We start from the raw sequence: 72,089 nt of genomic DNA on the forward strand, positions 1-72,089 counted from the left end.
GGAAAGAGAGATGCCGGGAGACCTAGAGAGTGGGGGAAGAGATGTGTGCATGCCCGAGAGACAAAGTGATAGAGACCTATATTGGGGTCCGGACTTTAGAAGAGAGGGGGGTATTAATGTGCTCGTGTGTTCGTGTCTGGGGGAGAGAATGACTTGTGTGTGTGGGGGGGTGGGGGTGGCTTCAGATAAAGAGTGATGTGTCTATATTTGAGGGACTTTAGCGTAATTGAGATATATATGGTCAATAGTGTGTGCACTCATGGTTGATCAATTTGTTTCACAGTTTGGACTATGAGATAATGATACTTTTGAACATGCATGATATACCTTGATGTGCCCGAATTACAAACCTAAGATTGGAATTTTGGAATTCGGCTCCATCATTAGCTTTTGTAATTCATTTAAACGGAGGTACATCTTTAAGCCGGGGTTTCGTGATTTCAAATCATATATCAAACCTAGAGATATACACATACGGGCATGTTCAAACTTTTTAATCATCCACTTTATTCATACGCATACACATTTTTTGCTTTTGTCATCATATTTAGGATAAACACATTTGGAATTTCATTTGAATTGGACCATATGATGGTATTTGCTTGTACTAGCTCAATGATCCATATTTGAATCAAATGGACAATCTAAGTTTCGAGTTGGAGACATTGATTTTGAAAACTTGCACTTTTTTGCGTGCAAAACAAATAAATTCTCGGCCATGATATCATAGTCGGCCGTACCAGAGCAGAACACTTATAATTTCAGGCGCCAAAATCCTTCAAACTTCCTGCTCACATCGATAAATCTCGCGCCCAAAAGTTTAGCCCTGTGATATTCCTGTTTTACCCCTGCCACATGAACGGAAAAGGGTTGCTTTGGTAACTCCATTGTTTCCCCTCTTTGCCCCCAACATTCTTCCCCAAGCCCCTCCCCTTCCCCTCCCCGACCGCCCCCCAACCACGGCAAGCCGCCGAATCTAGTCCTCCGCCGCAGTGGTGGACCTCACACCCCGCCGGATCTACCTTCCACACATTGGAACCCCCAACTGCCAACTCACCACTTCACCGGAGCCGCTTCAGCGACTACCTTGCCCACCGCTCCAGATCTCCTTGACCGCCATCATGGTCCACCGCATCGGATGTGCTTAACCGGCGCCCTCGTCCACCATAGTGTAGGCCCTTCACTGACTCCACTACAAAAAAAATACACTTTCGTGATGATACGTGTTTGTCACAGTAGGTCGCTTTTTTTGTCATGCATGTACATCCATGACAAAATTATGACAGAATCAAGATAGTCATACCTGTGCTATCGTAGAAGTGTTGCATGACATTACCAAAATTATCAACACGGAAGTGTCCACTTCCATGACGATAAATCGCGCATCACAGAAGTGCTTTCGTCAAGGGTGACCGACATGTGGCATCCACCGTAACAGAACGTCGTTAAGCTATCGGGTCGGGTTTTGGATTCGATAACCCATTAATAGCCCCAACCAATGGGGATTTTCCACGTGTAAAATCATCATTGGCTGGAGGAAACACGTGTCGGCTCATCGTTGGGACATATGTCAACCACTCATTGGACAGAAGGCGCCTATGATACGTCGACACGTGGCACGGCCCAACAGAGGCCCATTCCTGTGAAAAGGCCGGCCCATTTGACTTGGTAAAAAGGTGGTGGGCCGGCCCATGGAAAGCCTGTTAACGGCCTGTTCGCATATAGCCCATTTACAGCCCGCTAACCCAAGGCCCGTTACGCCCTATCCGAATTAGGCCCACTAGCATCATCTGGGGCATCCAATATGATTCCAGCACATTTTCACTTCTGGCCCATGTATGGCCCATGACGTCTTTCGGCCCATATGAGGCCCTATGTAACTCTTGGCCTATTAACGGCCCATTGTGAAACTGGCCCGTAATGAATAGTGTATCACTTTACACCCATTAACGGCCCATGGTGAAACTGGCCCGTAATGAATAGTGTATCACTTTATACCCATTAACGGCTCGTTATTCTTTTGGGTCGTTTCCAGCCCATGTTATCTTTCGGCCTTCTCAGAGCCCATTTATTCTTGTGCTCATTTCCAGCATTCATTTACTTACGGCCCGTTACTGTCATTTTCTGCTTGTGGGCCAAATTCGGCCCATGGTTCTAGTCAGCCCGTTTGTGGTCCGTTAATACGTTGGGCCGTTTTCATATCGTCATCAAATACAGCCTATTAACGATGGCCCGTTACGGTTGGCCCATGAACGGACGATTCCAACTCTAGCCTGTTTACGGCCATAATGCGGCCTGTTATTGGCCCATGTTTAGCCAATCGATCATACGGCCCGTATAAGGCCCATTGATGATACGGCCCATAGAAGGCCCATTGTTTCTACGGCCCGTAGAAGGCCTACTGTTTCTACGACCCGTAGAAGGCCCACTGTTTCTATGGCCTGTAGGAGGCCCAGTGTCACTACAGTAAATATTAGCCCATGGTTATTGTGGCCTAGTTTTAAAAAATAGGTTATTGCAGCCACTAGTTAACCGCGGAAAAAGAACTGCAATGACTACAAGCAAACAAATAAACAAGACAACAAGGAAATAAATAAGCAAGCAACTAACGCTAGGCTATCACGGCTATTACACATATTACATCCACTAGGCATCAAAGTTCGCCACCAATGCAAATATAGGGAACAAAGCAGCATATCATATACACTGGCCGTCACAATTGGCCATGAGTGCAAATAAACGCGGCAGCAAAACAAGAGCATAACTGAAACAACTTCAGAAGAGCTCAAGAAACGTTATCCTGGGTATCCACCATGCTGGCAATAAGCTTAGCAAGCTGATTAGCTTTGTGCTGTTTGGCGCTAAAATCCTCCAACGCTTGCTGTTGCACCAGAAAGTATGCATCTGAATGCTCCAGGGACTTACGCAGTCCTTCCGCTTCTTGTCGCAGCATAGCTGATCGATGTCTTTCAGCTTGTAGTTGAGACTCAAGAAACCGAACTGATTCAGATAGTGAGTTTGAATAGCTTGTATAAGCGGTAGTGGCCAGAAACTCCAACACTAAACCAAGACAGGATGTGTCACTATCCTGAACCTTATCTGCATTACTTCCTTTACTATTGCTTAATAAGGCACTCTTCCCCAATATTCTGTCAGCATTCTAAAACAAGAAACAAGCAGACACATAACAAGTTTAGCATGTACTAGTATATGAAACTCATTTCGGTGAACCAGTTCATTAGTAAGGTGGGCAGGATTAAACTACCAAGTCTTCTATTGCCAAGTACTAGTACGTAATAAAAGCATCAAACAAACATATATCTATGTCCTATGGTAGCAATGGAATCTTAAATTAGAACAGTTGTTCTTCAGGTTTAGGCACTTGTTCTACATGAACAGAGTACAGTAAGACACAAGAATATAATACTTAAAAATAGAAAATGAGCTCATAGACCTTACCACATTCTTGGTTCGGGACCAGTACAGAACAAGGCGTTCCCAGTCATCGTCCAGTAAATGTGTCTCAGGAGAACGTAAGGGAATTTGATGAGTTTCTTTACCGGTGAAGTACGTTTTCTTCAGGTAATTCCGATACTGCCACCAAGCATTCTTGAAGATAGTAGAGGTATTAGCACAGGTTACCTCATCCTGAGTTTCCAAATCGTCCTTCTCTATAGAGAAAAATGGAAAAATTTGTTGTATTATAACCATCATGGAGGTAGGATGTATGGGACGAAGCAAAGTAATTGACATGAATAACATTACTTACACATAACTCCTGGACAAACACCTGCAACTGGCATTTTCCTTCATCTTCAGTATAATATTTCCAAGATGGGAAGATACGCACATACGATTTAACAACATCAAATGTGATAGATGCTAAATTACAACTAGCTGGTTGTGCTTCCTCCACAGGAATAGGCATACTAACTGGTGGAGTTGGGGTTCGCCATGATAGTACTGGCCCTATGGGCACTGGAGCTACCTTACTAACTGCTCTTGTTTGGGAGCTCTATGGTGGAGATGGTGTTGTGTCAACAGGAACTGGGTTACTATCGGCTAGGGTTAGGGTTAGATTGGGTGAAGCTGGTTCTCTGTCCATCGTAGTAGTGTTACAATCTGCGAGAGTTTGGGTTATGTATGGTAGGGCTGGTTCTTGTGCATGTACAACCGGGGTGCTATCTCCACCAAGAGGTAGCGCTGTTTTATTTGAAGACCGTGTTTTTAGTTCACTAGATACTGGCATCACCCGCTCCAATTCAAATGGATGATAAACAGGAAACATAGTTGAATGTACAGACATTGTATGAGAGACAGATGCAACAGATAGTGTGGAAAAAAGAGGGCAGGAAATAGTTGACATGTATATTGTTTAACTAAAACGGATAGCATGACATAATTTCACATATATGATGTCTATCTAAACTGGATAGCATAGCATAACATAATTCAAAGATAAGATGAATAACTAAACAGGATCGCATGACATAATTCACCTACATGTTATCTAAGTAATCAGGATCGCATCATTTAATTCACATATGTGATTTATATGCTAAATAGAGGGCATTCGATATGATGTCCGAACTAAGAACATGGTGTTGAATATTGTGTATATGATGTCTAAACTATGCAATGCAAGACACCGTATGCATGATATGAGCAGTATAACCGTGCCAAGTTAGAGCATACACCTCAGTGGGGGAATAGGACTGGTCATCTGTCTCTGAATCCATCTCTGAGGAGCTATCGGGACCCAACAAGAGATCTGCTTCGACAGGTAGCACTGTCTGCTCTGAAGGCCTTGTTTCACTCCAGATTTTTCCATCTCCCACCCAAATGGCTGATTCACAGGAAGAGTAGTTTAATGTACAAACATTGTCGACAAATGGAAATGTAATGAAGAAAAGGATGGGCAAGATATCATTCAAATATATGATGCCTGGTTAAACAGGATGGCATTGCACATTTCACATATATTATGGCTGGCTAAAAGACATGAGACTGCATAATTCCTATATATGATATAGAAACTAAATAGGTTACATTATAGAACATATCTAAACAAAGCAGATGGCATATATGATGTTAAAAGTAGGCACTGCAAGGCAACATATGCATGATATGACTAACATCATCATGCCAAGGTAGAGCAAACACCTTGGGAGTAAATAGGAGTGGTCAGCGGCGTCTGAATCTGCCTCAGAACAGATATCTTCCTCTGGATTACAATCTGGAGAGGGGTGGGGAGGGTTTGCCATTGAACCCACCATGGAGCGATGTCTGCATGACATTGTATTGCTGCGCAAAACTCTTCTCTTTTTCTCTACATGTTCAGCATGACTATGTACAATATCTGACATGCATACGAAAAAAATATGGTGAGATTATGTAAGGAGAGCATGCAGAAATTTAGAGTGATGGTAACAACCAGTGGATCGATGTTTTTCTGTTGAACCAAAATAGCCCTAATGGATCGACGTGAATGTATAGCAATAAGTGATGCAACAAGTGTACAACCTCTTTGTCATAGCCGTGTCGACCTCAGCATCATTGGGTTGGTCGCTAAAGCAGTTGAGGCAGAGGTGGCTGTCGGAGGTGTCCAGGAAGATCTGAGTAATCTGTAGATGGCGTCCAGGGCACTGCTCTGTTGTGACGGATCGTTCTATCGTTGGAGCAGCTCCGGTGAGCCGTAAGACATCAAGGCTGAAGCAGCACAAGACAGACATTGTCAATCTCAAGTGGGATTCTAATAGAATCTCCAATAGATGATGTAAAATGGATGTAAAATTAACATCACCAAAAACCACCTGACTACAACATATGAGGTAAAAACTGTTGACTCTAAACTTAACTGTCGAAACTGAAATTTACTGTGTCTGAATGCTACTGTCGAAACTGAACGCAATGGTAGCAGAGAGGCACTTGACATGTAGTTTAGGGAGGGCCTGCAGTTCATCTTCAACCTGCACCCCCCCTAAGCCGCCAGCCACCACTGGCCGAACCGCCAGCCCCAGCGCCGCCTCGCCGCCCCGAAACAACTCGCCACTGCCGCCCCGGCCAGCCCTCTAGGCCCTCCGCCCCCAGCGTAAACCCTAAGATAGATAGTGGGGTACCTCTCCGGCGAGCCCCCGTCCCCACTGCGGGTGGTTCTTCCTTAACTCCGGCGAGCCCCCCAACCCCTGAAAATCGACTGACCAAAAAGTCGATTCAGTCGATTGAAGTGTGGCTTAATTGGAGCAGAGCAGCAGCACAAGCGAGGGGGAGAGCAGCAGCTGGGCGAGCAAGCAATCGAGCGAGAGCAGGAGTAGCAGTAGCAGATCCGGCTGGTATGGACGCCGCCGCCGAAGGGGCCCCGCACTGGGGGAGAGCCGCCATGGAGATGTCGCCCGCGGTGCCGGCTTCAAGGTAGCCGCTCCATGGGGGTGTGAGATGGAGCACCGTCGGTGCCGGGAGGTCGAGTTAAGGAGAATGTGCGATGCGATGAGTGTACAACCTTTTTGGTGGCGCCGAGTAGGCCTCGGCTTCGTCCGAGGAGTCGGTGTGGATGCTGCGGTTCCGGTGGAGCAGGTTAAGGCGGCACTATGGGGATGGAGCAGCCGCGATAGATGAGGCGATCGTCAGAGAAGCTCCTTGGAGGTGGAGGACGGGGCGGCTGAACTGGCGGGACGACGAGATGGACGACGGATCCTCATCCGGGGAGGTGGACGAGGGACGTCGAGCTGTTGCGCTGGACGACATCGTCAGGGAAGAGGCTCCGGGTGGGCAGCGGTGACGTGGCAGACGGATGAGGGTGGGGTTTCGCGGCTGGAGCGGAGAGGTTATGGCGGCCTGGGATTTCGAATGGCGAAAAGTGGGCGATGGGAGGGGTGAAGCATGACTTAGGAACGCGCTTGTCCAAAATGTAGGGTGTGTTACAAAAGTACCCCCCACCGATTTGAACTAGCGGCCCTTTCGGCTTAGGGTTAGAAGGGGGATTTCGCGTGTCGGGATTTGGCAGCTGGAGGGAGTTTTCGCGCGCATTGTAATTTTGGGATAGCAAGGCGCGGGTTGTGAAGGCGCCAGTTTTGGGAGCACGATATCTAAATTTTCGGGATATAACAAGACGCGGGTTGAATTTTAGGGACAATCTTAACGTGTAGTAATATTGTACTTGTACGTACCAAATCAATTTGCACTTCCCTCAACCAAAAAGAAAATGAAAAAAATAAAACTATTCACACCACACAAAGAGAGAGTCTTGCCCCGCTTTACTATACAAATGCTATTCAAAGCTACTCCCTCCTTCCATCTATATAGGGCCTAATGCGTTTTTCGATGCTAACTTTGACCAAATATTAGAGCAATGATATATGACATGCAACTTACACAAAGCACACCATTAAATTCGTCTGTGAAAGGTTCTTTCAATGATATAATTTTCACATTGTGCATGTCATGTACTATTAATCTTGTCAATAGTCAAAGGCGGTCTTAAAAATCTCATTACGCCCTATATAGATGGAAGGAGGGAGTATGAATCCATGTTATGTACGATTAAATTTTTTCGCTTGCTGTATAATGCATGTAACCTACTCATACCAACATTTTAGTGCATTCCAAATGTCTATACTACCGCTGCAATTCGAACTAAATTTGAATTCGTTTCTCTATTTCAATAAGAATCTACAATCATGATTGTTGCCAACTTCAACCATCATAGTTTCCTTGCTATCCGCTAGATATAAATCAGACGGCCTATAATGCAGGATGGCAGGCACACCATCATCAACAACTCCGTTTTTTATAAGAGTAGAGATAAAACATATTAAATGTAGTATACTATGTTCATAACCACACCATGTGTATCACCGTTATATATATTCACACATCCGTCGGTTTGAAACACTATGATAAATTCTTCAAATATCCGAATTCGCTTTTTATAATGAAGTATATATGATCTCTATTCATCTTTTACACCCACACAACCCTCTTATCTTTGTAGCTAGCGCTAACTTTCTCTTGTGCATGCACACGCCCGCATCCCTCTCACCCTCCCTCAGCATTCTCTAGCTCCATCGGGCAAATTCGTATTTTCACTTTAGGTCATTCACCCATGGTGTGTGTAGGCCCCCCAGCTCCTTCTTTACGGCACACATCGATTGATATGCCTCTCTAGCCAGGTGTGCCTAGCACAAACACAAGCTTTCCCTCTTCTCTTGTCACCGTCCATGCCTCACTCCCACCGCTCTTTTCATTGTTCTCGTACTCGCACACTCCTCCCCCTCGATATAGTATGCCTCTCGTACCACCTCCTACATGCATCCCTCTCTATCTATCCTTCTCCTCGTGCCTCATTGGCTTCTAATACACGTGCATGTATACCGATTGATCTCCCAACATATACCTAGATCGACTTTAACTACCCCCCATCGATTGACATACCTCACAAGTTATGTCTCTCCTTTATCTTACAAAGGGAGATTGATCTTCCTATGTAGTTACGTCTGCTTACCACACCCACATCGTCCCCCCTCATCATTCGTGCATGCCTCCTGACCCGTCTCTCACACGCACATGAACAGACAACAAGCAGCCATCTCCTCTCTTATTGATATTGCGGGCGTGCCCTCCGTTTGTCTAGCAAGCCTATCCCACCATTTGTTAGAAGAAACTCCACTACCACCCCCTCCAACACTCTAGCTCTGTCTCTCTCCCAACCTTAGTCATCTCCTGCACATATGCATGGATGTCGATCGATCTCCCTCAATACATGAGGCAGACTGATCTCCTTAATACATGAAGTAGGCCTATCTCCTCCTCCACACATATACCAGCCATTGTACCTCTATAGTTAATTGGGCCTCCCTCTTCCCCTACCACACACCGATAGTCGAGCGCTGCAGGTAGGTATCCATGCCACAGAGACAAAGTGCACATGTCCCATCTCATGTTCCAGTAGGCCAACCACTCTATATCTTTGACGTGGGCACACACAAATTTGATGGCACTCTTTATCGATCGCGCGCGCGCACACACACACATCATCTCTCTCTTCGATTCTATGGACACCTCAAGCCGATGATACCTCCACTATCTTCTCGTGGATCGCCCCCTCTATATATATGTTATATCCAGGACTCTATTTCACACACATTGCATATGTTAAATTTTTTGATTGACCCCCCCCCCAAAACTCTCAAGAACCCACACACTATATCTCTCTAGGTTTGTATCTCTCTCACACAATCCCACGCAGGTGGTGTACATATACAAGAAGAGAATAGGTGCATCGTGCATGTACTCATGCTTCGTGCCCAGCCACACCCGCGCGGGTACACGGTGGAGCTCATTTCTTTACGAAAATGGCAGCCCACGTGCTAATTTGAACGCCTGTAGCGGTTGTTTACCTAGGGAGGTCATGTACCACGCGTGCACGAAACAAAGTTCGACTTGACGCGTTGCCGCATTATTTTTAAATAAAGTTATAGCGCTCAATGGCACATACACAGAATATAAAACGATTTTTATGGAGGAAAAGGTAGTCCGCTCTTTAGAGTATCTCACACAAGGCTCCGGTGGTCTCTCTCTCTCTCACCGTTGGTCACTGATCCGGCCGCATCCCGTTCGGCGGGGGAAAGGGAGTGCGGTGGCCTCTCTCTCTCTCTCTCACCGTTGGTCACTGATCCGGCCGCATCCCGTCTGGGGGAAAGGGAGGAAGTGCATCGTTTCTCCGTTCGACGGTGCCGAGGCAACACGTCCCGATCTGCAGTACACGCCGTTCTCTCTAACCAAGCTCCGGCGCGGCAGGGCCTACGCCACCTGCTCGCAGATTCCGCCCGCCGCTGCTCACCTAGTCACATCCCGACGACCTCCAGGTATCCCCTCTGGCCTTGCTCCACTGCTCGTTTTCCCATGTCGTTGCATGTGGATCTTCCATAGTTCTTTGCCCAAAACGTCGCTCGTCCAGTGTACTTTCCATATTGCATTCTTGTCCTCACACCATTTTAGAAAAATACAACCGTGTTGTTATCTTCCCTTAGGACAAGGAATATGCTTCTTTTTTGTCGTCGCATGTGTCATCAACTGTTATTGGCCAGTAATTATTTCCTTTCTACCGCTTTTTTCAAATAGGGCTATCCATTTCACGTCGTTGCTATTGCGACCTTTTGGTGAACTGCACAAATCACTTTTTTCTTAAGAGTGTTTTGTGTAGTTGTACTAAAATGTCACACGGGCAACGTCTCTACATTTCAGTGCGACTGCATAAAGGGAGATTGGTTTTGCTCTATCCGCCTCATCCAACTCCGAGCCTAATCTTCTCCAACTAGTTAGTCTTAAGAGAGTGTGCAAAGGTGACCGACTTCTATTTGTGTGTTTATTGTTTCATCAGAAGTCCTCTATTATCGTAATCACACTTGTTATCTTTGGAACAGGGACGCTCAGCTCTATTTTAGTGGAACTGCAGAAAATGATCGGAATGTTTTATGCTCCAGACAGCTACTTTTTCCCCAACATGCCTTGTTGATTTAGACAGAGCTGGGGGGACGTTGCTGCCAATGAAAGCACGGATCAATTTTAATTTAACACCTTCTCACAACTTTGTCTTCAATTGTGATGTAATTATTAGCTCTGATATGCTAATAATTGACATGCATTAGCAAGGAAGTTAGTTTTTTATTGTTTCCGAAAGAGCATTGATGGCAAGACATGCGAAACAAAAGCTGAAAGCTCACACCATTGTACAATTTCATGTCGCTGGAAAATTATTTGTATAGTACATCAATTATGTAAACAAATGATGGAAGCTTGATAGCATTGCCAGAAGCCTCTTCATCATCCGGGTCCATGTGCCATGCACAAAATTATACTCCTTCGTTCCTAAATATTTTCTTTTTACAAATTTCAAACGGGCATATTTTAGAGTGTAGATTCACTCATTTTGCTTCGTATGTGTACTCCCTCCGTTCCTAAATATTCTATTCGTCTTAACAGAGATTTCAACAAGTGACTACATACGGAGCAAAATGAGTGAATCTACACTCTAAAATATGTCTATATACATCCGTATGTGCCAGTCCATTTGAAATCTATAAAATGACAAATATTTGAGAGAGAGAGTAGTCACTCGTTGAAATCTCTAGAAAGACAAATACTCCAGAGTATATTTAAGAACCGAGGGGGTAGTGCACAACCGCATGGGAGACTCAGCCCGGTCGTTGCGTCGCATTAATAGTGAGTAATGAGCAGTCAAATCATAAGCCCCACCTTTCCCACTGTAAGTTGCTCTGAAGAAGCAACCATCAATACGATCTTCTTTGAATCTGCTCATACTACTCCATCCGTCACTGTTTATACGGCACGCTTCAAAAAAAGAAAAAAAATCTATGGGACCAAGGCGACTAGCGATCGGCCTGAAAAATAGCATTGGTAGTTATAGCACGGCGTCTAGTACTAGAGGGAATAATGCGTACACACATGCATGCAGTGCTTCCACCCCTGGTACACACATGCATGCACTGCGTAGTAGTACAGTACATGGAGAGAAAATTGTGGACTTGATTGCGGTTACCATGCCCTAATTAATTGAGCATTATACCAAACGCGTCTAAAGTCTCTCTGGTGGTGGAAACGCATTGAGAGAAATGCATCATAATGAAGCGCGCCCTGTAAACTGTGACGGAGGGTGGAGTAGTATGAAGGTGCAAAACCAAGTACGCGTACTACTGCGCTTGGCTCTTCGCCCCTTCGTGAAGTCGAACAATGATGGTACTCCACATGTTGGGTACTACAGTGTATGCCTCTGATAATCTGACACCGAATGGACTGATGCATGTCCACCGAGGGTAGGTTGCATTAGTCAAAAGGCGTAAGCGAGCTTCACCTTGTCCTGCAAGCTTCTCCTCGTTCTGTGAGTTGATGGGACACACCAAAAAGTAGTGCTAGTCCATACTCCCTCCTTTTCGGTTAATATGGCTTAATCTTTTTTGCGGGTAAATGAGAGATCTTTATTCATATATAAGCATTCTTAGGACGATCAGCCAAGACACTAGTCACTAGGAAGCGAGGTACCCCGCAAAAAAAGAAGTAGGAAGCGAGGTGTTTCATCAAGCCAGCTCTCGGCCACATTCAAAGTGCAGCAAGCACGGTTCGCACGAAGATGTGCCGCAAGGTTTGCTGACTTGTTTACATGCTGAATAACAAAAAAAGAGGAAATATTACTGAGCGCTACTATTTGTAACAGGATATGAGCCAGAATTAACACTACAAGAAATATGTCAACTAGTGACCTTCTATCAGTGACCCTGGAAGAATTGGTCATAGATTCATGACCATTTGAGACCAATTGGTCAAAAGCTGTTCGGGGAGCTCCAAACCCTAAACTATAATGACCATTTTGGTTAGAAAGGTTGTAATTTCCTTACACAAAATGGTCATAAAGAAGATAGCACTAGTCCCTTGCCTTATTTCTAGCTGATCATGACCAATATAGATGGTCATAACCTTGTAAATTGTGGTCGGTTCCTATGACTAGGCGCCACCTCATCAGTTTTGCCTATGTGTCATGTCCATGTGGTAGTTTTTGCCCTAGCTTGTGAAGCAACCTATATTTCTATCATTCCCAAAATTCCAAAAAAATCTCATAAATTCTTTGGGTCATATCTTCATCAAATATGTAAAGAACCTTCCTTGTCTAGTTCAAAAATAATTCAAAATATTCATTTTTCTATTCTGTTCACAACATCACTTTTGAAGGAAATATGCCCTAAAGGAAATAATAAAGATATTATTTATTTCCTTATATCATGATAAATGTTTATTATTCATGCTAGAATTGTATTAACCGGAAACATAATACATGTGTGAATACATAGACAAACAGAGTGTCACTAGTATGCCTCTACTTGACTAGCTCATTAATCAAACATGGTTATGTTTCCTAACCATGGACAAAAGAGTTGTTATTTGATTAACGGGATCACATCATTAGGTGAATGATCTGATTGACATGACCCATTCCATTAGCTTAACACCCGATCGTTTAGTATGTTGCTATTGCTTTCTTCATAACTTATACATGTTCCTATGACTATGAGATTATGCAACTCCCGTTTGCTAGAGGAACACTTTGTGTGTTACCAAACGTCACAACGTAACTGGGTGATTATAAAGGTGCTCTACAGGTGTCTCCAAAGGTACATGTTGGGTTGGCGTATTTCGAGATTAGGATTTGTCACTCTGATTGTTGGAGAGGTATCTCTGGGCCCTCTCGGTAATGCACATCACATAAGCCTTGCAAGCATTGCAACTAATGAGTTAGTTGTGAGATGATGTATTACAGAACGAGTAAAGAGACTTGCCGGTAACGAGATTGAACTAGGTATTGAGATACCGACGATCGAATCTCGGGCAAGTAACATACCGATGACAAAGGGAACAATTTATGTTGTTATGCGGTCTGACCGATAAAAGATCTTCGTAGAATATGTAGGAGCCAATATGAGCATCCAGGTTCCGCTATTGGTTATTGACCGGAGACGTGTCTCGGTCATGTCTACATTGTTCTCGAACCCGTAGGGTCCGCACACTTAAGGTTTCGATGACAGTTATATTATGAGTTTATGCATTTTGATGTACCGAAGTTTGTTCGGAGTCCCGGATGTGATCACGGACATGACGAGGAGTCTCGAAATGGTCGAGACATAAAGATTGATATATTGGAAGCCTATATTTGGATATAGGAAGTGTTCCGGGTGAAATCGGGATTTTACCGGAGTACCGGGAGGTTACCGGAACCCCCCGGGAGGTATATCGGCCTTAGTGGGCTTTAGTGGAAGAGAGGAGAGGTGGCCAGGGCTGGGCCGCGCGCCCCTCCCCCCTAGTCCGAATAGGACAAGGAGAGGGGGCCGGTGCCCCCCTTCCTTCTCTCTCTCCTCTTTCCCCCCTCCCGAATCCTATTCCAACTAGGAAAGGGGGGGAATCCTACTCCCGGAGGGAGTAGGACTCCTCCTGGCGCGCCCTCTCCTGGCCGGCCGCACCCCCCCCTTTGACCCTTTATATACGGAGGCAGGGAGCACCCCTGGACACACAAGTTGATCCACGTGATCATGTTCTTAGCCGTGTGCGGTGCCCCCTTCCACCATAGTCCTCGATAATATTGTAGCGGTGCTTAGGCGAAGCCCTGCGACGGTAGTACATCAAGATCATCACCATGCCGTCGTGCTGATGGAACTCTTCCCCGACACTTTGCTGGATCGGAGTCCGGGGATCGTCATCGAGCTGAACGTGTTCTAGAACTCGGAGGTGCCGTAGTTTCGGTGCTTGATCGGTCGGGCCGTGAAGACGTACGACTACATCAACCACGTTGTGATAATGCTTCCGTTGTCGATCTACAAGGGTACGTAGATCACACTCTCCCCTATCGTTGCTATGCATCACCATGATCTTGCATGTGCGTAGGAATTTTTTTGAAATTACTACGTTCCCCAACAGTGGCATCCGAGCCTAGGTTTTATATGTTGATGTTATATGCGCGAGTAGAACACAAGTGAGTTGTGGGCGATATAAGTCATACTGCTTACCAGCATGTCATACTTTGGTTCGGCGGTATTGTTGGACGAAGTGGCCCGGACCGACATTACGCATACGCTTACGCGAGACCGGTTCTCCCGACGTGCTTTGCACAAAGGTGGCTAGCGGGTGACAGTTTCTCCAACTTTAGTTGAACCGAGTGTGGCTACACCCGGTCCTTGCGAAGGTTAAAACATCACCAACTTGACAAACTATCGTTGTGGTTTTGATGCGTAGGTAAGATTGGTTCTTGCTTAAGCCCGTAGCAGCCACGTAAAACATGCAACAACAAAGTAGAGGACGTCTAACTTGTTTTTGTAGGGCATGTTGTGATGTGATATGGTCAAGACATGATGCTAAATTTTATTGTATGAGATGATCATGTTTTGTAACCGAGTTATCGGCAACTAGCAGGAGCCATATGGTTGTTGCTTTATTGTATGCAATCCAATCGCGCTGTAATGCTTTACTTTATCACTAAGCGGTAGCGATAGTCGTGGAAGCATAAGATTGGCGAGACGACAACGATGCTACGATGGAGATCAAGGTGTCGCGCCGGTGACGATGGTGATCACAACGATGCTTCGAAGATGGAGATCACAAGCACAAGATGATGATGGCCATATCATATCACTTATATTGATTGCATGTGATGTTTATCTTTTATGCATCTTATCTTGCTTTGATTGACGGTAGCATTATAAGATGATCTCTCACTAATTATCAAGAAGTGTTCTCCCTGAGTATGCACCGTTGTGAAAGTTCTTCGTGCTGAGACACCACGTGATGATCGGGTGTGATAGGCTCTACGTCCAAATACAACGGTTGCAAAACAGTTGCACACGCGGAATACTCAGGTTATACTTGACGAGCCAAGCATATACAGATATGGCCTCGAAACACGGAGACCGAAAGGTCGAGCGTGAATCATATAGTAGATATGATCAACATATTGATGTTCACCAATGAAACTACTCCATCTCACGTGATGATCGGACATGGTTTAGTTGATTTGGATCACGTAATCACTTAGAGGATTAGAGGGATGTCTATCTAAGTGGGAGTTCTTTAAGTAATATGATTAATTGAACCTAAATTTATCATGAACTTAGTACCTGATAGTATCTTGCTTGTTTATGTATGATTGTAGATAGATGGCCCGTGCTATTGCTCCGTTGAATTTTAATGTGTTCCTTGAGAAAGAAAAGTTGAAAGATGATGGTAGCAATTACACGGACTGGGTCCGTAACTTCAGGATTATCCTCATTGCTGCACAGAAGAATTACGTCCTGGAAGCACCGCTGGGTGCCAGGCCTGCTGCTGGAGCAACACCAGATGTTATGAATGTCTGGCAGAGCAAAGCTGATGACTACTCGATAGTTCAGTGTGCCATGCTTTACGGCTTAGAATCGGGACTTCAACGACATTTTGAACATCATGGAGCATATGAGATGTTCCAGGAGTTGAAGTTAATATTTCAAGCAAATGCCTGGATTGAGAGATATGAAGTCTCCAATAAGTTCTATAGCTGCAAGATGGAGGAGAACAGTTATGTCAGTGAGCATATACTCAAAATGTCTGGGTATAATAATCACTTGATTCAATTGGGAGTTAATCTTCCAGATGATTGCGTCATTGACATAATTCTCCAATCACTGCCACCAAGCTACAAGAGCTTCATGATGAACTATAATATGCAAGGGATGAATAAGACTATTCCCGAGCTCTTCGCAATGCTGAAAGCTGCGGAGGTAGAAATCAAGAAGGAGCATCAAGTGTTGATGGTCAGCAAGACCACTAGTTTCAAGAAAAAGGGCAAAGGGAAGAAGAAGGGGAACTTCAAAAGGAACAGCAAGCAAGTTGCTTCTCAAGAGAAGAAACCCAAACCTGGACCTAAGCCTGAAACTGAGTGCTTCTACTGCAAGCAGACTAGTCACTGGAAGCGGAACTGCCTCAAGTATTTGGCGGATAAGAAGGATGGCAAGGTGAACAAAGGTATATGTGATATACATGTTATTGATGTGTACCTTACTAATGCTCGCAGTAGCACCTGGGTATTTGATACTGGTTCTGTTGCCAATATTTGCAACTCGAAACAGGGACTACGGATTAAGCGAATATTGGCTAAGGACGAGGTGACGATGCGCGTGGGAAATGGTTCCAAAGTCGATGTGATCGCAGTCGGCACGCTACCTCTACATCTACCTTCGGGATTAATATGAGACCCAAATAATTGTTATTTGGTGCCAGCGTTAAGCATGAACGTTATATCTGGATCTTGTTTGACGCGAGACGGTTATTCATTTAAATCAGAGAATAATGGTTGTTCTATTTACATGAGTAATATCTTTTATGGTCATGCACCCTTAAGGAGTGGTCTATTCTTATTAAATCTCGATAGTAGTGACACACATATTCATAGTGTTGAAGCCAAAAGATGCAGAGTTGATAATGATAGTGCAACTTATTTGTGGCACTGCCGTTTGGGTCATATCGGTATAAAGCGCATGAAGAAACTCCATACCGATGGGCTTTTGGAAACCACTTGATTATGAATCACTTGGTACTTGCGGACCGTGCCTTATGGGTAAGATGACAAAGACACTGTTCTCCGGTTCTATGGAGAGAGCAACAGATTTGTTGGAAATCATACATACAGATGTATGTGGCCCGATGAATGTTGAGGCTCGTGGCGGATATCGTTATTTTCTCACCTTCACAGATAACTTAAGCAGATATGGGTATATCTACTTAATGAAACACAAGTCTAAAACGTTTGAAAAGTTCAAAGAATTTCAGAGTGAAGTTGAAAAGCATCGTAACAAGAAAATAAAATTCCTACGATCTGATCGTGGAGGAGAATATTTGAGTTACGAGTTTGGTGTACATTTGAAACAATGTGGAATAGTTTCGCAACTCACGCCACCCGGAACACCACAGCGTAATGGTGTGTCCGAACGTCGTAATCGTACTTTACTAGATATAGTACGATCTATGATGTCTCTTACTGATTTACCGCTATCGTTTTGGGGATACGCTCTAGAGATGGCCGCATTCACGTTAAATAGGGCACCATCAAAATACGTTGAGACGACGCCTTATGAAACTGTGGTTTGGCAAGAAACCAAAGTTGTCGTTTCTGAAAGTTTGGGGCTGCGATGCTTATGTGAAAAAGCTTCAACCTGATAAGCTCGAACCCAAATCGAAGAAATGTGTCTTCATAGGATATCCAAAGGAAACTATTGGATACACCTTCTATCACAGATCCGAAGGCAAGACTTTTGTTGCTAAATTCGGAAACTTTCTGGAGAAGGAGTTTCTCTCAAAAGAAGTGAGTGGGAGGAAAGTAGAACTTGACGAGGTAACTGTACCTACTCCCTTATTGGAAAGTAGTACATCACAGAAACTTGTTTCTGTGACACCTACACCAATTAGTGAGGAAGCTAATGATGATGATCATGAAACTTCAGAACAAAATACTACTGAACCTCGTAGATCAACCAGAGTGAGATCCGCACCAGAGTGGTACGGTAACCCTGTTCTAGAAGTCATGCTACTAGATCATGATGAACCTACGAACTATGAAGAAGCGATGGTGAGCCCAGATTCCGCAAAATGGCTTGAAGCCATGAAATCTGAGATGGGATCCATGTATGAGAACAAAGTATGGACTTTGGTTGACTTGCCCAATGATCGGCAAGCAATTGAGAATAAATGGATCTTCAAGAAGAAGACTAACGCTGACGGTAATATTACTGTCTACAAATCTCGACATGTCGCAAAAGGTTTTCGGCAAGTTCAAGGGATTGACTACGATGAGACCTTCTCACCCGTAGCGATGCTTAAGTCTGTCCGAATCATGTTAGCAATTGCCGCATTTTATGATTATGAAATTTGGCAGATGGATGTCAAAACTGCATTCCTGAATGGATTTCTGGAAGAAGAGTTGTATATGATGCAACCAGAAGGTTTTATCGATCCAAAGGGAGCTAACAAAGTGGGCAAGCTCCAGTGATCCATTTATGGACTGGTGCAAGCTTCTCGGAGTTGGAATACACGCTTTGATAGTGTGATCAAAGCATTTGGTTTTATACAGACTTTTGGAGAAGCCTGTATTTACAAGAAAGTGAGTGGGAGCTCTGTAGCATTTCTGATATTATATGTGGATGACATATTACTAATTGGAAATGATATAGAATTTCTGGATAGCATAAAGGGATACTTGAATAAAAGTTTTTCAATGAAAGACCTCGATGAAGCTGCTTACATATTAGGCATTAAGATCTATAGAGATAGATCAAGACGCTTAATTGGACTTTCACAAAGCACATACCTTGACAAAGTTTTGAAGAAGTTCAAAATGGATCAAGCAAAGAAAGGGTTCTTGCCTGTGTTACAAGGTGTGAAGTTGAGTCAGACTCAATGCCCGACCACTGCAGAAGATAGAGAGAAAATGAAAGATGTTCCCTATGCTTCAGCCATAGGCTCTATCATGTATGCAATGCTGTGTACCAGACCTGATGTGTGCCTTGCTATAAGTCTAGCAGGGAGGTACCAAAGTAATCCAGGAGTGGATCACTGGACAGCGGTCAAGAACATCCTGAAATACCTGAAAAGGACTAAGGATATGTTTCTCGTTTATGGAGGTGACAAAGAGCTAATCGTAAGTGGTTACGTCGATGCAAGCTTTGACACTGATCCGGACGATTCTAAATCGCAAACCGGATACGTGTTTACATTAAACGGTGGAGCTGTCAGTTGGTGCAGTTCTAAACAAAGCGTCGTGGCGGGATCTATGTGTGAAGCGGAATACATAGCTGCTTCGGAAGCAGCAAATGAAGGAGTCTGGATGAAGGAGTTCATATCCGATCTAGGTGTCATACCTAGTGCATCGGGTCCAATGAAAATCTTTTGTGACAATACTGGTGCAATTGCCTTGGCAAAGGAATCCAAATTTCACAAGAGAACCAAGCACATCAAGAGACGCCTCAATTCCATCCGAGATCTAGTCTAGGTGGGAGACATAGAGATTTGCAAGATACATACGGATCTGAATGTAGCAGACCCATTGACTAAGCCTCTTCCACGAGCAAAACATGATCAGCACCAAGACTCCATGGGTGTTAGAATCATTACTGTGTAAACTAGATTATTGACTCTAGTGCAAGTGGGAGACTGAAGGAAATATGCCCTAGAGGCAATAATAAAGATATTATTTATTTCCTTATATCATGATAAATGTTTATTATTCATGCTAGAATTGTATTAACCGGAAACATATTACATGTGTGAATACACAGACAAACAGAGTGTCACTAGTATGCCTCTACTTGACTAGCTCATTAATCAAAGATGGTTATGTTTCCTAACCATGGACAAAAGAGTTGTTATTTGATTAACTGGATCACATCATTAGGTGAATGATCTGATTGACATGACCCATTCCATTAGCTTAGCACCCGATCGTTTAGTATGTTTCTATTGCTTTCTTCATAACTTATACATGTTCCTATGACTATGAGATTATGCAACTCCCGTTTGCCGGAGGAACACTTTGTGTGCTACCAAACGTCACAATGTAACTGGGTGATTATAAAGGTGCTCTACAGGTGTCTCCAAAGGTACATGTTGGGTTGGCGTATTTCGAGATTAGGATTTGTCACTCTGATTGTCGGAGAGGTATCTCTGGGCCCTCTCGGTAATGCACATCACATAAGCCTTGCAAGCATTGCAAATAATGAGTTAGTTGTGAGACGATGTATTACGGAACGAGTAAAGAGACTTGCCGGTAACGAGATTGAACTAGGTATTGAGATACCGACGATCGAATCTCGGGCAAGTAACATACCGATGACAAAGGGAACAACGTATGTTGTTATGCGGTCTGACCGATAAAAGATCTTCGTAGAATATGTAGGAGACAATATGAGCTTCCAGGTTCCGCTATTGGTTATTGACCGGAGACGTGTCTCGGTCATGTCTACATTGTTCTCGAACCCGTAGGGTCCGCACGCTTAAGGTTTCGATGACAGTTATATTATGAGTTTATGCATTTTGATGTACCGAAGTTTGTTCGGAGTCCCGGATGTGATCACGGACATGACGAGGAGTCTCGAAATGGTCGAGACATAAAGATTGATATATTGGAAGCCTATATTTGGATATCGGAAGTGTTCCGGGTGAAATCGGGATTTTACCGGAGTACCGGGAGGTTACCGGACCCCCCCCGGGAGGTATATGGGCCTTAGTGGGCTTTAGTGGAAGAGAGGAGAGGTGGACAGGGCTGGGCCGCGCGCCCCTCCCCCCTAGTCCGAATAGGACAAGGAGAGGGGGCTGGCGCCCCCCTTCCTTCTCTCTCTCCTCTTTCCCCCCTCCCGAATCCTATTCCAACTAGGAAAGGGGGGGAATCCTACTCCCGGAGGGAGTAGGACTCCTCCTGGCGCGCCCTCTCCTGGCCGGCCGCACCCCCCTTTGACCCTTTATATACGGAGGCAGGGAGCGCCCCTAGACACACAAGTTGATCCACGTGATCATATTCTTAGCCGTGTGCGGTGCCCCCTTCCACCATAGTCCTCGATAATATTGTAGCGGTGCTTAGGCGAAGCCCTGCGACGGTAGTACATCAAGATCGTCACCACGCCGTCGTGCTGACGGAACTCTTCCTCGACACTTTGCTCGATCGGAGTCCGGGGATCGTCATCGAGCTGAAAGTGTTCTAGAACTCGGAGGTGTCGTAGTTTCGGTGCTTGATCGATCGGGCCGTGAAGACGTACGACTACATCAACCACGTTGTGATAACGCTTCCATTGTCGATCTACAAGGGTAAGTAGATCACACTCTCCCCTCTCGTTGCTATGCATCACCATGATCTTGCGTGTGCGTAGGAATTTTTTTTAAATTACTACGTTCCCCAACAACTTTATGAAGGAAGTGTTATTTATATATTCTTGATTGCCCTCGAAATTTTTGGGCACTTTTTCCTATCCAAATCATTGCCTCATGACAAAATTTAGCTCCATTTTCCTAGCAAATCTTCCTTGGCAAATTTCCAAAGTTTTTGTCCACCTAGAAGCATTATGAAGGAATTACCTTTTTTATATATCGAAATGACATGAAATTTATATAATTCCTTCATATGCCCAAATTATCACCCTCCTCCAAATTTCAGCTTATTTAAATCATCTATGTGAGCCCAAGTTCAATTTATATTTTATGGCCAGATTGGCACGTTGCAAAGCAAGTGTTATCTAGACCCCTCCTATTACCCTCAAACTTTTTGGGCACTCTTCCATACCAAAATCATCACCACATGATAATATTCAGCTCCATTTTCTTGGTAAATCTTTCTCAGGAAATTTCCAAAGTTTCTACCTCGAGAGAAGCTTTGTGAAGTAAGTACTAGCTAGGCTTACCCAAATGATTTGGAAATTTACAAGCGCATGACCATACTTATGTAACTTATCTACACCAAATTTGAGCTCATTTCATTCATCGAATTTCTCTCGCTAATTTTCCCAAGTTTCTGTCCAGAGAAGAGCACTGTGAAGGAAGTACCACTTTGGCATGTCCAAATGGTATCAATTTTCTATAGTGCTTTCCTATGCCCAAATAACAATCCTCCACAAAATTTCAGCTCAATCCATTCATTATTTTGAGCCTAGCTTCAACATTCATATTTTTTTCCAGTGTGGTACTTTGCAAAGCAAGTACCACCTAGGATCCTCCTTTTGAGCTGAAAATTTGTGAAGACATTCGTCTTAGTAGATGATCATCCTCATCTAAAACTCACGCCCATTGGCCATGTGCATTTCCCGTACCACTAATCAAACACTTGGCTGATAATTCATCCTTGAGCATAGGTCGGTCTCCTCGTGAGATTCTTCTGTTGTAATTTTCTTCCTAGCACATACCTGGGGAGTGCCCAATCCACTAGACATGCCAAGGCCTCCCAGAACGCATGTCAACACCAAGGTCACGCGGTGACCACGCGGCGGGCATGCGAGTTTACGCGCTTTGGAGTTGGGGCCCTGGGCCACCATCCAAAACTCGACGTATCATCACCAAACCATGTATTTATGCATATATAGATACTTATGTAACTAGAAATAATTTTTGGGAAAAATAAAGAGCAAACAATAAGGTAGTTGCAGTTCAGATTTGACTCGCTTCCTACCGTATCAATGGAAATTTGTCTTTTTCACCGGAGGTGGATCAAAACTTTTGAAACCCAACCATTTTGTCAATTGTGCATTAAATATGGCCTAGTATTTTATAAAATTGATTAGGTCCACTGTTGTAACAAATATATGGTAGGTCCTTCACAAAAAACTCATTTCAGGCACTCAAAAAATGGAAAATGATTTTTTCGTGCAAAGAAAATGATAACTTCCTTAGGAAATATTGTTTGTAATTCCAATATGCACCCTTGTGCACAATATGAGATCATTTGAATAAACTATGCCATGAATGTGACCATCAGATTGATCATTTGGCTTGAAAGCCATGAATCTTCACGCATGACAGCTCATTTCTGAGAACACTTTTTAAAAATAATTTTCGTATTATAAGTTTATTATTTTTCATGGTAACTTGGTCACATATAATGACACAATGCGAAGGTTTTCCAAATTTTTGGTTTTTTTTGAATTTTTTATGCCCGTTTCAAAATGTGGTCAAAACGGCGGGCTTGACCGTTCCTAGCTAGTGGTTGAATCTTGGAAAACTTTTGATGTTTCTCTGATTAAATAGATACTTATATACCTAGAAATGATTTTTTGAAAAAATAAATAGCAAACTATGAGGCAGCTGCAGTTCAAATTTGACCCGCTTCCTACTAAATTGACGGGAATTTGTCTTTTTCACCAGAGGTGGATCAAGGCTTTTGACACCCAACCATTTGTTCAATTTTGAATCATATATGGCCTAGTATTTTATAAAAATGATTTGGTCCAATTTTGCAACAAATATATGGTATGTCCTTCACAAAAAGAACTCAATTCGGGCACTCGGAAAATGGAAAATGAATTTTCCGTGCAAAGAAAATGAAAACTCCCTTAGGAAACATTGTTTGGAATTCCAAGATGCATCCTTGTGCACAATATGAGATCATTTGAACAAACTATGCCATGAATGTGGCCATAAGATTGATCATTTGGCCTAAAAACACTGAATCTTCACGCATGGTAGCTCATTTCTGAGAACACTTTTTTAAAATAATTGCCGCATTACAAGTTTATTATTTTTCCTGGAAACTTGGTCACATATAATGACTCGATGCGAAGGTTTTCCAATTTTTTGAATTTTTTATGCCCGTTTCGGAATGCGATCAAAACGATGGGTTTGACCATTCCTAGCTAGTGGTTGAATCTTGGAAAACTTTTGATGTTTCGCTGATTAAATAAATACTTATGTACCTAGAAATGATTTTTCTAAAAAATAAAGAGCAAACTATGAGGTAGCTGTAGTTCAAATTTGACCCGCTTCCTACTGAATCAGCGGAAATTTGTCTTTTCACCAGAGGCGGATCGAATCTTTTGGAACCCAACCATTTTGTCAATTGTGCATCAAATATGTCCTAATATTTTAGAAAATTAATCTGGTCCAAATTTGTAAGAAATATATGGTAGGTCCTTCACAAAAAGAACTCAATTCGGGCACTCGGAAAATGGAAAATGAATTTTCCGTGCAAGGAAAATGAAACTCCCTTAGGCAACATTGTTTGGAATTCCAAGATGCACCCTTATGCACAATATGAGATCATCTGAACAAACTATGCCATGAATGTGTCCATAAGATTGATCATTTGGACTTGAAAGCCATGAATCTTCAGAGATGATAGCTCATTTTTTAGAACACTTTTTAAAAATAATTGTCGTAATACAAGTTTATTATTTTTTCTGGCAACTTGGTCACATATAATGACATAATGCAAAGGTTTCCCAATTTTTTATTTTTTTTTGAATTTTTTAGGCCCGTTTCAAAATGCGATCGAAATGGCGGGCTTGACCGTTCGTAGCTAGTTGTTGAATCTTGGAAACCTTTTGATGTTTCTCTGATTAAATAGATAGTTATGTACCTAGAAATGATTTTGGAAAAAATAAAGAGGAAACTATGAGGCAGCTACAGTTCAAATTTGACCCGCTTCCTACTGAAAGGAAGAATTTTGTCTTTTTCACTAGAGGTGGATCAAGACTTTTGACACCCAACCATTTGGTAAATTGTGCATTAAACATGGCCTATTATTTTAGAAAATTGATTTGGTACAATTTTACAACAAATATTTGGTAGGTCCTTCACAAAAAAACCTCTTTTCGGGCACTCGAAAATTAAAAATGAATTTTCCGTGCAAAGAAAATGAAAACTCCTTTAGGAAAAATTGTTTGTAATTCCAAGATGCACCCTTGTGCACAATATGAGATCATTTGAACAAACTATGCCATGAATGTGGCCATAAGATTGATCATTTCGCTTGAAAGCCATGAATCTTCATGCATGATAGCTCATTTCAGAGAACACTTTTTAAACATAATTGTCGTATTACAAGTTTATTATTTTTCCTGAAAACTTGGTCACATATGATGACACAATGCAAAGGTTTTCTAATTTTTTGATTTTTTTAATTTTTTATGCCTGTTTCAAAATGCGGTCAAAACGGCGGGCTTGACCGTTCATATCTAGTTGTTGAATCTTGCAAACCTTTTGATATTTATATGATTAAATAGATAGTTATGTACGTCGAAATGATTTTTGGAAAAAATAAAGAGGAAACTATGAGGCAGCTACAGTTCAAATTTGACCCGCTTCCTACTGAAAGGCAGAATTTTGTCTTTTTCACTAGAGGTGGATCAAGACTTTTGACACCCAACCATTTGGTAAATTGTGCATTAAACATGGCCTAGTATTTTAGAAAATTGATTTGGTACAATTTTACAACAAATATTTGGTAGGTCCTTCACAAAAAAACCTCTTTTCGGGCACTCGAAAAATGAAAAATGAATTTTCCGTGCAAAGAAAATGAAAACTCCTTTAGGAAAAATTGTTTGTAATTCCAAGATGCACCCTTGTGCACAATATGAGATCATTTGAACAAACTATGCCATGAATGTGGCCATAAGATTGATCATTTCGCTTGAAAGCCATGAATCTTCACGCATGATAGCTCATTTCAGAGAACACTTTTTAAATATAATTGTCGTATTACAAGTTTATTATTTTTCCTGAAAACTTGGTCACATATAATGACACAATGTGAAGGTTTTCCAATTTTTTTTTAATTTTTATGCCCATTTCAAAATGCGGTCGAAACTACGGGCTTGACCGTTCATATCTAGTTGTTGAATCTTGCAAACCTTTTGATATTTCTATGATTAAATAGATAGTTATGTACCTAGAAATGATTTTGGAAAAAATAAAGAGCAAACTATGATGCAGCTACATTTCAAATTTGACCCGCTTCCTACTGAAAGGCAGAATTTTGTCTTTTTCACTAGAGGTGGATCAAGACTTTTGACACCCAACCATTTGGTAAATTGTGCATTAAACATGGTGTAGTATTTTAGAAAATTGATTTGGTACAATTTTACAACAAATATTTGGTAGGTCCTTCACAAAAAAACCTCTTTTCGGGCACTCGAAAAATGAAAAATGAATTTTCTGTGCAAAGAAAATGAAAACTCCTTTAGGAAAAATTGTTTGTAATTCTAAGATGCTCCCTTGTGCACAATATGAGATCATTTGAACAAACTATGCCATGAATGTGGCCATAAGATTGATCATTTCGCTTGAAAGCCATGAATCTTCACACATGATAGCTCATTTCAGAGAACACTTTTTAAATATAATTGTCGTATTACAAGTTTATTATTTTTCCTGAAAACTTGGTCACATATAATGACACAATGCGAAGATTTTCCAATTTTTTTAATTTTTATGCCCGTTTCAAAATGCGGTCAAAACGGCGGGCTTGACCGTTCATATCTAGTTGTTGAATCTTGCAAACCTTTTGATATTTCTATGATTAAATAGATAGTTATGTACCTAGAAATGATTTTGGAAAAAATAAAGAGCAAACTATGATGCAGCTACGGTTCAAATTTGACCCGCTTCCTACTAAAATGGTATAATTTTGTCTTTTTCACTAGAGGTGGATCAACACTTTTGACACCCAACCATTTGGTCAATTGTGCATTAAACATGGCCTAGTATTTTAGAAAATTAATTTGGTACAATTTTACAACAAATATTTGGTAGGTCCTTCACAAAAAGGCCTCTTTTCGGGCACTCGAAAAATAAAAAATAAATTTTCCGTGCAAAGAAAATGAAAACTTTCTTAGATAACATTGTTTGCCATTCCAAGATGCACCATTGTGCACAAATATGATATCATTTCTTTTACTTTTTCATCTGAAAAAGTAGAAGAAAAACAAAAGAATGCATTTTTTCAACATAATTTGTCTTTTTGATAAGAGGTGGATCGAAAGCATTTTACATATAAAGATTTTGTCAACTGTACATAAAATGTTGTCTTATAGTTTTAGAAAAATGGAGTGGTGTTGTAAACATTTTTGGCACTCTGAAAATAGAAATGATCCCTCCCCCCTAAAAACTCATTTCTCATAACAATTTTCAAAAGATATTTGTCTTATTCCAATTCCAAGTTTGTTAGTTTTCCTAAAAACTATGTCACATTTGGTGACACAATGAGAATGTTTCTTTTTGAATTTCTCATATCATAAAATTGTTTATATAATTCAACACCTTTTTGAAAAAAATATGATTCAACACCTTATTTTTAGTCGATTACGACCAATTTAGAAGGTCATAACGTGTACTGGGTTTTGATTGGTCCATGGACATGTCACGCGAATCGTGCTCAAACGCCGTCAGATGCTCTCGGATCCGACGGCAGCCCTTTCTCCCTCACCCCCTCCCCCTCTTTCTCTCCAAAAAAAGAAACAAAAAAAAGAAAACTCCCTCACCCTCTCACCCCACGAACCCTAGCGCTCCAGATCCGCCACCCACCTCACGCGCTCCCTCTCCCCCATCCCTCCTCTCGTCTCCCACATCGCCGCCGCCACCCCGCCGATCCCATCCCTCCTGATTCAGATCCGGCCCCGCCGCCCGCGCCCGGGCGCCACCACCCACTCCTCCTCGCCTCCTGGAGGACGTCCGCCGCTCTTCCTCCACCCGTCCCGGAGGCCTCAGTCGGCGCCCTCCGTCGCAGGGCTGCCGCGCTCGTCCCGCCCTCGCCGCCGCACCTCCACCGCCATCTCCGCTGGCTCCTCGCCTCCGCCTCCGCCCCTTCCCTGTCCAGCGCGCCGCTCGGGAATGAGCACTGGAAGGACCTGGTGGTCGCCGTCCGGGACGACGTGCTCATCCCGCGGCCCGAGACGGAGGCCGTCGTGGACATGGTTGCCACCACCGACTGCAAGCGGGGGTCCTGGTCCTCTCCCTCGTCGTCCTCGGCGGCGGCATCGCGGCTTGGCGCCATCACCATGCCCTGCGTCGACGTATCGATCAGCTTCACGGATCGCCGTCTTCACGGTACACACGCACACATGTCTGAAATCTACAGTCAACAGTTTGGTGTACGCACTGACTACTGAGTCATGAGCCATGCGTGTGGTTGAGCTTGTGCAGAGGTTAGTCGAAGAGGGCTGGAGTTCATGCCGTTCCTGCTGTCCCTGTCTGTGTTCCTCTTCGGCACCTCCTGGTGCATCTATGCCCTGCTCGGCCTCGACCCCTTCATCTTCGACCTCATCCTGGTGAGATTTCCATCCAACCCTCCCCGTCCCCATGGTGCTCTTTCTAGTTAGTACTCTTCCGAGAGAGTTGTAGTACCAACCGCTAGAATCCTCTTTCTGTTATTCAGTACGTCTCCCGCTGTCGACTTGTTGCTCATAAAAAGCACCATTGATTTGCTTGATATTCTGGTATAGGATCATCATATATTGAAATCTGGGACTTGTTTCGGAGTTCAGACTCCCTATTTCGGGGCAGCAACAAGGAAATTTAAGGCCTGTTTGTAGTGATTCACAAGGATTTCCTGTGCGGGCTTTGCTCCCCTTCGAACCAAATCGAACCCAACAAAGAGAAAGCACACCCGCACGCATCCTTTTGGTTGATGTCCCTGATGCCAAATTGTAATCACTGCAACTGTACTTCTTACTTCTGTTATTTTCACTTTTTGGTAACTGAAACATAGCCTTCATCGTCTGTTTAGGAGTACACATGAATTACCACTAAATGAGGTCAATATTTGTACTCCATGGGCAAATGTTGTCTACTTTGGGTTTCTCTTTCATGGAATACTGTTTATAGTGATATACGCTTTCATTGGGGTAACACAGCTTGGTATTGATACTTTCTGATTGCTTTATGTAAACTGTAAGTCATGTTAAAAATATATATCAATAGGCATACTAAGTGATATGTGAATGTCAAAACTAAATTATAAAGTCAAGGATTTGTGACAGTACTATGAATTGGTATATATACCACTGCATCGATAAGTGCAGAACTGAAGTATTGATGGCAACTCTTCTTTTTTTGCCTGTATATATTATTGAATCCTTCTTATTTTTGTGTACTTAATATAGAGGTTGCAACAACTCTTCTACAACACTAGAGTTTTGTTTCCCTGTACTTTTCTAACATATTTAGTCCTGACTGAACTTTTGTCATGATCAGGTTGAAAATATTGGAGCTAAATTGGTCAGGTTGAAAATACTCAGGTTGGTGCAACTCCGACCTTGTCGCCCACACGTCGTGCCCGCAGCGGCCTCAGCGCCGTCGACACCACCACCAGGTCCTGATTTCCCAACCACGCCGATCTTGGCGTTCTTCTTTTTGTTTGATTGTGTTTCAACCTAAGAATTTTGTTACAGCTTCGGTGCTTCGCGTTTGAGTTTTGCAGCGCCGGCGGACGTCCAAGCTGCTTACTGAATGCCAGATGGTGGAAAAGATTGTGCTGATATATCCCCGCGACAGCCCCAAATGCTGGACCAGTTCAACTCCTTGCGGGTCCCCAAGCTCAGGTACTCCCATTAATCCTATCTGATGCTTCCTATGAGTACCAGCCTCGCATGCATGCTCAGGTTGGTGCTGCTGGATTGAATCGGTTAACATTGGTGCTTTTTCTTGCCAAAGTTGGATTCATTGAGCTACATGTCCACGCCTCAATCACTCAGAACAAGTTGATTGCTGGATGGTAACTCTGTTATAGCCAAACCATTTTTATTAGATTAACTAAATTGGATTCCATTAATCTTATTTGTATATGTTCCCTTGACTGCATAATTAGCAGTTCCGTTTTAGAATTAAACAACTGGTCCTTTGGTTTGGCAGTGTTTATCTCTTTTGATGATTCTTCTGCACTACTGTATCTGTTAGATACTAATTGAGTTTCAGCTTTGATTTATTAACATGTGTGGCCATTCTAATAGACATCATTCATTTCAGTTTTGGACCTTTCTTGGTGGATGTATCTCCTTACTTCATATCTTTTACTTTCAACTTTGTCGCAACCATAGAGGATTCTTAATTTGATTCTTCTAGTATGTATGTGGTTGCAGCATCCTGTTTGAAATATAATATATCATGTTCTCTGCACCGTCGTTGATTTTCAATAGTAACAATTTCGTACTCCTCCAGCACCATATTTCATTATGATAATATTATTGGTTCTTGAGGTTTATTTATAGACATGGGATGTTCTCAAAGTTTAATCTTAATATAGGTTCATACGGACTCGGCCGGACAAAGCAATTTCATTTGAGCAGATATGATACTAAATCACCTGTCAGTTAATCCTTTCATGTAGGAGAACCATTGTACTAATCAGAAGATGCATGCGTTCTGGCATCCACTAAGGGTGACCCCTTTTTAATTTTTGTCACATAATGTTAGTTACCTTAGAGAACCCCCTTTTTTATCTTCATATAAGGTTGCCTCCTACTGCTAGCGTATGCAATTAAAAACAGCTATTTGCACCATCATTCATTGCTTCAAACTTCTGTTGATCAATTCACACCCAAAAAAACGTTTACTTGACTAGCTACTATCAAATCAAAATTGTATAAAATGGACAATCTAGCACTCATATGTCATATGACAATTGCAAATCTCTCTGTTTATCGAAGGAAAAAGAGGTGTACATGTTTTTTAGCTTTTACCTTTATAAATGTATAAATATCATGTACTTATGTACTTGCTTCCTCAACGCCCCCCTTTATTATCCTCTCTAACCTATTACTATACAGTGCAGTGTCAAATAATATAGTTCACACTATTAGATAATTAAGAAAATATCTCAGTGACCAAAGCATTGTTAATCCAGTAGGTTGCAATACACTCTATTCATTGTTTAAGAAAACCTACTCTACTGCCAATGCATACTTACGCTTTTGTCACATTGTTGTTCTCGAATTCTCAAAACCAGTTTGGCATTTCATTCTTTCATTTATAAGAAAATCCTTAACGTCAACTAAGTGTCCTGCAGCAACGCGCGGGGTATCATCTAGTTCATTCAGTTTGACTATGCGTAAAACACTATAGTATACAACTATCAACTTGTTTCACTATTCAGTTTGTCACCCATTCAGCTTACTTACTGGGGCATCTTTCTTGTGAGAGTTTACTTGATAGTACAATATGTTAGAAGAAATTACCATGTCTCCGGAATGAATCATTGATCGCTCTTTATACACTTACAACTCGGTTTCTTTCATATAAGTTCTGCTGCCTTTCTTTAGGTTGAGCTACTGCCCTGTTAATTATTGTAACAAACATTATCATTTGCCACTTTGCTCTGTGTTGAGAACTGACCAATAAGTTTTGTTTGCCAATTAGCTTTCTGTGGGCATGCTCTTAATCCCCATATTAATGTTTGTCTCCGGAATGAATCATTGATCGCTCTTTATACACTTACAACTCGGTTTCTTTCATATAAGTTCTGCTGCCTTTCTTTAGGTTGAGCTACTGCCCTGTTAATTATTGTAACAAACATTATCATTTGCCACTTTGCTCTATGTTGAGAACTGACCAATAAGTTTTGTTTGCCAATTAGCTTTCTGTGGGCATGCTCTTAATCCCCATATTACTAATTTGTAATTTATGAATCAAACATTATTATTTCTGTCCTCAACAAGTCGCGGCGCTATGTTCTCTTTCTTGTCCAGGTAGCTCTGTCAAATATAATCAACCTACCTATGTTCCATTTTGCTATTTGTACTTAGGTAGAAAAAGCTAAAATCTGTACATGTAATGCTGAAGCTATATTGGTTGCTTGTTTCTTAATTATTTTCTTCTGTAATGATGACCTGAAATGCCACGCATGTCATTATTGGTGGTGCTGCTGCTGTTGTTGTGGTTGTTGGAGGTGTTGCTGTTGCATCTGGCGGAGCTGCCTTTGGGGCCCCAAAAGGTAACCTTCATCAGCCACAACCCCACAACAATGGCTCAAGGTTCTATGCCCCATCACCCCTCTTTCTAAATTACTGAAATGAACCAAGATCTCATATATTTAGGAACGGAGGTAGTAGTAAGGTTAAAATAGAACAACAAGGGATGTTTCTAATTTGGGGCCCCAAAAGGTAACCTTCATCAGCCACAACCCCACAACAATGGCTCAAGGTTCTATGCCCCATCACCCCTCTTTCTAAATTACTGAAATGAACCAAGATCTCATATATTTAGGAACGGAGGTAGTAGTAAGGTTAAAATAGAACAGCAAGGGATGTTTCTAATTTGGTTATGCTAGAATAATGCATCAACTCGTGGTATTCTTGGATGTTACTCTATGGTGTCAAAATGATAGTAAAACCTAGGCTCTTGCATGGTTCTTGAATTAATTTTTCTATTTTATTGCTAACAAATATTGCCTATGTTGAGACTCTAAACATGTGTATGTTCCTCTCATTTACAGGAATTCTACCCGAAGAAATTCGGAGAAAGCTTGAAGCCCCAGTTAGCAACTTGCTTTATATGTTATTGACTTGTAATGCTAAATTTGTTGAGAATTTTGATGTACTGTTGCACATGTTACTCGAATGCTGGTAGTTATGTACATATACTCACAATATTATCCGTTGTTTACTTGAAATGCATTCTTGGGCTGAAAGTGGCTGAAAAAGTATATGTTGTATTGAATTTGCGTTGATTGTGTATGTCTATGCTACAAAAGAAGAGGCACGGTCCAAATGGAAGAAGTGCTGAAATGCCTATTGGACCTAATCTATTTGGGCTTTGAAAAGAGGCCCGAAACATATTGGCGGCAATTAAGGCTGAAAATTAAATAGAAATGCGTAAAAAAGGCCGAGGCCCAAAAAAGAAACAGATAGTAAAAGGCCATGGCCTAGAAAAAAATGCTGAAATGTTGGGCTTGGCCCGTGAAGTTGACCAAAAATTGATAAGAAAAAATAAATAAAAAGGCTGAATTATTGGGCTCGGCCCATGTAAAACAGCGAATTGGACCGGGCTGAATCTTGTTAGTGACCTTTTCAATTGGTCGCAATTTTGCCACGTCAGATTGCCACGTCGGATCCGACGTGGCCTGGGCAGACAACCAGTGACCAAAACAAAAGGTCATGGGTTCAACGACCTTCTGTTTTGGTCGTAAACGTCTACGACCTTCTCACAGAGAAGGTCATTAATTTCAGTTTACGACCGCCAGCTTTTGACCTTCTGTTTTTGGTCACATAAAGGTCACAAATGAAAAACTATGACCTTTCAGCGGCCAATCGTGAGGGCCACAAATTGACATATTTCTTGTAGTGTAAGCGAGAATTGTGAAGAGTGTTCCATGCAATCAACTTCCATTATCACATGCGAGAACCCTCGAAGAGAACCAAATGTGTTGAAGATTGCTTTATCACATTTTAAAATTATAATAAGAGTGCAGACGCTCCTCCATCCGGTTCCTAGTACTAGTATAGTACGTACCTTTATGGACTATAGTAGTAGTACTAGTAAACTTTGCGCTTGGCTGTTTGGGAAGTCGAACAATAATAGCACTAGTAGTATAGTGTATGCTTCTGGCAATCTGACACTGAATTAACTATTGCACGTCCACCGCGTGAGCGAGGGAGAGCTTGCATTAGTCAAAAGTTTCTCCTTGTCCTGCGAGCCACCGCGCGCAAGCTTCTCCCGCCCTGCAACCTTCTCCTTGTTCGGCAAGTTGACGGGACACAGCAAAGTAATGCTAGTCCATGCTGCCTCCTCTCCGGTTAATATGGCTTAATTTCAAACGAGATAAATACACTATCTGTCACTGTATATTTGTAAAAATACGGTTAGTGGACTTCATAATACGCTCATTGCGCTCAATATATGTATTTTTTGGTGTTCATACAGTCACTAGCTCACCCTGACTGAGTATGTGTGTGCATGCACGTGTAGGTTGAGCACTTGAGCGTGACCGTGTGTGTTCCGTCTTGTGCTCGGACATGCATGCATTAGGGCGTCACGCGCGTTTTTGCGTCCATGTGTACGTGTGACTGTTGCATACACGTAGGGGGAGTACGTGTAGGGGCCACTAAGGAGCAGTCAAATCACACAGTGAGTTAGTCGGAAGAAGCAACCATCATTTCATTCTTGAATGACACGTATGCAATATAAAATGGTTGATATGGAGAGAAAAAGAAAACCACTATATATACACTAGCAGGAGCCTAAGCTACAAGCCTGCTTGCTTAGGTTGCTCTCTTCACACGCATAGAATGATGGGCCTGATCCCGCAGCTGGGGGGAGGGAACAATGTTCTGCGTAGACGCGATCGACATCGGCGAGGGAGAAAACCCACAGTTGGTGCGTCCCAATCGGGGTCACCGCGGTATGGGCCGATGCCACATCCCAACCGCCCTTCTAGCTACAGCCCGACATCCCATGTATTCCATCTTCCTTTTGGAGCCGGCTTGCTCCACTGCCGTAGCTCCATCTCCATGTCGATCTTTCTCTACTTCTACCGTCTTCTACTTGTGATGAGTTTATTGTTGGAAATATGCCCTAGAGGCAATAATAAAAGTGTTATTATTATATTTCTTTGTTCATGATAATAGTCTTTTATTCATGCTATAACTGTATTATCCGGAAATCGTAATATACGTGTGAATACATAGACCACAATATGTCCCTAGTGAGCCTCTAGTTGACTAGCTCGTTGTGATCAACAGATAGTCATGGTTTCCTGGCTATGGACATTGGATGTCATTGATAACGGGATCACATCATTAGGAGAATGATGTGATGGACAAGACCCAATCCTAAGCCTAGCACAAAGATCATGTAGTTCGTATGCTAAAGCTTTTCTAATGTTAAGTATCTTTTCCTTAGACCATGAGATTGTGCAACTCCCGGATACCGTAGGAATGCTTTGGGTGTACCAAACGTCACAACGTAACTGGGTGGCTATAAAGGTGCATTACAGGTATCTCCGAAAGTATCTGTTGGGTTGGCACGAATCGAGACTGGGATTTGTCACTCCGTGTAAACAGAGAGGTATCTCTGGGCCCACTCGGTAGGACATCATCATAATGTGCACAATGTGACCAAGGGGTTGATCACGGGATGATGTGTTACGGAACGAGTAAAGAGACTTGCCGGTAACGAGATTGAACAAGGTATCGGTATACCGACGATCGAATCTCGGGCAAGTACAATACCGCTAGACAATGGGAATTGCATACGGGATTGATCAAGTCCTTGACATCGTGGTTCATCCGATGAGATCATCGTGGAACATGTGGGAGCCAACATGGGTATCCAGATCCCGCTGTTGGTTATTGACCGGAGAACGTCTCGGTCATGTCTGCATGTCTCCCGAACCCGTAGGGTCTACACACTTAAGGTTCGATGACGCTAGGGTTATAAAGGAAGTTTGTATGTGGTTACCGAATGTTGTTCGGAGTCCCGGATGAGATCCCGGACGTCACGAGGAGTTCCGGAATGGTCCGGAGGTAAAGATTTATATATGGGAAGTCCTGTTTTGGTCACCGGAAGAGTTTCGGGGTTTTGTCGGTAACGTACCGGGACCACCGGGAGGGTCCTGGGGGTCCACCAAGTGGGGCCACCAACCCCGGAGGCTTGCATGGGCCAAGATTGGTGAGGGACCAGCCCCTTAGTGGGCTGGTGCGCCTCCCACAAGGGCCCATGGCGCCTAAGAGGTGGAAAGGGGGCAAACCCTAAGGGGATATGGGCCTTAAGGCCCATATTGGTGCGCCTCCCTCTCCTCTCCCCTCTTGGCCGCCACCCCCTTTGCCATCTAGGGCTGCCGCCCTCCCTAGGGGTGGGAACCCTAGAAGGGGGCGCACCCTCCTCCCTCTCCCCTATAAATAGTGAGGCATAGGGCTGCCCATAACACGCGATTCGATCTCTCGTTGGTGCAGCCCTGCGTCTCTTCTTCCTCCTCTTCTAGCCACGCTCCTCCACCACCACCACGCAGTTGTGCTGCTGCTAGATGGAGTCTTCCTCAACCTCTCCCTCTCTCCTTGCTGGATCAAGGCATGGGAGACTTCACCGGGCTGTACGTGTGTTGAACGCAGAGGTGCCGTCCGTTCGGCACTAGGATCTCCGGTGATTTGAATCACGACGAGTACGACTCCTTCAACCCCGTTCTCTTGAACGCTTCCGCTTAGCGATCTACAAGGGTATGTAGATGCACTCTCCTTCCCCTCGTTGCTGGTCTCTACATAGATAGATCTTGGTGACACGTAGGAAAATTTTGAATTTCTGCTACGTTCCCCAACAGTGGCATCATGAGCTAGGTCTATTGTGTAGATTCTTTGCACGAGTAGAACACAAAGTAGTTGTGGGCGTTGATGTTGTTCAATATGCTTACCGTTAGTAGTCCAATCTTGTTTCGACGGTATTGTGGGATGAAGCGGCCCGGACCGACCTTACACGTACTCTTACGTGAGACAGGTTCCACCGACTGACATGCACTTTGTGCATAAGGTGGCTAGCGGGTGCCAGTCTCTCCCACTTTAGTCGGAACGGATTCGATGAAAAGGGTCCTTATGAAGGGTAAATAGCAATTGACATATCACGTTGTGGTTTTTGCATAGGTAAGAAACGTTCTTGCTAGAAACCCATAGCAGCCACGTAAAACATGCAAACAACAATTAGAGGACGTCTAACTTGTTTTTGCAGGGTATGCTATGTGATGTGATATGGCCAAGAAGAATGTGATGAATGATATGTGATGTATGAGATTGATCATGTTCTTGTAATAGGATTCATGACTTGCATGTCGATGAGTATGACAACCGGCAGGAGCCATAGGAGTTATCTTAAATTTATTGTATGACCTGCGTGTCATTGAACAACGCCATGAATTACTTTACTTTATTGCTAAACGTGTTAGCCATAGAAGTAGAAGTAGTCGTTGGCGTGACAACTTCATGAAGACACGATGATGGAGATCATGATGATGGAGATCATGGTGTCAAGCCGGTGACAAGATGATCATGGAGCCCCGAAGATGGAGATCAATGGAGCTATATGATATTGGCCATATCATGTCACAACTATATAATTGCATGTGATGTTTATTATGATTATGCATCTTGTTTACTTAGGACGACGGTAGTAAATAAGATGATCCCTTACAAAATTTCAAGAAGTGTTCTCCCCTAACTATGCACCGTTGCTACAGTTCGTCGCTTCTAAGCACCACGTGATGATCGGGTGTGATGGATTCTTACGTTCACATACAACGGGTGTAAGACAGTTTTTACACAGCGAAAACACTTAGGGTTAACTTGACGAGCCTAGCATGTACAGACATGGCCTCGGAACACGGAGACCGAAAGGTCGAGCATGAGTCGTATAGTAGATACGATCAACATGAAGATGTTCACCGATGATGACTAGTCCGTCTCACGTGATGATCGGACACGGCCTAGTTGACTCAGATCATGTAATCACTTAGATGACCAGAGGGATGTCTATCTGAGTGGGAGTTCATAAGATGAACTTAATTATCCTGAACATAGTCAAAAGATCTTTGCAAATTATGTCGTAAGCTCGCGCTTTAGTTCCACCGTTTTAGATATGTTCCTAGAGAAAATATAGTTGAAAGTTGATAGTAGCGATTATGCGATCAGTAGAAAGCTTATGTCTTTACTGCACCGCTCAGTGTGCCGAACCCCAAACGTCGTTTGTCGATGTTGCGAACATCAGACATACACATTTTGATAACTACGTGATAGTTCAGTTAAATGGTTTAAGTAGAGGCACCAAAGACGTTTTTGAAACATCGCGGAACATATGAGATGTTTCGAGGGCTGAAATTGGGATTTCAGGCTCGTGCCCACGTCAAGAGGTATGAGACCTCCGACGATTTTCTTAGCCTGCAAACTAAAGGAGAAAACCTCAATCGTTGAGCTTGTGCTTAGATGGTCTGAGCACAACAATCACTTTAATCGAGTGGGAGTTGATCTTCCAGATGAGATAGTGATGTTTCTCCAAAGTCATTGCCACCAAGCTGCAAGAGCTTCGTGATGAACTATAAAATATCATGGATAGATATGATGATCCTTGAGGTATTCGCGATGTTATGACACCGCGAAAGTAGGAATCAAGAAGGAGCATCAATTGTTGATGGTTGGTGAAACCACTAGTTTCAAGAAGGGCAAGGGAACAAAGGGATACTTCATGAAACGACAATTCAGCTGCTGCTCTAGTGAAGAAACCCAAGGTTGAACCCAAACCCGAGACTAAGTGCTTCTGTAATAAAGGGAACAACCACTGGAGCAGAATTACCCTAGATACTTGGTAGATGAGAAGGCTGGAAAGGTCGATAGAAGTATATTGGATATACATTATGTTAATGTGTACTTTACTAGTACTCCTAGTAGCACCAGGGTATTAGATACCGGTTCGGTTGCTAAGTGTTGGTAACTCGAAATAAAAGAGCTACGGAATAAACGGGAGACTAGCTAAAGGTGAGCTGACGATATGTGTTGGAAGTGTTTCCAAGTTTGATGTGATCAAACATCGCACGCTCCCTCTACCATCAAGATTAGTATTAAACCTGAATAATTGTCATTTGGTGTTTGCGTTGAGCATAGACATGATTGGATTATGTCTATCGCAATATGGTTATTCATTTAAGGAGAATAATGGTTACTCTATTTATTTGAATAATACCTTCAATGGTCTTGCACCTAAAGGAATGGTTTATTGAATCTCGATCATAGTGATACACATTTTCATGCCAAAAGATATAAGATAGTAATGATAGTACCACCTACTTGTGGCACTGCCATGTACGTCATATTGGTATAAAACGCATGAAGAAGCTCCATGTTGATGGATCTTTGGACTCACTCGTTTTGAAAAGTTTGAGACATGCGAACCACATCTATTGGTGTATACGCATGAAGAAACTCCATGCAGATGGATCGTTTGGACTCACTTGATTTTGAATCACTTGAGACATGCAAATCATACCACATGGGCAAGATGACTGAAACCCTCGTTTTAGTAAGACGGAACAAGACAACAACTCGTTGGAAGTAACACATTTTGATGTGTGCAGTCCAATGAGTGCTGAGGCATGCAGTGAATATCGTTATGTTCTTACTTCACAGATGATTCGAGTAGATGTTGAGAATATTTCCTTGATGAAACACAAGTCTGAATTATTGAATGGTTCAAGTAATTTCAGAGTGAAGTAGAAGATCATTGTGACAAGAGGATAAAATGTCTATGATATGATCATAGAGATGAATATCTGAGTTACAAGTTTTGGCACGCAATTAAGACATTATGGAAATTGTTTTACAATTAATACCGCCTGGAACACCATAGTGTGATGATGTGTCCGAACATCATAGTTGCACCCTATTGGATATGGTGGGTACCATGATGTCTCTTATCGAATTACCACTATCTTTCATGGGTTAGGCATTAGAGACACCTGCACTCACTTTAATAGGGTACCACGTAATTCCGTTGAGATGACACCGGTTTAGAGAAACCTATGCTGTCATTTCTTAAAGGTTTGGGGCTGCGACGCTTATGTGAAAAAGTTTCAGGTTGATAAGCTCGAACCCAAAGCGGATAAAATGCATCTTCATAGGACACCCAAAACAGTTGGGTATACCTCCTAATTCAGATCCGAAAGCAATATGAATTGTTTCTTGAATCGGGTCCTTTCTCGAGGAAAGGTTTCTCTCGAAAGAGTTGAGTGGGAGGATGGTGGAGACTTGATGAGGTTATTGAACCGTCACTTCAACAAGTGTGTAGCAGGGCACAGGAAGTTGTTCCTGTGGCACCTACACCAATTGAAGTAGAAGCTTATGATAGTGATCATGAAATTTCGGATCAAGTCACTACCGTACCTCGTAGGGTGACAAGGATACATACTACTTCAGAGTGGTACAGTAATACTGTCTTGAAGGTCATGTTGCTAGACAACAATGAACCTACGAGCTATGGAGAAGCGACGGTGGGCCCAAATTCCAACAAATGGTTAGAAGCCATGAAATCCGAGATAGGATCCATGTATCAGAACAAAGCATGGACTTTAGTGGACTTGCCCGATGATCGGCAAGCCATAGAGATAAATGGATCTTTAAGAAGAAGACGGACGTGGACGGTAATGTCACCGTCTATGAAGCTCGACTTGTGGCAAGGAGTTTTTCACAAGTTCAAGGAGTTGACTACGATGAGATTTTGTCATCCGCAGCGATGCTTAAGTCCGTCGGAATCATGTTAGCATAAGCTGCATTTATGAAATCTAGCAGATGGATGTCAAGACGAGTTTCCTTACCAGTTTTCGTAAGGAAAGGTTGTATGTGATACAATCAGAAAAGTTTTGTCGATCCTAAGGATGCTAAAAGGTATGCTAGCACCAGCGATCCTTCTAAGGACTGGAGTAAGCATCTCGGAGTTGGAATGTACACTTTGATGAGATGATCAAGGATTTTGGGTTTGTACAAAGTTTTATGAGAAACTTGTATTTCCAAAGAAGTGAGTGGGAGCACTATAGAATTTCTGATGAGTATATGTTGATCAGAAATGATGTAGAATTTCTAGAAAGCATATAGGGTTATTTGAAAGGTGTTTTTCAATAGAAAACCTGGATTAAGCTACTTGAACATTGAGCATCGAGATCTATAAGGATAGATCAAAATGCTTAATAATACTTTCAAAATGAGCATATACCTTGACATGATCTTGAAGGTGTTCAAGATGGATCAGTCAAAAAAGGAGTTCTTGCCTGAGTTGTAAGGTATGAAGTTAAGACTTCAAGCTCGACCACGGCAGAATAGAGAGAAAGGACGAAGGTCGTCCCCTATGCTTAAGACATAGGCTCTACAGTATGCTATGCTGTGTACCGCACCTGAAGTGTGCCTTGCCATGAGTCAGTCAAGGGGTACACGAGTGATCCAAGAATGGATCATAGTACAGCGGTCAAAGATATCCTTAGTAACTAGTGGACTAAGGAATTTTCTCGGTTATGGAGGTGATAAAGAGTTCGACGTAAAGAGTTACGACGATGCAAGCTTAGCACCTATCCGGATAGCTCTGAGTAGAGATACCGGATACGTATAATGGAGCAACAATTTAGAATAGCTCCAAGTAGAACAGTTATTTGGAGTGGCTCCAAATAGAGCGTGGTAGCTGCATCTAGGAGATGACATAAAGCACACACGGATCTGAAAGGTTCAGACCCGTTGACTAAAACCTCTCTTGCAAGCAAAACATGATCAAACCCCTGAACTCATTGAGTCTTAATCACATGATGATGTGAACTAGTCTAGTGACACTAGTAAACTCTTTGGATGTTGGTCACATGGCGATGTGACCTGTGAGTGTTAATCACATGGCGATGTGAACTAGATTATTGACTCTAGTGCAAGTGGGAGACTGTTGGAAATATGCCCTAGAGGCAATAATAAAAGTGTTATTATTATATTTCTTTGTTCATGATAATAGTCTTTTATTCATGCTATAACTGTATTATCCGGAAATCGTAATACACATGTGAATACATAGACCACAATATGTCCCTAGTGAGCCTCTAGTTGACTAGCTCGTTGTGATCAACAGATAGTCATGGTCTCCTGGCTATGGACATTGGATGTCGTTGATAATGGGATCACATCATTAGGAGAATGATGTGATGGACAAGACCCAATCCTAAGCCTAGCACAAAGATCGTGTAGTTTGTATGCTAAAGCTTTTCTAATGTCAAGTATCTTTTCCTTAGACCATGAGATTGTGCAACTCCCGGATACCATAGGAATGCTTTGGGTGTACCAAACGTCACAACGTAACTGGGTGGCTATAAAGGTGCATTACAGGTATCTCCGAAAGTATCTGTTGGGTTGGCACGAATCGAGACTGGGATTTGTCACTCCGTGTAAACAGAGAGGTATCTCTGGGCCCACTCGGATCATCATAATGTGCACAATGTGACCAAGGGGTTGATCACGGGATGATGTGTTACGGAACGAGTAAAGAGACTTGCCGGTAACGAGATTGAACAAGGTATCGGTATACCGACGATCGAATCTCGGGCAAGTACAATACCGCTAGACAAAGGGAATTGCATACGGGATTGATCAAGTCCTTGACATCGTGGTTCATCCGATGAGATCATCGTGGAACATGTGGGAGCCAACATGGGTATCCAGATCCCGCTGTTGGTTATTGACCGGAGAACGTCTCGGTCATGTCTGCATGTCTCCCGAACCCGTAGGGTCTACACACTTAAGGTTCGATGACGCTAGGGTTATAAAGGAAGTTTGTATGTGGTTATCGAATGTTGTTCGGAGTCCCGGATGAGATCCCGGACGTCACGAGGAGTTCCGGAATGGTCCGGAGGTAAAGATTTATATATGGGAAGTCCTGTTTTGGTCACCGGAAGAGTTTCGGGGTTTATCGGTAACGTACCGGGACCACCGGGAGGGTCCCGGGGGTCCACCAAGTGGGGCCACCAACCCCGGAGGCTTGCATGGGCCAAGAGTGGTGAGGGACCAGCCCCTTAGTGGGCTGGTGCGCCTCCCACAAGGCCCCATGGCGCCTAAGAGGTGGAAAGGGGGCAAACCCTAAGGGGATATGGGCCTTAAGGCCCATATTGGTGCGCCTCCCTCTCCTCTCCCCTGTTGGCCGCCACCCCCTTTGCCATCTAGGGCTGCCGCCCCCCTAGGGGTGGGAACCCTAGAAGGGGGCGCACCCTCCTCCCTCTCCCCTATAAATAGTGAGGCATAGGGCTGCCCATAACACGCGATTCGATCTCTCGTTGGTGCAGCCCTGCGTCTCTTCTTCCTCCTCTTCTAGCCACGCTCCTCCATCACCACCACGCCGTTGTGCTGCTGCTGGATGGAGTCTTCCTCAACCTCTCCCTCTCTCCTTGCTGGATCAAGGCATGGGAGACTTCACCGGGCTGTACGTGTGTTGAATGCGGAGGTGCCGTCCGTTCGGCACTAGGATCTCCGGTGATTTGAATCACGACGAGTACGACTCCTTCAACCCCGTTCTCTTGAACGCTTCCGCTTAGCGATCTACAAGGGTATGTAGATGCACTCTCCTTCCCCTCGTTGCTGGTTTCTCCATAGATAGATCTTGGTGACCCGTAGGAAAATTTTGAATTTCTGCTACGTTCCCCAACATTTATGTCTCATGAACTAGTGCCAGTACTATTATTCTAATTACACTTCTTCAATATCTTTGCCATCAGGGATGCTCAGGTCGATTTTAGTGGAACTGCACAAAAGCATCGTATGATCCGAGGGTGCCAGCCGTCTTTCCTTCGACAGGTTCTACCTGACCAGGAAATTAAATCATGTTTAGGGTTTAGGGTGTAAGTCGTAGTGACCCCATCAGTAGTTTTTCTATCGTACGCGCTCTCACAACTTTTTTCTTTAGTTGTGAAGTAAATATTGGCTGTGATCTGTGAATCATTGAGATGCATCGGCATGCGTGTTAGTTTTTCTTTGTATTTGATGGAATGTTGTAACGGGGCAACCTTGGAATAGGAATGAAAATGGAGTGGAAAAGTTTCCATTTTTTCGGAGAAAAAATGGAAACGGAGAGAAACCAACGTTTCGTTTCGTTGGATCACGCCATCGAGCAAAACCAACGTTTAAATCACGTCTGTCGTGTTCGTGTCTCACCCTCCTCCACAGCTCGACCCCACACAGTCGCTCGGCATGCCACTCACCGCAAACCGACTAGTATACCATAACTTTCCTGCCTACTTGTCGATGGATCGCGCCATGGAGTACTAGCACTACTGGAAGAGATTGACGAGTTGGGGGAGGACAGCTAGCTGTGGCACGGACTCCCAAGAACTTACTACTGGAAGAGATCGCACATGTTGTAGCCGGCTATTGCGACCTTTGAACGCGGAGCAGCCGCGTGCACCCGGAAGCGGCGCGGGCGACGCTCTCTCGGCCGGCGCGCCGCAATCAATGCCGGCGCCAGTGAGAGGTCGCGTCCGCTCTAGCCGGGCATGAATGCGGCACTGACCGTTTTGGTCGGGAAGCACGCGCGGGTGATGAAGAGGGTTCGGGTTGGTCAGGACCGGCCGTGGCAGCGGTTTGGACGTGCGCAAACAAGAGATGATGTATGTTAATATTGCTGCATATATAATTAACAACGTAAATAATGTGCCAGTTGGACAAATATGATTGGAGATGGAGATGGAGATGGAATTTCACGTGAACACGGATATGCGTGTCTATGTCTATGTGTGTGTGCGCGACGACTCTCCCGACCTGGAAGCGGGGGCGTGTTTTTGATCGAGTTTTCTTTCTTGGTACGTTAGAAAATCAGTTTGTCTAATTCACATCTAGATGTTATTTAAGGATATCACATCTAAGCTCCCACAAGTATATAATGTAGCAACAAGAAACAAAAAAAACTAGGAAAAGACCAGAAACAGAGTGGACATCAACTTATATGTGACATAACTATGTCACATCTAGATGTGTCCTAGACAGACCCTTAAAAAATTGTCCGCCAGTTTTCATTTCTTTTTTCTGGGAACGCACGTATTCTATTTAAAACCACTGCTATGGAGAGATTTTTTTACTCCATTATAGCCTCTTGTTTGATAGAGTTTCTCGCGTCTCGCTCTCTCACCCTCTCCATATTAAAACAAGATGACAGTGTCCACTCTATCTCTCTCCTCACCGGTGGTCACAGATCCGGCCGAATCCCGTCCACTGCGGGAGGTGAGGAGGTGCAGTGTTGACGTTGTCGCCGTCGGCAACGGAGGAAGCCGATGCGCATCGTTCTCTCGGAGCTGGCGCTGGCGCGGACGAAGATCCTCCGCGCCCTTGTTCGCTGCCGTTGTGTGGGAAGATCCCGCCCGCCCGCCTAAATGACATCTCGCCCACCTGAGGTATAACTTCTTGTACTGGTCCAGCTCCCCAGGTCGCTGCGTGTGGGTTTTCTTCTATGCGACTACTCCCCATCTCCCCATGCATATTAGCTAGGGTTCGTCGGCTAGTCCAACATCACCTACTAGTACTATTATAGAGGAAATGCCACTCAAAAGGTTGTCCTAATTTATGCCTCGGTGGAGGTATACATGTTGTTTGGACAAAAAGTACATGGTGGTTGTGCGGTCATTGTCCATATGGTGGTAGTACTATCACTGGTTAAATGAAGAAATGCTTTTTTTCTCGGTTATCCTGGTTTAGTTCCCATCAAGATAATTATGATGCTTCTGTTTATTGGTGTACTTTTCATTAATTCTTATTGACAATTGAGATATCGTTGCTAACCCTTTTTTATATTTTTGGAAACAGTGATGCGTGTCTCCATACCCGGGCATGTCTTCCTCAATTTTAGTGGAACTGCACAAAATTGGATGGCCATTGTTGTTCCGCCTCACTATCCTCTGCCACGTGGTTCTTCCTTCCTCGAGCTTGATTACTAAGAAGAAACAGACCACAGTGAGGATTTGTCGAACTTCTTAGGTGCCTCACCCAAACTTGATGCCAAATGGATGATGCATCACCACGATGACCTATCGATGCTCATGGTTGCGCCTCATGGTTGCGTCGGCTGGTGAAGTTGATCGATTTTTGACGAAAAATAAGCTGTCTTCCATCAGTGCCCTTTGCTTGTTACGCACAAAGATGATATCCTTCGTCTGTTCACCTTGGTTCCGTTGGAGACATAGTCGTCTTTCATGTTGGTGCAATTTTCGCTAGGGTTTTACGACAGGTGGGCCCAAAATGTGGCTGGCTCACCTGTCATACAGCCAAAAGCAGGTGCAGTGAAGGCACCGGATCTCAGTCCGTACTATAGTAGTATATACTAAGCGAGATCCTCAGCGCTTGTTCGCTAGGGTTTGCACTCTCCACACGCTCGCCGCACTATATATATGTTACTCCCTCTGTTCCGAATTACTTGTCTTAGATTTGTCTAGATACATTTGCTAGGGTTTGCTATATTCACAGTCTCTCACCCTCTCTTCACCAGATCTAAACAAGACTGCGTTGGCCTCTTGTCTCTCTCTCCCCCCTCACAGCCGGTGAAGGAGGCGTCCGTATCCCGTCGCACCGGGAAGGGGAGGAGGTGCAGCGTTCACTCTATCGCCTTCGGTGAGGGAGGCAATCCACTGTCGGCTGCGTTGTTCTCTTTGACCCAGCGCCTATGCGGGAGGGCCACCGACCCCTTCTTCCTTGCTGCCGTACTTAGTGTGGGAAGATCCGTCCTCCCGCCGCACGCCTTGCCACATCCCGACGACCCTAAGGTATAAGTTTCTTTGAAACCGTCGTTGCTCTAGCTGCATGTGGATCTTTTTTGATCTGTAGTCGAATCTAGGTATTGGTTCAAAGAGGAATGAAGGGTGCGGTGGGCTGGAGCAAGAATCTAGGACGTGGTTCAATGAGGAAAGGAGGGGCGGAAAGTAGTATAGACATCATTTGTGGGCCCAGGGCAAACATGAATGCTAATTCTCCCAAGTTTTGAACGAAGCGGCTAAACACCCACTATCATTTGTGGGCTGCCCGAAGCAAGTGTTTGCGGGATAGAAAATACTGTCTACCCCTAACACTTGACATCCTTATCAACAGGATTTACACCGCTATCGATAGGGGTAGACTAGTAACTTCAATCAGACGTGACACGACCACCTCTGAGCACATTCAGACACGGTGGGTGCCAAACGTGGGCGGCAAAACACATTTGATTGAAGCTCGTCCGAAAGACATGTGTCTCTCCCTCCATTTCCCCATTCATACATGGTGGGCGGCAAAACAAACTCTCCCCGTCCGAAATTGATGTAGGCAAATATTTTAAATAGGGGCGGATGTGTAACTTCCCTCAGACGTGACACAACCGACCTACCTGTCACCCCGTTCATACACCATGGGCGCCAACCGTGGGCGGCAAAACACCCTCTCCTCGCCCGAAATCACTACTGGCAAATATTTGGGAGATGTGAGATTACCGTCCTATCCCCAACCAACGTCATGTATTTTAAATGTGAGATTACTTTTCCACATTTCAAACAAGCGCGTCCCAAAGATTGAGATCGCCCCCCTCCCCCTCCATTTCCCCATTCATAAACCGTCGGCGCCATGAAAACCTCCCCACTGCGGCCTGCCTCCTCCGTCCGCCACCCCATCCCCCCCTTGCTGGATCCGCTACCTCTACCCCATCATCCACTTCAAGAGATGGACGTTCCTCATCCACGGCACCGGACCAGTTCATCGCGTCCTCTCGCTTCATTGGCACCGTCATCCACCTTGTTGTTATTGCTCCAACGACCGCCTTGTCCACGCCAACAGGATTTATCCTCCGACCCGGTCGTCTATCGTCTAAAGTCTTCTTCCCCGCCACTGACAACCATCGCACCGCAGCACCCTCAACGTATCATCAGGGGCCTGCACGGCGTTGCAAGAGAGGAGGTACTCTTCCACATGTGCTTAAGTTATTGATCTCACCCAGAAAATAGATCGTAAATTGTTTACTGTACTTTTCTTGTCCATACAAAATCGTAGTGGCTAGTTGAAAGCAAACATTGCTTGCGAAGTAGTTTGTCTGGTTTGCACCTTTAGGTCCGCCATGGCACGGTCACTATACTCGTAAAGTTTATGGTTTCCCCCTCTATATTCACTACCATCATCGTAGGTGCTTTGTGTTATGCTAGCACTGCTCCTCAAGACCTCAACCCATCAAGCGAAACAACATGCCACTCATAATTACAAAGCTTAGGTGTTGAAATATGAATCTGATATGATGCTCATATCACTAAAACAGAGCACTTTTAATTGGTCATCTAATGTTCCTCTATTCGCTTTGAAAAGCATGTGCGCCACCCACTGGTCCAGCTAGTTCCACTTTCCTGATTTTACTCTTAATGCTTAGGGTTTTCCCCTTTTATCTACTCTACTATGATCTGCGTAGGTGCTTTCTGTCGTACTAGCATTACTCCACCCTTCAAGCTAAACAACACAACACTCAAAATTCCAAAGCTTAGTTGGTCTATTATGATTGGGATATGATACTAATATTAGTTAACAGAGACATTTAATTGGTTAGCTAAAGGTCTCACTTGAGTCTCCAAATGCATGTCCCGACATGTAGAGAGACAACAGAATTGCATTTATTTGTCACTTGTTGACTATACTTTCTTGTCCATACTAAATCTTACTTGTTATTTTAAAGCAAACACCGGTTGCTAACTACCCTTTGCGTGGTTTGTAGCTTCAGATCTGCCATCCCACTGCCACGGTCAACACTATACTCATCATGCTTACGGTTTCCCCATTTGATGATGACCATGATCAGCCTACGTGGTTCGTGTCATTATAGTACTGCTCCATGATGTCTACCAAGGAACTTTATTCTTGTAGACAGATTTTGGGCCTCCAAGCACAGAGTTTTGTAGGACAATAGCAATTTTCCCTTAAGTGGGTGACCTAAGGTTTATCAATCCGCGAGAGGTGTAGGATGAAGATGGTCGCTATCAAATGACCCTGCAAACAAATACAAGAAATCTCTTGTGTCCCAACACACCTAATACAATGGAAAATTGTATAGGTGCACTAGTTCGGCGAAGAGATGGTGATAAAAGTGTAATATGGATGGTAGGATGGTAGAAATATACTTTTATAATCTGAATAAATAAAAAAAATAAGGTAGCAAATAGTAAACGGGCACAAAAACGGTATTGCAATGCTCAAAAACAAGGCCTAGGGTCCGTACTTTCGCTAGTGCAATCTCTCAACAATGCTAACATAGTTGGATCATGTGATTATCCCTGAAAGTGTAACGAAGAATCACTCCCGAGTTCCTATTTACGGAGAACAAATGATAGGAATTGTTTGTAGGGTAAGAAGCCACCTCAAAGCTATTATTTTTGATCGATCTACTCGAGAGTCCATACTAAAATAACACAAAGATATTGTTTTCGTTCGATCTATCCTAGAGTTTGTACTAGAATAACACCAAAGCATATTCATATTCATAATACTCAGTCCACACAAAGAACTACAAGAGTGCCCCAAGATTTCTACCGGAGAAACAAGGACAAGAACGTGCATCAACCCCTATGCCTAGATTACCCAATATCACCGCAGTAATCCGCAAGTTGAGTGCCAAAACATATATCAAGTGAATTAATACGATACCCCATTGTCACCATGAGTATTCAATTTCAAGACATATATCAAGTGTTCTCAAATCCATACAAGTATTCAATCCAATGACAACGAGATCTCACAGGGAAAAACTCAATTCATCACAACAAGATAGAGAGGGGAAAACACCATATGATCCGACTATATTAACAAAGCTACTAGTACAAACCCTCAGCCCCGAGGGTGGACTACTCCCTCCTCATCGTGGTGGCCACCAGGATGATGAAGCTGGCCACCAGAGATGATTCCCCCCTCCGGCCGGGTGCCATAACGGGTCTAGATTGGTTTTTGGTGGCTACGCAGCCCTGTGGCGGCGGAACTTCTGATCTAAGTTAACCCCGAAGGGTTTTGGAATATTTGGGAATTTATAGTGCAAAGAAGGGGTGTGGGAGGCCAATGAGGTGGGCACAACCCACCTAGGCATGCCGGGGGGCCCTGGCGCGCCCTGGTGGGTTGTCCCCCCCTTGGGGCACCCCAAGGTGCTGCTTTGGCCCACCGGGAGTCTTCTGGCCCATAAAAATCCATAAAAAGTTTCGCGGTGTTTGGACTCCATTTGATATTGATTTTCTGCGATGTAAAAAACAAGCAAAAAACAACAACTGGCATTGGGTCAATAGGTTAGTCCCAAAAAATGATATAAAGTTGCTGTAAAGTGATTGTAAAACATCGAAGAATTATAATTGTCGGTGGGAAATGACACCTATGGGGTCACTAGGATCCCTTCTACGGTTGGCGGGTGCGGGGTTGTGCAAAGAGCGGGTCTTGCGGTCAGCACACAAATCGTTTACCCAGGTTCGGTCCAAGAAGATGCGTAGAACGCTAGTCCTGCTTTGATGTATATTTTGGTGTTCTTGTGTTCTTGAACTAGATGTAGTGGCTCTCTAGTCCAAAAGATCCGAATCCCCCTCCAGTATGCATCGGGCCTCCTTTTATAGACAAAAGGGGTCACCACAGTGGCACACAGGAGGTGGAAAGGTGTACAGGGGCTGAGTCTATCCCCCAGCATCATCGGAAAAACGCATTTATGCGCTCCCACCGTGCCCCTCTTGCCTTATTGGGGACGACAAAGAAGCTCGTCCCAGCTGTCGTTGCCTTGCCTAGCTCCGACGCGCGTCCAAGCTGACGAGGCGTTGTAGCGCCACGTTGGCTGGCTGCTGGGCTGGCACGGTGGTGGAGCCTTCATGAAGATCTTCATGCCACCACGCAGGTGCTCGCTAAGTTGGTGTAGAGGCCGCGCGCTGCCACACAGATGCCTGCCCAGCTGGTCGAGCTGGCAGCTGTATGGGAGCGGCGGTGGAGTCTTGACAGACGCGGGCCTGGCTGCGGCCCCGCAGGTGTCCTCGGCAAGGGTCTTGCCGAGGGCTCGGCAAGGGTCTCGCTGCGGCACCGCGGTCTTCCCCGGCAAGGATCTTGCCGGGGGTCTTGTGGATTTCCTTGTCAAGGATCTCGCCAAGGATCGTCATCTTCTGGTTCTCATCTGATCTTGTGTATCTATGATCTTTACAAAGATTTGCATGCCACCACGGAGGTGCCTCCCAAGCCTTGGTTCCAATATGGTTGATGGTGTTGGGACCCCTTGGGCTCAAGGGTGGCTCGCTCTGCTGGCGTCAGGCAAGTTGCCCCGGCAAGGATCTTGCCGAGGCTGCGGAAGCCACCCCGGCAAGGGTCTTGCCGGGGGAGTCCACCTCGCCTTCTTTCTCTCTTTGCGTCTCTGGTCTTGGCGTTGCTTTGGTCGTCTTGTGCTCTGGCTTCCCTCCTTTGCCCTGCTTAGTGTGGCCGTGGACGCGACTCTGACGGCCCATGCACAAGTAAAGGGGTGCAAAAGGAGAGCCCCTACTTTTGTTCACCGACAATAATATATTGGCATGAATACTTCCTAAATTATAGATACATTGGAGATGTATCACTCCACCCATCGAGCTGATATTAGTAAAACTGAGAGATGTTTAAATTGTCAGCTAAATGTTCCTACTTTAGTTTCGAAATGCATGTGAGCCACATATGGAGAGTCCGGAAGGAATAGTATTTCTCTATGCGCTTTGGTTCATCATGGGTGGGCAACCGACATTGTATAGAAAGACTTGTAATATCTTCAATCTGCTTGCTCTTCTGCTCTTCTTTAAGATGATCCTCTTCTCTTCTTTAATAAGTATGTTCCTTGTTGGGAAGAGTAGCAGACACTTTTGCGGTCGACTGGTCAGGTCGAGTTGTTCTCCCTTAGTATATTTTGAATCTGTCAGGTCAGGTTGACTTGTTCTTCTTTACTATATGTTGAAGTTGTCATCTGCGAAGTATCATCACTTCTGGATCTCTCATATTTTGAGTAGTAGGCCACAATATATTAATGCACACACCAAATTACAGCATGCATGGCATCTTTCAGAAGAATTGCAGAGATAGCACAAAGGGGTTTATAGGGAGGAAGTATTGGATTAGAATCACTTCTGCATTACAAAGATAATCTCACTTGTTTTTATGTTTTCATGCATGTCAGGTATTGAATATTAACAAAATGAATATGAGAATGGGCACACGAGAGGAATATTGCGGAACAATCCACTAGCTAACAAACTTGCCATGGTGGAGGATGGCCTATCTTATTCACCCATCAAGGTGCTTGCTCTAACTTGGCAAGGTTGTATTGGTCGAACATATTTTGCATCTGACCTCTTGCATTACTTCCACTTTTTTACTCCATCTACTTAATTTAAGCATCATATATGAGTATATGCCATACCTATCCATTTTCTGGACCTATTCCATGTGTCATCATATAGTGTTTTTCCAGTCAAATGTTGTTCTTTTATAATAGATGTCCAAAAGGAAGAGGGTGAGTACAGATCCTCAAGTAGTACAAACTAGGTATCTGGAAAAGGTAGTGATACCTGTTAAATCAGATAGATCAGCAGCCACAGAAAACACAGGCCCAACTGTACCACACTTTACCCCTACTCCACTGGCCAAACCCCTGTTAGAACAGCTGAGAGCCCAGCGTCAGGTACTGTCTATGATATCAATTCAAAATTTGAATTCCTAAATTTCTGCATGTGCCTTACCTTCTATCTTGTATGAAAACTAATTTCAGATGAATCTCCTTGCTCAAAGGATCATAGGATCTCAGAACAATACTGGGCTCTGCATTGCTCTTGTCAGTACCACTTGCCCTTTGTCAGCATACTTACACTCATTGCTGTTCGATTATGTAGCATCAATGTAAATGTTCACTTCTTTATCCTCCATTTGCTTGAAATTATAAGATCTATATTTACTCTGAGATAAATGTAGAATTAACTCAATGGTTATGAAGTTTTGGATTGCTCATGTAAGTACATGTTGTCATGTACTCCCTCCGTATCGAATTAATTGTTGATCAATTGGATGTATTTAGAACTTAATAGTGCTAGATACATCCATTTGAGTGACTAGTAATAATGGATGGTGGTGATATTAATGTACTTGCATCGCGAGATAGTTGATTGTCTGGCATTACACTGCATCTTATCTGCCCTGCCCTCCACTTTCTCCAAATTATCATATCTACATTTACTCTTACCAAAATGCTGAATAAAGCCAATGCCACTACACACGTTGATGTCTGCATTCCTATTGTTAGTACCTTTTCCTTGTTACGTTGTACTTAATTAATTGCTATTTGATTATGTATCATCAGTCCGCACTTGAGCTTCATTATTCTCTGTTTCTTCCAATATTATTTGATCTATATTTCCCCTTTGAAAAATGTAGAATAATGGCAACGCTTATAAAGAATTTTCTTTGGGGAATTTATTGAATTATCGTTCTATCAACATGGAGAAGGGCTTTGTCCAGCCCGTGTTAACATGTAATGTAAGTTCATTCATATCAAGCCTTCAAACTTCGTTCTAGAATAGATTTGGATAGGCATCATTTCCTCCATAGCTGTTTACATCTGATTGGATGTTTGCAACAACTACCAGTTTTAAATTGTAGTTGTAAAAACATGTTCCTTATGCCGAACAAATCTATTTATTTGCTTATATAATTGTGAAACCTGTTACGTGTCTCCTTGTTTCTCTTTTAGAGTCGCATCTCTTATGCCAGGCAGAACTTTAGGGAAGACAGTGAGCCAAACCATCTTGAGGACAGCGAGATGACCCCAAGGTCATGTCTTGATGAAGACAGTGAGTTGAAGCTACTCACCAGCAGGTGTGAGACAACCTCTGTGCAGTCGCTGCCTTAATCAGTTTGACTTCTTCAATCTCAACTTAAACTGGAAAGGCTTGCTTCAGCTCAGCTCTGACTTGAAGTCAAAGATTCAATGAAGATGACAGAGGACTGCCTTGCGCACTATGGTGCCATACAGCTAGGGATGGAGCATCTATCATTGACACAACTGGGTCTCATCAGCTTGTTCGGCTGCTTGCGGGGCCTGTCCTGGCCAGGCCTAGTGCTTTATGAAGTGCTCTTAATTTTGTATATTCTTTTGTCAGCACGTTTATATGCACTGGGGCAACCTTTGCTGCCCAGTGTATGTAATCCGCGGTCACGTTGCGCTTTATTATCACCTGTAGCGAACTTTGATTCCCAGTGGATGTAATATGTTGTAATTTATTTATTGTATAGTCTACGTTTATTCTTTGGTCAGTATGTTGTAATTTAGGCCGGAAGGTTTAGTGGATCTTAGTTTTGTCAGTCTTCAGGCCAGCCCGTTACTCATATGGGCCAAAACGTGGGCCTATAATCATCTTGGGCCATTTGCAGGTCTAAACCTATAGTAGTTTCCCACCTTTAACAGGCTGAGTAAAGTTCTGGCCAGCTGGGCCAGAGAATACCATGGGCTTTTAACAGGCTAAAACCTAGATTGGGCTAGCGCTGAGCCGAAAAAATCACGGGCCAATACAGGAAGAAACTGCCTAAGGCCCATGTTGGGCCCAAATAGGACGAGTATTTAACATGACAAAATATATCTCGGGCCTATTTGGCCCAATAAAATTACGGGCTTTAAGCAGGTCGGTATCCACGCGGGCCATAGGCCCAAAAGTGTCACGAGCCATTATCAGATGGGTTGTAAGCAGGCCGGATTCAACGCGGGCTGTAATTAGGCCCAACTGTTACACGGGCCATTAACAGGCTGATAGGCCAGTTGGGCTGAAATTTATCCATGAAGACTACATGCCATTAAGAGGCCTAAAGTTACTTTGGACAAGAAATAGCCCAGTTTCTACATGGTCCGTCAAATGGCCTAAAGTTAAACCGGGCCGACAACGTCCTAGATGCACTACGGGCCGCTAACAGGCCGAAACTATTATCGAGCCGAACTGGTAAATGGGCATTTAACAGGTTGAAATACAAACATGTCATAGAATGGGCCCAAAAGAACAGTGGCCTGTTAACGGGCCTAGTCCAATATGGGCCGTAATTTCGCCCAAAACACGGCAGGCTGTGAATGGGCCTGATCCGGTATGGGCCTCAATTTGACCCAAAACATGGCACACTGTTAACGGGCCAGCCCACAAGTGTCTAAAAACACATGGTAGGCCTTTAGCTGGGCTGACCTTTTTACCTAAAATGGGCCACTGTTGGGCTGTGCCACGTGTCGACATATCATAGGCGTCTTCCGTCCATTGTAGGAATGACATCTGTCCCAATGATTAGCTGACACGTGCATTATCCAGCGAATGAGAATTTTACACATGGAAAATCCCCATTAGTCGGGGCTGTTAATGGGTTATCGGATCCAAACCGGAACCCGATAGCTTAACGGCGACCCGTTACTATGGATGCCACGTGTCAGTCACCCATGACGAAAGCACTTCCATGACGCGTGATTTATCATCATGGAAGTGGACACTTGTGTAATGATAATTTTGGAAATGTCATGGAACACTTCTACGACAGCACAGGTATGACTATCTTGATTCTGTCATAAAATCGTCATGGATGTACATGCATGACAAAAAACGTGACCTACTGTGACAAACACGTATCATCATGGAAGTGTTTTTTTCTAGTGTTGGTGTCCGGATATGTAATTTCCTTCTTCCACAAACCGACTCTGTACAACCCTAGGCCCCTCCGGTCTGTATATAAACCGGAGGGGTTAGACCATAGAGACAATCAAAATTCACATAGGCTAGACATCTAGGGTTTGGCCATTACGATCTCGAGGTAGATCAACTTGTGTAACTCCTATTCTCATTGAATACAATCAAGCAGGACGTAGGGTTTTACCTCCATTAAGAAGGCCCGAACCTGGGTAAACATTATGTCCCACTTGTCCCTTGTTACCTTCGATCCTCAGAGGCACAGTTCGGGACCCCCTACCTGAGATCGGCCGGTTTTGACACCAACACCTGATGGTTCTGTGTCCTCCAGCTCGGCGGTTTCACCATGGGCGCTCTCTCGACTGTTATGCCAACGGCGGCCCCCACAATTGCCAAACATCATCTCCGCATCGGCCTCAAACACTCCGAAAAGATGGATCCAGCAGATATCCTGTCCTTGAATGAGCTACTAGATCGCATCGCCGCCCTGGGGCTTGCAATAAACTATGATCGGATCTGGCTTAAACCCAATCAGAGGGAAATCAAGTCCCCACAAATCACCCATCTTGTAGCAGTCATTGAGGAGCGAGCTGAGAACGCTTCTTCCCCCAAGTTAAAAACCCGCTATGTTCAGATTTCCGAGCCCTTCGAGCCGGACACCCATCCTCGGGAGGAGACTCCATCTCATCCGAACTCAGGATCATGCATTGAGCCTGGACGTCACCTAGACCTTCCTGGTCTTGCACTGGTGACCTCGGAGATTCTTCAAGCTTCGGATTCAATCTCAGGTCAGGATTCGGGTTTTAGCCCGCCCACCCGCCACAATCAATATTCCCCAAGTAATTCGGGACCTCCAAACATATGTGACCTAATGTATGTACGGCAGCAACCTCAGGAAATGGTCCATCACTTTTGGACCAGATTCCTCATTATTAAAAACAAGATTAAAGTTTGCTGCGACGACGGCGTGGTTTCGGTTTTTTTTCGTAACTGTATGAACGAGGGAATTTTTAACGCCCTCAACCACCGCCGCATACAACACTTTACAGAATTAGCACACATAGTACAGAAGTACTGCGCGATGGAAAACGAATGGAAGGCCCAGATAGCCCGGTGGGAACCTCCTGCCTTTAAACAGCCCACCATACGGGCAAAATGGATGCACCCTTACAAGGCATCGGATTACAAGCCCATTGTCAAGAAAAACAAACCCTTCATAGGACACAGAACCATCCTTGATGAACTACTCGACAAGCCTTGTCAGATACATGCGACGCCGAGCACCGAATCAATGCACAGCCTTCGGGCATGTTGGGTACTCCGACAAGTGGCTAAAAGCGGTGAGGCTATCCTGACCAACACTACTCTGGAGAATCATTCCTTGGAGGATGACGATCTCAACGTCTTTACGGTATTCAAGACCTTCTCCTCAAATAATCGGTGCAAAAAGGGTGCTCCGCGACCTCGCCGAAGTCAACCAAGTAACGGCAATGAACCCTTGGAACGACAGGGCCATACCTTTCACCGCCAACGACGAACCAAGGCCCGATAAGTCCGAGCACCATCCGCCTTGGTCTTAAACCAAATTGTGGATGGCTTTTGACTGACCAAAGTGCTCATGGATGGCGGTAGCGTACTTAACCTAATCTATGAGGACATGCTCAACAAAATGCAAATGGACAAGAACCACATCGAGCAAAGCAGTGCCACCTTTCGAGGAATCATTCCCTGTCGAGAAGCACAATGCTCGGGGAAAATTAAACTTGACGTAGTATTCGGCACGCCTAAGAATTACATGTCCGAAGAGTTGCTCTTCTAGGTGGCCCCTTCAATAGCGGATATCACGCCCTCTTCGGGCGGGACGCCTTCGCACGCTTCCAAGCCATACCCCATTACAGGTACATGAAGCTTAAAATGTCAGGGCCCAACAAAGTGATCACTATCACTAGTGATCCGGATATAGCACTCTGTGCCAGAAATAAAACCGCATCCTTGGCTCTCGAGGCACTATCCGAGGCCCTCACAGCTGAAGAACTAACCACTCTGCGTTCCAAAGTGGACAAAGACGATGTGATCCTCGACAAGAGGCCCAAATCCACCTCTTTCAAACCACCAAATGAAATAGTCAAATTCCAAGTGCACCCGACGGATCCTAACAAATCAACATCCATTGGGGCACAACTGGATCCGACGGTCGATGCCGCCTATGAACGTTCCTGTGCGGAAATTGTGACATCTTTGCCTGTCACCCTTTGGACATGCCCAGGATCCCATGCAGACTAGCTGAACATAGCCTCAATATAATAAAGGGGTTCAAACTAGTCAAGCAAACGCTGCGGCGATTTTCCGAACCCGAACGACAAGCTATGGGGGAGGAGCTAGCCAAACTACTCGAGGCCGGGTTCATTAGAGAAATCAAGCACCCAGACTGGCTAGCCTACCTGGTCATGGTGCCGAAGAAGGACAAATCCTCGTGCCTTTGTGTTTATTTCAAAGACCTCAATAAGGCTTGACCTAAGGACCCCTTCCCACTACCCCGCACTGACCAAATTATTGACGCAACCACGGGACACGGCTCATTGTGTTTCCTCGACGCCTACTCCAGATACCATCAGATTGAGATGAAGGAGTCCGACCAGGCCGCAATGACATTTATTACCCTGTATGGGCCTTTTTGCTTCAACACTATGCCCTTTGGGCTCAAAAACGCTGGTGCCACTTACCAACACATGATCCAAACATGTTTGGAAAAACAAATCGGCAAGACAGTTGAGGAATATGTGGATGACGTGGTCATCAAGACTAAACACGTCGAATCATTTGTGGACGATCTACGCCTCACATTTGACAACTTCCAAACATATGACATACGACTCAATCCGGAAAAATGTGTTTTCTATGTTCCAGCCGGGAAACTGACCGGGTTCATTGTTTTCAATAGAGGAATCGAAGCGAACCCAGCCAAAATCCGAGCCCTGTCACAATTGGCAACGCCAACAGACTTAAAGCATGTCTAAAAACTAGCTAGGTGCATGGCAGCCTTAAGCCGCTTCATCTCCAGATTGGGAGAAAAGGCATTACCGCTCTATCGACTACTCTGACGCACCGATCACTTAGAATGGACGGATGCAGCTATAGCCGGATTGGAAGAAATAAAAACATTGTTAGAGGTAACCCAATCCTAGCCGCCCTAGGTGTTGGTGAGCCTATGTTGCTCTACATATCCGCAGCTCACCATGATCACTTCGAATGAGTGAGAGAGGAAGAGGGACACAAATTCCCCATCCAGAAACCAGTATACTACGTATCGGCGGTCCTTACACCATGCAAATCCCAATACCCTCACTATCAGAAGTTAGCTTATGTGTTCTTTATGGCATCCTGAAAGCTACGACACTATTTTGAAGAGTCTTCGATCATGGTGGCATCCGAAGTACCACTCAATGACATCATAAATAATCGGGATGCCACCGGTCACATAGCCAAATGGGCCATTGAGCTCCTACCATTTGAAATCACATACAAGTCGCGCGGAGCTATTAAGTCTCAGGTGATGGCCGATGATGTCACTTGAAACTACGTCGGTATTTCCCCAAATAGGAAGGGATGATGCAGCATAGCGGTGGTTGGTATTTCCCTCAGATGTGAAACCAAGTTTATCGAACCAGTAGGAGAACCAAGCAACACAATGTAAACAGCACCTGCACACAAATAACAACTTCTCGCAACCCGACATGTTAAAGGGGTTGTCAATCCATTACGGGGTACATCGCCTCAAGATAGGCAAACAGATGTGAGGTAAATTTGTAGTAGATTGATAGATCGAACGCCAAATAAAATAAATAAGGATAAATTGCAACAAGGTATTTTTGGGTTTTTTGTTTAACATATCTGAAAATAAAACCAAAGGAAAAGTAGATCGCAAAGGAAAATATATGAGAAAGAGACCCGGGGGCCGTAGATTTCACTAGTGGCTTCTCTCGAGAAAAATAGCAAACGCTGGGTGAACAAATTACTGTTGGGCAATTGATAGAACTTCAAATACTCATGACGATAACTAGGCAATGATCATTACATAGGCATCACGTCCAAGATTAGTAGACCGACTCCTACCTGCATCTACTACTATTACTCCACACATCGACCGCTATCCTGCATGCATCTAGTGTATTAAGTTCATGGGGAAACGGAGTAATGCAATAAGAATGATGACATGATATAGACAAGATCTATCTATGTAGAGATAGACCCCATCGTTTTATCCTTAGTAGCACCGATACATACATGTCGGTTCCCTTTCTGTCACTAGGATTAAGCACCATAAGATCGAACCCACTACAAAGTACATCTTCCCATTCCAAGATAAATAGATCAAGTTGGCCAAACAAAACCCAAATATCAAAGAAGAAATACGAGGCTATAAGCAATCATGCATAGAAGATATCAAAGAAACTGAAATACTTTCATGGATATAAAAAGATAGATCTGATAATAAACTCAAAGTTCATTGATCCCAACAAACACACCACAAAAGAGTTACATCATATGGACCTCCAAGAAACCATTGTATTTAGAATCAAGAGAGAGGGAGAGAGAAAGGAAGCCATCTAGCTACTAACTACAGACTCGAAGGTTTACAAAGAACTACTCACGCATCATCGGAGAGGCACCAATGGAGGTGGTGAACGCCATCGGAGATGGTGTCTAGATTGGATCTGGTGGTTCTGGAATCTGCCGTGACTGCATCATTATGTCCTTGACTCCCATAGGGTTTATGGAATATTGGGGTATTTATAGAGAAGAGAGGCGGTCTGGGGGTCACCTGAGGTGGGCACAACACCAGGGCATGCCTGGGCCTCCTGTCGCGCCCTAGTGGGTTGTGCTCTCATCGGAGCACCCCCAGATGCAGCCAGGGCCCATTATGTTCCTTTTGGTCCATAAAAATCTCCGTAAAGTTTCGTGGCATTTGGACTATGTTTGATATTGATTTTCTGTGATGTAAAAACAAGGAAAAAACAGCAACTAGCACTTGGCACTATGTCAATAGGTTAGTACCAAAAATTGATATAAAATTACTATAAAATGATTATAAAACATCCAAGATTGATAATATAACAGCATGGAACAATAAAAACAGAATTTTTGATGTGGAATGTTGCCTAACATGTCATATCGTATTCTTTTCTTTATAGCATGGACATTTGGACTTTTATATTGTTCAAAGCAATAGTCTAGTTTTGACGTGATAATTTAAATACTCAAGCATATCAACAAGCAACCATGTATTTCAAAATATCAATGCTAAAATAAGCTATCCCTAGCCCATCATGCACAATCATTGATCCATTCATGAAACACAGTCGCATATTACCTACACCCAATACTCAAGTACGATCATATTGCCTCCTAGTTGGTTCTTTTATAAGAGAAGATGGAGACTCAAACTCAAAAATAAAAATTGCATAAAGTAAGAGAAAGGCCCTTCGTAGAGGGAAGTAGGGATTTGTAGAGGTGCTAGAGCTCAAAGCGAAAAACTTAGAGATAAAAACATTTTGGGAGGTGCATCCGTACCACCAACGAAAATGACTTAGAGTTTCCAATACTTTCCATGCTTAGATATATCATAGGCTATTACCAAACAAAAAATAAAGTTTATTCATTTTCCACCATACTTTCACTTTCCATGGCTAGCCGTATCCACAGTTGCCCTCCATACCAACACTTTCCAAGGAATTTATTATTTGACAACATAAAGTAAATTCATTTTTTTCTTTTTGGGACTGGGCATCCCTAATACCTTTGCCTTACTCTGGTGCAATGACAACTGAGTAAACACTCATTGTGAGAATAACAAATCTAGCATGGAAAATATTAGCCACCCCTCACCGTTCCACGAGCGAAACGAACACACAAACGAGAATTTTATTTTGAAAATTAGAGATGGCACATGCAAATTTGCTTAGAACGACAGAAGAATACCACATATAGGTAGATATAGTGGACTCATGTGGCAAAACTGGTTTAAAGGTTTTTTTATGCACAAGTAGTGATCATACTTAGTGCAAAATGAAGGCTAGCAAAAGATTGAGAAGCGACCAACCAAGAAACGAATAATCACATAAGCGAGCATTAAGCATAACTAACGCCGAATAATGCACCACAAGTAAGATATAATTACATTGCATGACTATTGACTTTCGTGCTTGCATAGGGAATCACAAACCTTAACACCAATATTCTTACTAAAATATAATTACTCATCAAGATGACTCACATATCACATCATCATATCTCAAAACTATTACTAAGAATCATGTTTATTTTGTCCAATGATCTTCATAAAAGTGATATCCTTCTTGGATATCTATCACTTTGGGAATAATTTTCATGTGTTGCTTTTCATATGCTCAAACAAATATAAGTGAAGATAATGAGCATAATTTTTATTTCTCTCAAATTAATTTAAGTGAAGCAAGAGAGAATTTCTTGAAAATTTACTAACTCTCAAATAAATCTAAGTGAAGCAAGAGAGCATTTCTTCAAAAATACTAACCATACCATGCTCAAAAAGATATAAGTGAAGCACTAGAGCAAGTCCATAGCTCATAAAAAAAATTAAGTGAAGCATAGAGAGCAATTCTAATAAGTCATGACATAATTTTGGGTCTCCAAAATAGGTGTGTCTAGCAAGGGATAAAGACTTAAAACACAAAATAAAACAAGCAAAGACTCATATCATACAAGATTCTCCAAGCAAAACACATAATGTGACGAATAAAAATATAGCTTCGAGTAAAATACCGATGGTCGTTAGAAGAAAGAGGGGATGCCACTCAGGGGCATCCCCAAGCTTAGTTGGTTGCTCATTTTTGGATAAAAGCTTGGGATGTCAGGGCATCCCCAAGCTTAGGCTCTTCTACTCCTTAGTCCTTCATCCATCGTAAGATAACCCAAAACTTGAATACTTCAATCACACAAAACTCAACAAAACCTTCGTGAGATCCGTTAGTATAAGAAAATAATAAATCACTACTATAAGTGTTGTATCAAACCAATTCAGATTTTGTTCTTGCATTATATCTATTGTATTCCAACCTTTATATGGCAAAAACTCATCAAAGAAAACCATAGAGCCATCAAAATAAGCACACAATGCAAAGAAAACAGAATCTGTCAAAACATAACAGTCTGTAGCAATTTGACTATTTAGAATACTTATGTAACTCCAAAAATTTCAAAAAATTAGGAAGACCTGAGAAATTTGTATATTGATCTACTGCAAGTGGAATGGGTATTTTATCTCTCTCTGGTTAAAAACAAAATTATTTTCGCGAGTGCAAAAGTTTCTTTTTTTAGCAAGATCAAACAACTATCACCCAAGAAGATCCTAAAGGCTTTACTTGGCACAAAAACTAATTAAAACTTAAAAACAACAATAATAACAGTAGCATAGTTGTTCTAAAACTTAGAAACAGGAAACAAAAAGAAAAAATAAATTTTATTCATTGGGTTGCCTCCCAACAAGCACTATAGTTTAGGGCCCTTAGGTAGGCATAAAGCAAGGATCTAAGTTTGTCATCTTGGGTTCGAAATCCATAAGATGCCCTCATGATTGATTCATAAGGTGGCCTAATTCTTGTTCTAGGAACCTTTTCCATGCCCTTCCTCAAAGGAAATTGTAACTTAATATTGCCTTCTTTCATATCAATCATGGCACTGATAGTGCATAAAAACTGTCTACCAAGAATAATTGGACAAGACAGATTGCAATCAATATCAAGAACAATAATATCTATGGGCACATAATTTCTATTTGAAAGAATAAGAACATCATTAATTCTTCCCATAGGCTTTTTAATAGTGGAGTCCGCCAAGTGCAAATTCAAAGAACATGACTCAATATCGGTAAGACCAAGCACATCACATAGAGATTTCAGAATTGTAGAAACAGTAGCACCCAAGTCACACAAAGAAAAACACTCATAATTTTTAATCTTGAATTCGATTGTAGGTTCCCATTCATCATGCAATTTTCTATGAATTGCAACTTCTAATTCCAATTTTTCTTTGAAAGCTTTCATCATAGCATCAACAATATGTTTGGTAAAAGCTTTATTTTGTTCATAAGCATGGGGTGAATTTATCATGGATTGCAAAAAAGAAATACAATCAATCAAAGAGCAACTATCATAATTAAAGACTTTATAATCCAAAAGAGTGGACACATCACTAGCTAAAGTTTTGACCTCCCCAAACCCACTTTTATCAATTTTCTCAATAAGATTTTCACCCTCCGAATCATTGGGACGCCTTCTACCTAAAGTTGACTCTTCTCCAGGCCCTTTTTCATCAATGTTAACTTTAATAAACAAGGAATCAATAGAAGAAACACCAATCATTTTAAGATCCTCATCACTTTTGCCAAAGAAATCGCTAGAAAATACTTTTTCTAAAAAAACTCTTTTAGCTCTAAGCATAGCAGTTCTTTTCTTACTTTCATCCATAGAAACATAAAGAGCTTTAATTGACTCATCTAATTTAGGTACAAAAATTTTCATCTTGAGATTTTCCACATCATGAGCAATTCCATTGAAACTTGTAGACAAATTATCAATCTTACTCAACTTTTCTTCTATGGAAGTGTTGAAAACTTTTTGCATATTGATAAATTCTTTAATATTGTTCTCAAGATCAGAGGTGTTACTATTATTATTATAATATTGATTTCCATAGAAATTACCTTAATTATTAGAGGAATTACTAGGAAAAGGCATAGGATTAAAATTACCTCTATAAGCATTGTTATAGAAATTATTTCGAGATATAAAATTCACATCTATGACATCACTATTTTGCTCAATCAGAGTAGCCAAAGGCATATCATTAAAATCAATAGGAGCACTTGTAGTACCAACCAATTTCACAAGAGCATCAATTTTTTCACTCAAAGAAGAAACTTCTTCAACCGAATTAACTTTTTTACTAGTAGGAGCTCTTTCGGTATGCCTTTGCGAATAATTTGCCATAATATTATCAAGCAATTTGGTGGCTTCACCCAAAGTAATTTCCATAAAAGTACCACCCATGGCGGAATATAAAAGATTACGAGAAACAAAATTCAAACCCGCATAAAAATTTGTATGATCATCCAAAGATTTAACCCATGAGTTGGGGAATTCCTTAGCATCATTTCCATCCTTTCCCAACCTTGTGCAACATGCTCATGTTCATGTTGCTTGAAATACATGATCTGGGTTCTAAGGGAAATAATTTTTGCGGGCGGAAAATATTTGTGATAAAATCATATTTGCACTTATTCCATGGATCGATACTATTGCGAGTCAAAGAAGAGAACCAATATTTTGCAGAATCACGCAAATAAAACGGAAATAATTTCATCTTCACCACATCATGTCCACATCTTCTTTCTTTTGCATATCGCATAATTCCATGAAGGTATTAATATGGGACGTGTCATCCTCATTAGGAGTACCAGAAAATTGATCTTTCATAACAAGATTCAGCAAAGCAGTATTAATATCACAAGACTCCGCACTAGTGGCGGGAGGAGTAAGCGGAGTGCCAATAAATCATTGTTGTTGGTATTTGAGAAATCACATAACTTGGTGTTCTCTTGAGTCATGATGACCACACAACAGGATTGCACTCAAAAACAGATCCGGCAAGAAAATGACGAACGAAAAAGAGGGCCGAATAAAACGTCAAATTTTGTGAAGTGGGGGAGAGGAAAACCAGAGGCAAATGGAAAATGATATAAATTGCGAGGAGATGAGATTTGTGATTAGGAACCTCGTATATGTTGAAGATCCTCCCCAGCAACAGCGCCAGAAATTCCTTTTAATGTCGCTTGAAGCCACATCGGTATTTCCCCAAAGAGGAAGGGATGATGCAGCACAGCAACGGTAGGTATTTCCCTCAGAGGTGAAACTAAGGTTATCAAACCAGTAGGAGAATCAAGAAACACAACGTAAACAACACCTGCACACAAATAACAACTTCTCGCAACCCGACGTGTTAAAGGGGTTGTCAATCCTTTCTGGGGTACGTCGCCTCAAGATAGGCAAATGGATGTGAGGTAAATTTGTAGTATATTGATAGATCGAACGCCAAATAAAATAAACAAGGATAAATTGCAGCAAGGTATTTTGGGTTTTTTGGTTTAATAGATCTGAAAATAAAAGGGAAGGAAAAGTAGATCGCAAAGGCAAATATATGAGAAAGAGACTCGGGGGCCGTAGATTTCACTAGTGGCTTCTCTCGAGAAAAATAGCAAACGGTGGGTGAACAAATTACTGTTGGGCAATTGATAGAACTTCAAATACTCATGATGATATCCAGGCAATGATCATTACATAGGCATCACGTCCAATATTAGTAGACCGACTCCTGCCTGCATCTACTACTATTACTCCACACATCGACTGCTATCCAACATGCATCTAGTGTATTTAGTTCATGGAGAAACGGAGTAATGCAATAAGAATGAAGACATGATGTAGACAAGATCTATCTATGTAGAGATAGACCCCTTTGTTTTATCCCTAGTAGCAATGATACATACGTGTTGGTTCCCTTTCTGTCACTGGGATCAAGCACCATAAGATCAAACCCACTACAAAGCACCTCTTCCCAATGCAATATAAATAGATCAAGTTGGCCAAACAAAACCCAAATATCGGAGAAGAAATACGAGGCTATAAGAAATCATGCATAAAAGAGATCAAAGAAACTCAAATACTTTCATGGATATAAAAAGATAGATCTGATCATAAACTCAAAGTTCATCGATCCCAACAAACACACCGCAAAAGAGTTACATCATATGGAGGTCCAAGAGACCATTGTATTGAGAATCAAGAGGGAGATAGAGGAATCCATCTAGATACTAACTACAAACCCAAAGGTCTACAAAGAACTAGTCACGCATGATCGAAGAGGCACCAATGGAGGTGGTGAATCCCATCCGAGATGGTGTCTAGATTGTATCTGGTGGTTCTGGACTCTGCGGTGGCTGGATCAATATTTCGTCGACTCCCCTAGGGTTTCTGGAATATTGGGGTATTCATAGAGTAAAGAGGCAGTCCGGGGGGCACCCGAGGTGGGCACAACCCACCAGGGCGCACCTGGGCCTCCTGGCGCGCCCTGGTGGGTTGTGTTCTCCTCGGAGCACCCCCTCAGGCGCAGCCGGGGCCCATTACCACTGGTACGTGTCGGTGCTATACAAACGATTTTTAACCCCTTTCCGTGACGACATTTGGGACCGTCACCAGGTGAGTGTGTGCGATAGGGTGTCGTACCCACATGACCCAGAAACCATCGGGGATATGGAGAAGTGATCTAGAGGCCTTCCAAAATGTAATCGTGAGCGATGCAGGACACACTAAATTCTTCCGCATGTGTGGTATCGGTGATTAAACGTTTCTAATGATGCAGTGAAACCATACGGTCTATCATAATGAACCGTTTGGGAAACAGTATGTAAGGCACACGGGCCAACATATGAACTGTGTGCGAATTGTGCCCCGTCGCACACGAGTTTTCTGCGTAACCCTTCTGCCAAGCTAGACTTGATCACACATGTTTGCCAACAATTAGCGTCTGTGATAATGTTCTATCACAAATGGTTCTGGAGCCCCTTCGCACACATACAAGTGTTGTAGACTGTTTGTGATTTGTTGGGTATCACTGACGGTTGCTGCAAGAGTGACGTGTGCTTTTCATTTGGGATCCCACATGTTTCCTGAAAAATTACGACTGGGATTGTATTTTACATTGGGCACGGTTTACTCCCAGTTCTCCTGTGCAATAACGCGATATCATAAACAGTTCCGGAGACCCTATGCACACGTAGTAGCGCTGCAAATCGTTTGCGATCTGCTGTGTATCACCAACGGTTCCACTATGATTGACGTATGCTTTCTGATGTGGATTGCACACACTCATTTAGTTGAACCGTATGTGGAGCAATTGCCTGGTTAAAACAAAAATACCCATTTTGAATCGGCACGCAAAAAGCAAATTTGCCACAATATTCAGTTGAACAAATAAATTAAAATATCCCATTTTGAATCGGCATGCAAAAAGCAAATTTGCCACAATATTCAATTGAACAAATAATGTCCACAGGAAGAACATTCATCAGATTTCACAACTATTGCAATTGAACATATGGTAGCTAAATTCCAATGATTTGTCCACACATATATGCATTACATAATTAATTAATCATAGTGTACGAAATACGAAGACCTCATCATATGGAAAACAATGGATCCATGTGTTATATGTTTAGCGGCTAACTCTTACTCAATGTTTCGCGAGAAGGCATGCTAAAATATTCATTATCCCCAGTGGGATAGATGTAGTGATCCAGGAAGAAGTCGCTGATAAATCTCTGAACCATCAACAATGCACCAGTTGGAAGCGGTTCAGGGGTCCTCGGTTTTAAGATGAGCTGCAGTATTTTTAAGACCAGAATGTGTCATATGAGTGGAGTAGAAGATATCAATTAAGATAGACGTACTGGTACTAATTCGCGAGGATCGTCACAACTATCAGCAGATTTGCAGATGGAGATCATGTGTCTGCAAACATAGTATCCACAAAGGTTGGTCCCTGCTCCTTGCTGAGGACACTAAAATTTGTTGTACAGAGTTAGTCATGTATTTGTCCTGTTGGGAAAAACCTAATCGGTGTTAGATGTATTATTTTCTCTTTGGACAAAATAGAAAGAGGTTTATTTATAAGCTTGAACATTTGACTAACGTAAGGAAAGGTATTTGTAGACTGTTGGATAAATTTTTCAAAAATAACGGATTTCGGTGTGTTACCGGAGAAACGACCTCGTGCTGCAGAGGTAGTCCCCTCTTGAACAGGTTCCCTAGTTTAGTTTTCCATAATGCGAGCACACTGCAAATGATGATGAATTTTGACAACATCAATTATTGAACCAGATATGAATGCAAATTAATTTCAACATCATAGAATTTAATACCTATCCATGTATTGCTGAAGATGCGTCATATCCTGAGCGTTTGTTGACTCTCTGAGAGAATCGATGTATTAAATTGTGTTTTTGTTTGGAACAATGAATACCAATATCCAATGATCGCTACATATTAAGAAAGCCATGAACTTATGAATTATGTCGAAATCTAAGAGACAATAAGTGTATGCATGGTTGTTTACTTGACTTACCGTTCATGATATGGCCAGAGAAATGATTCTGCATGGGACGTGTTTTCAAAGAGACGGACGATCGTGTTAACGTCCCAGCCCCGTAGGTCCTTACCATGTATTGTTGTGCCATTTGCTAATTCAAGATCTATGAAATACACACCCTCCCTTTTTCTTCTCTATGCGGTCAATCCCCTAAGAGGAATAAAATGCAGTTAGATCTTTATCATTTACAGCCTTGTATGGAGAAGTTGATCAGAGTTTGTTAATTACTTAAAAAATCAGGCATCTAACAAGAGTGGCGTCGAGCACATTGAAGTTGAAGAAGAGATGTAAGTCCTCAAAACTCACATTGATGGAACCAGCATCTTGTCGGAAATGATCTCTATTGTAGTGGACTAGCAAACCATGAAGACATGCTGACATTTGATCCATGCAATATTCATGTAACTCATGGCAACTGAAGCTGCACTCATCAAAGTATTTGCCAACAAGAAATGGCTGGCCATGGACGTAATTGCATGCTTCAAGTATGTTTTCTTTACTTTTAGCATGCAACAAACGTACTTCTTCATCATCCATGGCGTCAGAAATAATATTACTCCCCGATTCAAACAAGCTGCTGTTAATTTGTTTCTGGGCGATGAGTGCTTTAAGTAAGAGGAAATCGTTCTCTTTCCTCTTCATTCTCCCGCCGCGCTTCCTCGTGGTCGTGGGTGTAGCCTTTTTGGCCAATTCCTTCTTGGTACTTGAAGCATTTCTGGCAGAACGTCTAGTTGCCTGCAAGGTAGACTGCCGAGCAGATGGTGAAGCTTGGAAGGACTGCTTAGCAGATGGTTTATCTATGCCGGACCGCTGAGCTGGCGGTGCTGCTGTGACGGACGGTTGGGCTATAGGAGCAGAGGCATTGGACTGCTGACAATGCGTTGAAGCTATGTCGGGTTTCTGCGCAGGTGGTGCCAACTTGTCGGTGTGCTGAGGAGGCCGTGCCAATGCGTTGGTTTGCCGAGCAGGAAGTGCTGACGCATTGGTATGCTCATCACGCGACTACAGACCGACAAACTGATGAGAAGTCGGTTCTGGACCTACAGACTGCTTAGCAGGCGGTTCCGAAGCATCATACTGCTTAGCAGTCTATTCCACCAGGTTGGTCTGCTGAGCATGTGCTGCGGTTGGGTCTCCCCCCGCTGCTTCAGCGGCCGGCATCTAAAACGGTGGTGCGTCTTCAGCAGTTGTAGTCCTTGCCACTAGCCACTTTGGGGCGGAGGATGACATGGCATGTACGCCACAAAGTTGGGCCGGCTGATCACAGGTTGATGCATCAGCCCGTGAGAGCTGCTATGGCAAGGACAACATCACCGGTTGATGGGCGATAGTGGTTGCTGTTGGCAGGGCTTAAGGGATCTCATCGGTGAACTCTATTTCCTTTCGTGGCCACTGGATGTGATGTAACAGTGTTTCTCCCAAGGTCCTTTGCTCATCGAAGTCTCCTAGGATATTCTTCAAGGCAAATTCATTGAATCCAGGCTTTACTTCAGTCACGTAGCACTTCACACAGCCCGGCTTTAATGGCACATTTTCTAAGAAGAGGCCATCTCGCAATAAGGGTGGGCAAACCTAGGATGTTGCACATTTTAATGTACCTTCATAATGTGTAAGCACGCCCTTCAGTCTGTCTTTCATTCCAGATAGATCAGATATAGCATCATCATGAGTAGCTGCAGTCTCAGTGTCACTGGGGTCAGCTGATGTACAACTACTCTTGTGCAGTGTTGCTGCACAATAAACAACATCCTCCATGCCCGCCTCCCCTCCCATCTGCTGGCTATCTGTCAGTTTTAGAGTCTTCTGCATCATCATTGACTCCTCAACATCCTTTCGAATAGCCGGATAAATCCCCTTCCTCAACCTTTCATACAAAGCATTCTGGTTCATTTCACTCCTCGCTTTTTTTCATGTTGAGCCTCTCTTCTTTGTTGAGTGTGAAAGCCCTTTTGTCCGGGACATTAATACCTATACCCCTTGCACGGCCAGGGGGCTCTTTTGTTTCCAGAGCAATGGACATAATGTCACATGGCCCTGAGTTCCTATAGAACCTTCTAGGGATCTTGGAAGCCTCTAACATCACTTCATATAGTTTGGCGTCACGTGAGTTTTCAAAGTAATAAGTTCCATCATCACGCATCTTTGCACGTGCCCGCAAGTAGTCTCTAGTGCGTTCGCCCCTAATTTCACTAAGTGGTGGATTCCCACCTACCGCTACTGCTTCTTTGTCCTCTTGTTCCCATATCAGTTTCATGCCGTAGTATCCTGCCACACCCGTACGGTGGGGGTGTATGTTCTTCTTTTGAAGTTCTGATTGCTTGAAACTCTTCTCATCAAACTCTTTAGTTGCTCTGACCCTTTTGAATTCTGCCCAGTCTGCCTTTGTAATTTGGGGGTATGCGGGGATTGGGTCCTTGCCTTCACTCAAGTACTTCTAGTAGAGCATGTGCTTCCAGTTTCTCCGTGCATCCCTAGCCTTCTTCAGTGCAACGTGTTCCACCCGCATTCTCCACTGCTCTGGAACATTGAAGTGATCCATGATCTCCCAGATATCCTTCGTCGTGTTTCTGTGTCAGCCTTCCGAAACCCCGGTAGATTAATGTTGAGCCTTGCCCTGCCATCAAATCCACACACACTCCTAAACCTCATGCGTGCTTTATCTGGTTTAGTTGGAGCCCAAGACTTTAAATCAATCTTGGTTACTTCATATACACCTTTAGGCTGGTGTGTGGGCTTCCTTGGAGCGTTCCTCCGTGTCCTGACCGGAAGGGTAATTGCTGTAGCTCTATCCCGTTCAAGATTACTCGATCACTCACAATCTGCTGAAGACCTAGGGTTGTCCGAATCAGATGAAGATACATGGCCTGAAGCATGAGTGTTGTCGCTGCTACTCGGCATCTACAAAGAACACATGCGAAACTCAGGAAAGGAGGATAAGCTTAAAACTAACAACTTGGTAGCAAGCTTTCTAAATATGCCATGCAATAAATTAGAAAACGTATGACTAATTTGTTAAGTTTGTGTGACTCGGGCGCTCGCGATCTGTAAATAGGCAGTAATTTATTGGAACAAATACAACTTATATGTAGTAAGGAAGGTAGATAATGAACATATATACACTCTCCGTTATTTTATAGCCTATTCGGGAACATACAGAATGAAATTAGAAGAGGGATTGCGAGGAAATATGCCTCACCGCGATGGAGAGCAGTAACTAACAGGCTTCTTAATGCAAACCCGGCTGGACCACAGGAGAGGCGAGGGTTACTGCATCGATATGCTCGAGGGTGGATGGAGAGTAAACGAAGACGGTGAGGCACGGGACATCGCATGTTGGGAATGGCAGTGGAGGTAGGCTTGCGCCGAAGAGTGGGCACACGGCCGGAGTGAGCATGGCCGCGCTGGAGAGGGTTCTGCTGTGGATTTGGGGGAGGGGGAGCTGGCGAAGGAGATTGGGTGGACTAGTTGAGTGAAATGCGGGTGGACGGTGGGGGGTGTTGGGGACTCCGGGTGTTGACGGCCTAGGTGAAAAGGGTGAAAAATATCCCTAGTGGCCGCGCGCGCGGAAAGGCCTATGCAAACAGTTGCCTCTAAGCGCTCGTGTGCACAAATAGAAAATTTTCGTTTGAAATGAAGACGTACTAATTTTGAAATGAAG

General features: G+C 43.3%; 1 pseudogene; it reads left to right on the top strand.

The window, feature by feature from the left end:
- The first annotated feature begins 22,548 nt into the window (after positions 1–22,548).
- Positions 22,549–32,548, top strand: LOC119299314 (annotated as a pseudogene).
- The last annotated feature ends 39,541 nt before the right edge of the window (positions 32,549–72,089 follow it).

The sequence above is a fragment of the Triticum dicoccoides genome, chromosome 5A (genome assembly GCF_002162155.2).
Source record: "Triticum dicoccoides isolate Atlit2015 ecotype Zavitan chromosome 5A, WEW_v2.0, whole genome shotgun sequence".
In the NCBI taxonomy this organism is placed as follows: Eukaryota; Viridiplantae; Streptophyta; class Magnoliopsida; order Poales; family Poaceae; genus Triticum; species Triticum dicoccoides.